At 37.9% G+C, this 72,089-nt stretch overlaps 1 pseudogene; it reads right to left on the minus strand.

The window, feature by feature from the left end:
* Positions 1-36,158: 36,158 nt before the first annotated feature.
* LOC131401144 (peptidylprolyl isomerase domain and WD repeat-containing protein 1-like) lies at positions 36,159-37,973 on the minus strand (annotated as a pseudogene).
* Positions 37,974-72,089: the final 34,116 nt, after the last annotated feature.

The raw sequence follows: 72,089 nt of genomic DNA on the forward strand, positions 1-72,089 counted from the left end.
GCTTATAAGAAGTTGTATTGATGTCTGTGTATAGTTACTGGTAGGGCTGGGGGGGAGGGGAAGGGCAGTCAAACTAAGAATGCTTTTTCTTCCCTGGTTTCTCCTTTCCTTTCTGCCCTTTCATCTTCCTTCCTCCCCTCCCACTCCTGCCCTCACTTCTTCCCTGAGCCCTGGGCCAGTAGGGGATCTCCATTAAGGATTCCTGATACATTCGTGGGGTGGAGTGGGGGAGGGAGCAAACGATTCCTTCAGGAGGTTTTTCCACTACTATTTGCTCTGAAAAAGAGCAATCTCTGGAAGGGGACAGAAGGCAGTCCTGGGCCTCAAATGGGAATCTGATCCTTCCCCTTCTTAGAGACTACAAGAAGAAAGTATCTTTCCAAGAACTTGGGCAGAAACTGTTACTGAACCAGGTTTGTTCTTGCCCGTCACCCGGAAAGCCAAACACCAAGATGACGAGATTGCAGCAGAGAGAGAGTTTAATTACAAGGCAGCCAAGTGAGGAAAGGGGAGAACGAGTCTCAAATCCACCTCCTTGAAAATAGGGACTCAAGGATATTTATGGGGTAGGGGTGCAAGGTGGTCTGAAATGTGGAGATAGATGATTGGACATGAGGAGAGGGGAAGTAATTGATGATCTGTTCAAGCGTAGTCAGACTTCATGCCTCTTCATAGGATGCATGTTCACAAAATGGTGGCATTACCGTGATCTGAGGGTGCAGTTTTTAGCTTCTTGATATCAAAAGGTCACTTACTGGACATCTGTGTGGGCCCATTTGAGGGGTTGGTGGTCTCAACCGGCCTGAAGTGGACAAGGGGTTCTAATTGCTGAAAAACAGCTCAAACACCCATTACCATGGTGACCCAGGCACCAGAGAGATGTTATCTATAGGAACCTAGTAGGAGTCAGATAGCATATTGCCTAAACAGCACAGTTAACAAGGGCAGGTAAACAACTGAAAGCTATATCAGTAATTGCAAAAAGGAAAACAAAACTTTAGTTACTAGCTACTTAATCATCAATGGCTAACTGTTTGCCAGTTTCAAAACTAGGGTGGGGAGGAAAACTGTAGTTACGTCTAAGGTAGCCATTCAGCAGCCTGCTTTTTTTTTTTTTTTCGATTAATCAATGAATTTTTTTATTATAACCACCATGAAATAGAATTTTACTCCCATTCAAGTGATAAGAATTAAATAAATTCTAATCATTAATATCTGTAACAGGGTCACAGTTGCGGCTCAGGGCTGGGTTGTAAATGCACAGGGTGAAACTTCCTAAGGCTTTCCTGATAGCAGTTGCTGTGGGTTGAGGGCAGAACCAGACACTAGAGGGAACGGCAGTCTTGGGGACACTTAAATTCTGGCTCTGCCAGATTGGCTAGATCTCATTATAACTTCCTTTATACCCCTGGAAACCAACTAAGACAACAGAAAATCCTTGCTATAGAAGTAAGAATTTCCTAAAACATGCTACACGAGATCCACCATAACAGAGCTTGAAATAAAGCTTCAACAAGGTGTCTATGGAAGACAGACTTTAAGAATGAGTCCTGGGCCAGCCCGTGGCTTAGCAGTTAAGTGCGCGCGCCCAGCTGCTGGCGGCCCGGGTTCGGATCCCAGGCGTGCACCGACGCACCGCTTCTCCGGCCATGCTGAGACCGCGTCCCACATACAGCAACTAGAAGGATGTGCAGCTATGACATACAACTATCTACTGGGGCTTTGGGGGGAAAAATAAATAAATAAAAAATAAATTAAAAAAATTAAAAAAAAAAAAAGAAGGAGTCCTGAGTATCTTGTGGAATACCTTGAGCTTTGCACAGATTCACACTAAAAATGTGTAAATCCATGCTTACACAAATTCAAAGTGATTAGCCAGGAGATGAACAGCCACTTGAATAATAATCAAGATGCTCAAAAGAAGATAATTTTACTAGCCACAAATAGTTTCCTTTACCCACCACACTAGAGAGACACCAAAATAAAAATGGGAACCCCAGGCTTATGGCAAGGAAAGAGTTTTATCTAAAGGCAGCCAGACAAGGAGATGGGAGTTAGAACTCAGATCCACCTCCTCGCAGGAAAAAAGGTAGAGGTTTTTATCTGAGCTTTTAGGTAGGGGAGGGAGAGCTGTGGCCTTGCTGGTCTGCACTTTCCCACCAGCCTGCGTTTGGCCTTGTGAGGCTGCTTGCAGGCAGGAGGATGGCAAGATAAGGGAATCCACAGGTGGGTGCCCTTGGTTGTCTGTCTCCACGGTGGAGGGTGGATTCTGGTGCCAGGAAGCTGAGGAGTTGGGGTCTGGGAAGCTTCAGCTTCTTAATAGTCTCTGGATAGCAGTTTCCCTGCAATAAAACGTCAAAGGACCTGTAACTAGCCAAAATGTTTGTTAGCATGAGGCCACCTGGGATTTAACAATTTGTAATTTCTATTTGTCTTGTGAAGATCAGGGATACAAAGGTTTAAAAAAAAAATGATATTTATGTATGAATGTAACTTAGAGAAGCAGGGAAAGGGGATGAGTGCTTTTTGGTTTAACCCCATACATGCTGGTTTTAACGCAGGGGAAGTGATATCAGGGCTGGCATCAATAAGAGAATCCCAACTTACTACAATGGCCAGTGTTTAATAAAAATAAATATATATATACAAAGAAAGAAAATCTGATCCATAGTCATTTAAATATAAGTAGCGAATAGAATATTATGTTCATGATATGGCTCCAACGTTGAACTTAGTAGACAATAGATAGCCTCATATTCTCACTTTCTTGCTTCCTCATTTTATTTTTTTATTTTTTTATTTATTGCAGTAACATTGGTTTATAACATTGTATAAATTTCAGGTGTACATCATTAAACTTCTATTTCTGCATAGATTACATCATGTTCACCACCCAAAGACTAATTACAACCCATCACCACACATGTGCCAAATTATCCCTTTTGCCCTCCCCCCCCTTCCCCTCTGGTAACCACCAATCCAATCTCTGTCTCTATGTGTTTGTTTATTGTTGTTATTATCTACTACTTAATGAAGGAAATCATACGGTATTTGACCTTCTCCCTCTGACTTATTTCGCTTTGCATAATACCCGAAATGTCCATCCATGTTGTCACAAATGGCTGGTTTCTCATGGCTGAGTAGTATTCCATTGTGTATATATACCACATCTTCTTTATCCATTCGTCCCTTGATGGGCACTTAGGTTGATTCCAAGTCTTGGCTATTGTGAATAACGTCAGCAGCCTGCTTTTTTGGCACAGAGTCGGACATCTGGGAACGGCCCCAGCCTGTGTCCTCACCCACTCCATCATGATTGAGTCTGTCTCTTCCCAGCTGTGAGCTTTCCATTTTGGCTGATGCTGAATGAAGATACTGGATAAAGCTGCAAATGAGAACATAAAACCAATGAATACAATTCTCCTTAAACATTGGAAAGAAAGGGGGGAAAAGGGATAAAAAATATCTCTCTTTGCCCTCTACTTCCTCACTCCAGGAATTCTCCAATCATGGAGGCATTCACGTATACATATACACACCCTCAACAGCGTTTACACATAGGCACAAATACATACATGCATACAGCAGATAGTCAAGAAATAAGTAGACAGAAGTAAGTAGATAGAGGACAGAGGCCAATTGGAGGCCTCCTCCAAAGCTGTTTTTCTGGATCTAGAGAGTGAGAAAGTGCAAGAGCAACATGTTTGAAGAGGAGAGATGCTGTAAACTGGAATTACTCCTTTGCCTCTGCCCAGGAAGATAACTTCTTTCCTCTCTCTTCCTTTCCATTACCCTTCCTTCCTCCACCTCATACTCCATTACTCTTTCACCTTCCTCCTATCCCAGAACTGGTTTCCAGAGACTTTGCTGCAGCCTCCCCTTTCATATAGGAGGTGGCTCTGCAGTAAGACCCTAACAGCCTGTATCCCAACCATCTTTGGATTACCTAACTTATCCCAGGCAACCCCTCAACACCTTCTGACTTGATGGAGCCTCAGAGTTCAGTGATTTCTTGAGACCATAGGCCAAGGCATGAACTCTGCATAAGAGGATGTACACGTGGATATAGAAATAGCTGTTGAAGAAATGGATGAATGTCCTCTGGATTTCTGCATTTTGAAATCTGTAGGTGACAGGATTGATGACTGAATGGAAGGTAGCTGGCAGGGCCAGACAGGTGATGTGGAGCCAGAAATAGGAGGCACCTCTAATGAGCAGGTCATGTCCATCTAGGAAACAGGCATGGACCACGGAGACAGTGGTGATGCCCTTGAAGTTTCAGATGAAGCCACTCTGGCTTGGGCTCTCCTAAACCTGACCCAGATCCTGATTCTGACACAGGATCTTCTAGGCCTGGTGACTGGAGGAGTAGGAGATCTGAATGTAGATTTGAAGCATGAGAATGAAGAGAGTCAAGAAGTACACAAACAGGCACTGTCTTTGCTCAGAGAACTGGCCACAGTGCAGGAATCAGGATGATCTAGCAATTGCAGCCCATTACTGGAAACAAACCAAGGGCCACACAGATGAATTAGACTTTGCTTAGTATGCCTAAGGAGTAGGGCATGGTGTGAGTCACTTAGTAGGTAAAGAAATTGTGCAGAGATATGTAGAGGTCAACGGTGATGGTTAGGATCCCACAAACAAGGAAGAGAAAATTATCTGTTAGAGGCACACTCACCATGATCAGCACTGAGAGCTAGTACTGGATGTGGATCTAGTCACTTGAGAACTTAATGATCATCAGCTCAATTCCTCCCAGGAAATCAGCAATGACAAGATTCCCTATAAGGAGAAAAGTGGGAGAATACAGGGTAGGGAAAAGGTGCAATGTAGTCAGTACCAGGGCATTTTCCACTTTGCACCAAAGTGCAGAGTGCCACATCTCACTCGGTCATTTTCACAGACTAGCCTGGCTCTGAATTCCAGACCACTGCGGGGTAGGAAAGGACCTGTGAGAGCATCATGGTGTGATGGTATAACCAGTGCGAGTTGCTCAAAAACAGTGAAGGAGGCAGCAGTGGGCCTTTCCTGGGGAAGGTAATGGGCTTTTGACACTGGGGGGGGGTGGCAGAAGAAGAGATAAAAGAGAGGGGGAGGGATTGAGAGAGATACAAGTCATTATAGAGCAAGACCTGGCTATTCCAGAGTGCTCAGAGCAGGGTGGCCAAGTTATCACTTTCTTGCTGTGCCCCAGGGGTTCTATCTCTGCTATCTTTGTTTTTGAGGGCCTTTCAAAAACTGGGGGCTTTGTGTTCCCTGGTCCTTGCTAGATATATGTCTCTTAGGGTACAAACATCTCTGCACACTCTTGGGAGCAATGGGGAGTGCCAGCCCTCTACACTATTTGGTTTTATGCCTTTCCCTTGTTGATGCATTAGAATAACTGATGCCACTACTGCAGCAGAGACCCCTAAGCTTGCTTTTCTAAGGGACTTTGACAGCAAAGCCCAGAGCAACGCAGCTTGGCCCACCTTACTTGGGCACCTGCTTGCAATACCTCTTTTAACCACCCCTCAGGTCCTCTATCTGCCACCCTCTCCCACCCCCAGTGGCCAGCTCTCACTATTTCTCCGGCCTTCTCCCTCAGTCCTCCCTTCTCCCCCTAGCCTCCACCTCACCTTGATTCCAATCATTCTACCTCTCCCCTCATCCTCCTTCATGCCCTTGTCGATCATGTTACCTCTCAGACCCAAACTTTGCCCCAACCCTTATTCAAGCTACTTCTCTGCTCCTCACTCATGCTCCCTCTCCAAAACAGTCTGTGATTCCAGTTTACCTCTCCTCAGCTCCCAACATTACCTCTGTGGCCCCTCACCCACCACAAACCTGCCTCTCATTACCTCTACAGCCAGAGTTACCTCCTCGCTGCACACCCCATCCATCCACCATTCTCTCACTACCCCCCATGCTACATCTCCTCCAAGCTCCTGCCCAGATCCCAGCTTGGGCTCTCTTCAGCCTCAGTTGGCACTACTTCTCGGCTCTGGTTCCCTGTTCCCACTTTGATAGTTCTCAACTATCATTAGCCTCATCCTGGTTTCCACCACCTCTCAGCTCCCCAACCCACTTTGAACTCCACTTGCACTACTTCTCTGCTCTGGCCTTCCCTCCAGTTCTTGCTTATGCTATCTCTCAGGTCTCCGTTTGGACTTCCATTCCTGTAGCCTCTCCAGACCTCTGCTCAGATCCAGATTACACTACCTTTCTATACTCACCCTCCACCTGCTCTGAATATCCTGTCCCTGCTCACACTATCTTTCCAATTCCTCTCTCACTCTAAACCACTCTTGTGCTATCTCCCTGTGTGATGCTTTGGAACCCAGAACCCAATTGCCCAACTCAGGCCAAGAAAACAATTCCCATAGGCCATGATAATCAACCTTAGATATCCAATTAGGTTTTTCCTTAAGGCAATGTGTAGCCTGTACTACCTTGTCTGTCTCATCTATCCAAGTACAGCAAGAAGTATTAGCAATGGCACATGACTAGCCAACAAGAAATCTAGAGTAATGAGACTGTCTGTCACTATTCATGCCAAGGTGAGACTAATCTGCATTATGTCTAGGGCAGAGGTGGCATTAATAACTTCTGCCAAAGTTAGCGATAAGTTTCTCACAGTTTTTTCTATTGGTATGATTCCCATCATTGGGAATACTGCTCTGATTATTCACATAAACAATGAGTAATTCCCCCAGGTAGAGTGACTAAATAATCAAGGGTGGCCTCATTTTGGAGCTCACATTTGAGTCAGAATTTCAGCCTTGCAGATTTATAGAATTAGGGTCTCTGTGCACAGACAAATCTCAGAATACTATTCCTAAAGGTGCATGAGACGTTTGCCTGAGACAAACAGGACTAGGCATCTTAACCACAAAGAAGTAGTAATATCTGTTAGAAGCATGTGGAGATCCAGGAAAAAGGAATCGTTCACCACATGAGGTCTGAACCAAGGCCTTGCATTAGCTGGGTTACATATATGAATCTTTTTTTTTGTAATTTAAACAATTTGTTTAAACTAAAAACTAACAATAAATTTCTATTAATCAATTCCAGATAGCAAGCATTTGGCACATTGCCCTACAAAGGTTATTGAGTTCAAATTCAGAATTTCCAGGATGTGATCAATAGTTCTAATAATTGGTTCTCTTTCTGGGACACAAGAAAAGTCACAGATTATTCGTTTAAAGTCATTTGTCCATGTAGATGCAAGTGTAAATACCATTGGCTATAATTCCCTATGGTCTCATTTGAAGTTGAGGCCAACTGAAGTTGCCCATAGGTTTTTGTTTTTTTTTTTTAAATCATAGGGGTCAAATCCAGTAGTAGGTAAGACTGAGGGTAGTGGCTACTGCTTGGGATAATCTAATGGCATTATACCTAGCAATTATCATAAAGAGAAAGAAAGCAGAAAAGGGGCAATTGTGAATGGATGACAAACAGGGGTCTATAGAAAATTAGAAGAATGATTACAAGCAAGCAGATGAAAAACAAAACATGAATTAGAAAGGGATCTTGGTCTGACATCTTGGTTGACAAGCTATCCACCATCCAAGGTCATTTGCTTGCTCCAAAGGTCTTCGGTCAGTTGTCTATTTCTGAAAATTGGCTGCTTCTGGTAGATTTCTGACAATCCTCAGTTTGAAGTTACCTATTGGAGTAGCCTTCCAATAGAAATTCTGATTTGCTTCTTTCGTTGTGAGACATGAATCCAAGAATTGATTCCCTAGAATTTCACTGCTGTGTTTGCTATTAACAGTACATGAAAAGGTCCCTTCTATCAAAGTTCTAGAATAGTTTTTCTGTGGAGAGTAATATCAGTATAGGAGTTTTCTACCATCTTCCCCCCTAAAGAATACTAATTTTGACAATTACCCATAGACAAGAGGGCCTTTGTGGAAGTTCAGGAGTCTAGCAGAGAAGTTCCAGCACACTGTTGGAGCAAAAAAATCTGAGATTGGACTCATTAAAGAAGGTAAGAGGAACAGTTTAACTTTACCCATATCTCCCCTCCCCCAAGGTGGCCCAGGTCAGCGTCAAGAGAGACCTTCTTAGCTTTGTGATTTCTTCCATGGGAGAAAATGCAAGAGTGTGAGTGAGTTCTTGGCTTCCACAGCTGTGCAGTACACTGCCAAAGAAGATCTTTTCTTTCTCACCCCATCCAGAATACTGAGTCATGTATTGCATAACTGGGGGGCAAATGAATGGCTCAGAGAATGACAGCCAGGGCTTGGAACAGAATGGAATGGTATCAAAGCGATGTAGATCCTACTAACTGCTTTGTGCACTCCATCAGGGAGTCTTCCCACAAGCTGTTGGGGATGCCTCACCTGCAGATCCACCCCATTGGCCCATGGGCACCCCAACACTCCATGCCTCTCACCAACATACACTCCCACCTAATAGCCAGCTCCCTGTGTGCACCCCCAAGGGTGGTGAGTGTGAGCATTTGCAGATGGCTAGTGTGCACACATAGAAAGCTGGCCTGACTCTGGGACTGAGAGAAAGCACATAAATTTGAGTATTCAACACTGCCCTAAGGAGGGCAAATGGAAGACTGTCAGCACCCAGCCTGATGAATATTTTTAGGATTCAGAGAAGGCTTAAAGTATCAAGAATTCCCACGCCCCAAGAGAGAACAAGAATTGTGGAACAGATATATCCATAGAAAAGGTCTGAGAAAGTCTCAGAATCCCTAACAAACAGGGCAGATAGAAGGTATTTCTCTCCTAAAGCCAGTCAGTAAAGACTAGAGGAGTGAAACTTCTTCAAACGCAAAGATACCAATGCAAAGCTTCAAGGAATAAGAAAACCAAGGAAACGTGACACCACCAAAGGAAAGCAATAATTTCCAGGAACTGGCTCCAAATAAATAGAGATCTGTGATTTGCCTGATTAAGAATTCAAAATAGTTATTTTAAGGAAGCTCAGTGAGGTACAAAAAAACACACAAAGGCAAGTAAACAAAATCAGGAAAACAGCACAAGAACAATATGGGAAGTTCAACAGAGAGATAGAAATCATTAAAAAGAACCAAACAGAAATTCTGGAGCTTAAGAATACAATGAATAAAATGAAAAAAATGCTATAGAGAGCATCAATATCAGACTGAATCAAGCAGAAGAAAGAATCTGTGAAACAGAAGACAGATTATTTGAAATTACCCAGTCAGAGGAGAACAAAGAAAAAAGAATGAAAAAGGGTGAAGAAAGCCTACAAGAACTATGTGATACCATTAAGAGAAACAATCTATGCATTACTGGAGCCCAAGAAGGAGAAGATAGGGAGAAAAGGGTAGAAAGTTTATTTAAAGAAATAATGGTTGAGAACATCCCAAAACTGGGGAGAGATTTGGACATCAAAGTTCATTTAGCTCATAGGTACTCCCCCCAAATCTCAACCCCAAGCAATCTTCTCCAAGATACATTTTTAAAAAATTGTCTAAAATCAAAGACAAAGAGAAAATTTTAAATGGAGCAAGAGAAAAAAAAATTCCTCACATAAAAGGGAATGTCCGTAAGGCTATCAGTGGATTTCTCAGCAGAAACCTTGCAGGCCAGGAGAGAGTGGAATGATATACTTGAACTGCTGAAAGAAAAAAAACTGGCAACCAAGAATATGTTACCTAGCCAAAGCTGTCCTTCAGAAATGAAGGAGTGATAAAGACTTTCCCTAATAAAAGTTGAGGGAATTCATCACCACTACACCTGCCTTACAAGAAATGCTGAAAGGAGTTCTTCAAAATGAAATAAAAGTACACTTATTAGTAACATGAAAATATAACAAACTAGGGCAAAGGTAAGTATATAGTGAAATTCAGAATACACTAATACTGTAATAGGGTGGTGTGTTAATCACTTAACTTGAATTCAAAGGTTAAAAGACTTAAAATAACTATAGCTACAATAATTTTTTAATGAATACACTATACAAAAAGAGGTAAATTATGACATCAAGAACAGAAAATGTGTGGCAGGGAGTAAAAAGGTAGAATTTTTGTATGTGATAGAAGTTAAGTTGTTATCAACTTAAAATAGACTGTTATATCAATAAGACATACAACAAGGAAACATTGGACTTTAACTATACTTTAGACTAGTGGACCTAAAAGACATATATAGAACATTCCATGCAACAGCAGCAGATAAACATTCTTCTCACATGCACATGGAACATTCTCCAGGATGGATCATATTTTAGGTCACAAAACAATTCTTACCAAATTTAAAAGATTGAAATCATACCAAATATCTTTTCTGATCACAACGTTACGCAACTAGAAATCTGGAAAACTGGAAAATTCACAAATATGTGGAAATTAAACACCACACTTCTGAACAACCAATGGGTCAAAGAAGAAATCAAAAGGGAAATAAAAAAAAAATCTTGAGACCAACAAGAATGGAAAGCAACATACCAAAACTTATGGGATGCAGCAAAAGCAGTACTGAGAGGGAATTTATGGTGATAAACATCTACATTAAAAACAAGAAAGTACTCAAATAAACAACCTTATATTACACCTCAAGGAACTAGAAAAAGAAGAACAATGAAGCCCCAAGTTAGCAGAAGGAAGTAAATAACAAAGATCAGAGTAGAAATAAATGAAATGGAATGGAGAAAAACAATAGAAAAGATCAATGAAACTAAAAGCTAGTTTTTTGAAAGGATCAACAAAAGTGGCAAACCATTAGCTAATATAACTAAAAAAAAAAGAGGGACGATTCAAATAAATAAGTCAGAAATGAAAGTGGCGACGTTACAACTGATACTACATAAATACAATGGAACATGGGAGAATACTATGAGCAATTATATGCCAAAAAGTTGGATAACTGAAGAAATGGATAAATTCCTAGAAACATATAACCTACTATGATTGAATTGTGAAGAAATAGAAAATCTGAACAGACCAATAATGTGTAAAGAGATTGAATCAGTAAACAAAAATATTCCACTAAAGAAATGTGTAGGACCAGATGGTTTCACTGGTGAATTATACCAAACATTTAAAGAATTAATGCCTTTTAAAACTCTTCTAAAAAGCTGAAGAGGAAGGAACTCTCCTAAACTCACTTTACAAAGCCAGCATTACCCTGTTACCAAAGCCAGATAAAGACAATACAAGAAAAGAAAACAACAGGCTAATATCCCTGAGGATGGATGCAAAAATTCTCACTAAAATACTAGCAAACTAAATTCAACAGCACATTAAAAGGATCATACATCATGATCAAGTGGGATTTATCCTTGAGATGCAAGGATTGTTCAACATAATGCAAATCAATAAATGTGATACACCATTTTAATGGAATAAAAAATACAAATCATGTAATTATCTCAATAGATGAAGAAAAAATGACAAATTTCAACATCTCTTCATGATAAAAATCCTCAACAAATTGGGTATAGAAGGAACAGACTTCAACATAGTAAAGGCCATATATGACAACCCCATAGCTAACCTCATACTCAACAGTGAAAGGGTGAAAGCTTTTCCTCTAAGATCAGGAACAAGAGATGGGTGCCCACTCACACCACTCCTATCCAATATAATACTGGAAGTCCTAGCCAGAGCAATCAGGCAAGAAAAAGAAATAAAAGGCAAACAAATTGGAAAGGAAAAAGTAAAATTGTCTCTGTTGATATGATATGATATGATATCATATCAGATGATATGATCTTGTATATAGAAAATGCTAAAGACTACACCACAAAACTGTTAGAACTAATAACTTTAGTAAATTTGAAGGATACAAAATTGACATACAAAAATCAGTTGTGTTCCTATACACTAATAATGAACTATCTGAAAAAGAAAAAAGAAAACAATCCCACTTACAATAGGATCAAAAACAGTAAAATACTTAGGAATAAACTTAACCAAGAAGATGAAAGATCTGCACACTGAAAACTATAAAACAATGATGAAAGAAATTGAAGAAGACACAAATAAATGGAAAGATATTCTGTGTTGTTGGATTGGAAAAATTAATATTGTTAAAATGTCCACAGTACCCAAAGTGATCTATAGATACAATGCAATCCTTATTAAAAGTCTAATGGCATTTTTTACAGAAATAGAAAAAAACTATCTTAAAACTTGTGTGGAACCACAAAAAACCCCACATGGCCAAAGCAATCCTGAGAAAGAAGAACAAAGCTGGAGGCTTCACACTTCCTGATTTCAAAGTATATTACAAAGCTATAGTAATGAACAGTATGTACAGAACAGTATGGTAATAGCATAAAAACAGACACTTAAACCAATGTAACAGAATCAAAAGCCCAGAAATAAACTCATACATATATAGTCAACTAATGTTTCACAAAGTAGCAAAGAATACTCAATGGGGAAATAATAATCTCTTCAATAAACAGTGCTGGTAAAACTGGATATTCACATGCAAAAGAGTGAAATTGGACCCCTATCTTACACCACTCACAAAAAGTTACTCAAAATGGATTAAAGACTTAAATGTAAGACCTGAAACTACAAAACTCCTAGAGGAAAACATAAGGGAAAAACTCCTTGACATTAGTCTTGGCAATGATTTTTTTGGAGATGACACTAAAAGCACAGATAACAACAACAAATATATACAAGTAGAACTACGCCAAACTAAAAAGCTTCTGCACAGGAAATCAACAAAATAAAAAGGCAACCTCCAGAATGGGAGAAAATATTTGCAAATCTTATATCTGATAAGAGATTAATATCAAAAATATGTAAGGATCTCTTACAACTCAATAGCAAAAAAACAAACAATCCAATTAACAATGGACAAAGGACCTGAATACACATTTTTCCAAAGAAGACATACAAATGGCCAACAGGTACATGAAAATGTGCTTAACATCACTAATCATCAGAGAAAAGCAAATCAAAACAACAATGATATATCACCTCACTCCTGTTGGAATGATCATTATCAAAAAGACAAGACTAAGTGTTCATGAGGATGTGGAGAAAAAGGAATCCTTGTGCACAGTTGTTGGGAATTTATATTGGTACAGCCACTATGGAAAATAGTATGGAGGTTCCTCAAAAAATTAAAAATAGAACTACCATATGATTCAGCAATCCCTCTTCTGGGTATATATTCAATGTAAATGAAATCACCACCTCGAACAAATATCTGCACCTTCATGTTTATTTCAGCATTATTCATAATAGTCAAGACATGGAAACAACTTAAGTGTCCATTAATGTATGAATTAATAAAGAAAATTCCACACACGATGGAATATTATTCAGCCATGAAAAACAAGGAAATCCTGCCATTTGCAACAATATGGATTGAGGGCATTATGCTAAGTGAAATAAGTGAGACATTGAAAGACAAATACTGTATGTCTCACTTATATGTGGAATATAAAAAAGCCAAAATTATAGAAGCATTGAGTAGAATGGTGGTTGCCAGTGTGTGAGACGGTGTGGGAAATGGGGTGATGTTGGTCAAAGGGTACCCTCAGGAAAAAAAAAAAGAAGGAAAACTGGAAAATCCACAAATATGTGGAAATTAAATAATGCATTCTTAAAAAACCAATGCATCAAAGAAAAAAAATTACAAGAGAAATTAGAAAATACTTTGGGACAAATGAAAATGAAAATCCAACATACCAAAACTTAGCGTGTGCAAAGAAAAGCAATGCTCAGAAGGAAAGCACAATGGTAAACACCTACATAAAAAAAAAGAAGAACCGTGTCAAATCAATAGCCTAACTGTACACCTTAAGAAACTAGAAAAAGAAGGAAAAATGAAACCCAAACCTAACAGAAGTAAGGAAATACTAAAAGCAAAAGTGGAAACAAACAAAATAGAAAAGAGAAATATAACAGAATCAACAAAACCAAAAGTTGGTTCTGTGAAAAAATTAACAAAATTGGATAACCTTTAGCTGGACTGACAAAGAAAAAAAAGAGAAGACAAATTATTAAGATCAGAAATGAGAGTGGGGGCATTACTACTGACCCTAACAGAAATAAAAAGGATTATAAGAGAATACATGAACAATTGTATGCCAACAGATTATATAACCTCAAAAAATTGGGCAAATTCCTAGAAATGCACAAATTACCAAAACTGATTCCAAAACAAATAGAAAATCTGAACAAACCTATAATAAGTAAAGAGATTCAATTAGTAACCACAAACCTCCCAAAAAGGAAAAGTCTAGGACCAGATTCTTTCATTGGTGAATTCTACCAAACATTTTAAGAATTAACACCAATCCTTTTCAAACTTTTCCATAAAATAGAGGAGGGAAGACTCTCTAACTCATTCTATGAGAACAGCATTACCCTGATACCAAAGCCAGACAAAGATATCACAAGAAAACAAGACTACAGACCAATATCCCTTATGAATATAGATGCAAAAATCCTCAACAAAATACTAGCAAACCAAATCTAGCAGCATATTAAAAGTATTATAGACTATGAAAAAGTGGCATTTTCCCCAATCACACAAGGGCATAAGAAAATAAACTAATGTAATACACTCCATTAATAGAATGAAGGAAAAAACACATGATCATCTCAAATTATACAGAAAAAGCATTTGACAAGTTACAACACCAACTCATGACAAAAACACCCAACAAACTGAAAAAAAGGGACATTCCTCATCATAATAAAGGCCATATAGGAAAAACCTACATCTAACATCATACTCAAAGGTGAATGACTGAAATCTTTCCCCTTTAGCTCAGGAACAAGACAAGAATGCCCACTTTCAACACTTCTATTCAATGTTACACTGGAAGAAAACTTCCAGAGAAATCAGGAAAGAGAAAGGAATAAAGACATCCAAATTGGAAAGGAAGAAGTAAAACTATCTGTACTCACAAATGACACTCTCTTAAATATAGAAAACAAAAGAATCCACCAAAAAAGGAGTAAAATTAATAAATGAATACAGCAAAGTTGAAGGATAAAAATCAACACACAAACATCAGTTGTATTTCTATAACTATCAATGAACATTCCAAAAGAAAATTAAGAAGGGGCTGGCCCGGTGGTGTAGTGGTTAAGTTCACGTGCTCTGCTTCTGGCTGCCCGGGGTTCTCAGGTTCGGATCCTGGGCGCAGACCTACGCACCACTCGTCAAGCCACACTGTGGCAGATGTCCCACATAAAGTAGAGGAAGATGGGCACCGATGTTAGCCCAGGGCCAATCTTCCTCAGCAAAAAAGAGGAGGATTGGCAACAGGTGTTAGCTCAGGGCTAATCTTCCTCAAAACAAACAAAAAAAAAGTAAAGAAAAGAAAATTAAGAAAACAATTCATTTACAACAGCATCACAAAGAATAAAATACTAAGGAATAAATTTAACCAAGGACTGTGATACTTATACATTGAAGGAAATTAAAGAAGGTCTAAATAAATAGGAAAAAAATCTCACGTTAATGGTTTGGAAGAGTTAATATTGGTAAGATGGCTCTACTCGACAAAATGACCTACAGATTCAGTGCAATCTCTATCAACATCACAATGGCATTTTTGCAGAAATGGAACTTCTGATCCTAAAATTCATATGGAATTTAAAGGGATTCCAATAACTAAAATTACCTTGAAAAAGAATAAAGTTGGAGGATTTACTCTTCCTGATTTCAAAACTTATTACAAAGTGACAGTAATCAAAACAGCGTGCTACTGATATAAGAATAAACATATGAATTAATGTAATATAATTGAGAGTCCAGGAATAAATTCAAACATCCATGTTCAATTATTTTTGACAAGAGTGCCAAGACCATTCAACAGGGAATGAACAGTTTCTTCACAAATGGTGCTGCGATAACTGAATAGCTACATGCAAAAGAATGAAGTTGGACTCTTACCTCACGTCATATACAAAAAGTTAACTCACAATGGATCAAAACCCTAAATATAAGTGCTAAAACCATAAAACTCTTAGAAGAAAACATAGTAGTAAATATTCATGATTTTGTATTTAACAATGTTTTCTTAGATTTTCTTAGATATGACACCAAATAGCACAAGCAGCAAGAGAAAAAATAGATAAACTGGACTTCATCAAAATTAAAAACTTAGGTACATCAAAGGACATAATCAAGAGAGTGGAAAGACAGCCCACAGAATGGGAGAAAATATCTGTAAGTTATATGTCTGATAAGTATCTAGTAACCAGAGTATATATATACACACCTACTCTTTTTTTTTTTTTAAGATTTTATTTATTTATTTTTCCCCCCAAAGCCCCAGTAGATAGTTGTATGTCATAGCTGCACATCCTTGTAGTTGCTGTATGTGGGACTCGGCCTCAGGATGGACGGAGAAGTGGTGCCTCGGTGCGCGCCCGGGATCCGAACCCGGGCCACCAGCATCGGAGCGCGCGCACTTAACCACCAAGCCACAGGGCCGGCCCTACACACCTACTCTTACAACTCAACAACAAAAAGAAAAACAATGCAATTTAAAAATGGGAAAAAGACTTGACTATATGTTTCTCCAAACTATATATACTAATGGCCAACAAGCATAGTAAAAGATGCTCAACATCATTTTTCATTAGGTAGGTGCAAATCAAAACCACAATGAGGGGCCGGCCTGGTGGCATAGTGGTTAAGTTCGCACGCTCCGCTTCGGCGGCTTGGGGTTCGCAGGTTCGGATCCCGGGTGCGGACCTACGCACTGCTCATCAAGCCATGCTGTGGCAGGCGTCCCACATATAAAAAGTAGAGGAAAATGGACACGGATGGTAGCCCAGAGCCAATCTTCCTCAGCAAAAAGAGGAGGATTGGCAACCGATGTTAGCTCAGGGCTAATCTTCCTCGCCAAAAAAAAAAAAAAACCCGCAATGAGATATCACTTCCCACCTGCTAGGACGGCCATAATACAAAGGCAGGGGGGAATAGCAAGTGCTTGCAAGGACATGAAGAAGTTGAAACACACATACTTTTATGGTGGCAATGTAAAATGGTGCAGCCTCTGTGAAAAACAGTTTAGTGGTTCTTTAACAAGTTAGTATTAGAATTATCATATGACCTAGCCATTCCATTCCTAGATGTATACCCAAAAGAATGGTCAATTGGTATTCAAAAAAAACTTGTACACAAATGTTTATAGCAGCACTCTTCATAATAGCAAAAAGCTGGAAACATCTGATGAGTGGGTAAACAAAATATGCTATATCCATACAATGAAATAGTATTCAGCAATAAAAGAGAATGAAGTACTTAATACATGCCATAACATGGATGAACCTTGAAAACGTTATGTTAAGTGAAATAAGCCAGACACAAAAGGCCATATATTTTATGATTCTATTTATATTAAATAATCAGAATAGGCAAATCCATAGAGACAGAGGGTGGATTTGTGATTTCCATGGACTGGGAGATGGGGTAATGTGGAGTGTCTGCTTAATGGTTATGGAATTTCCATTCGGGATGATGAAAAATTTTTTGAACTAGATAATGTTGATGGTTTCACCAAAGTGTGAGTGTAGTTAATGCCGCCAAATTGTACACTTATTTTTAAAAAACCATTTTATGTTAATATTATATGATGCATATTTTACCAAAGTGAAAAAATAAAAATAAAATTTTTTAAAAAGGAGATTCCCAGATAAATAAAAACTGAGAGAATTCTCCTGACCTGATATATTGATATATGCTACAACATGGATGAACCTTGATAGCATTATGCTAAATGAAAGAAACCAGACAAAAAAAATGCCACATACTGTACAATTCATTCATATGATATGTGCCAAATAGGCAAATCCATAAAGGCCAAAAGCATATTTGTTGTTGCCAGGGGCTAGGAGGAGGAGAGAATGATGTGTGACTGCTAATAGGTATAGCGTTTCTTTTTGGAGTGATGAAAATGTTCTGGAATTAGACAGTTGTGATAGTTGCACAACTTTGTGTATATGCTAAGAACCAATGGATTTTACATTTTAAAAGAGTGAATTTTTTCATGCGTTATATCTCAAAAAAAGAGACAAATGACCCAGTTTTGGTAAGACAGTCGTAGGGTCCCTCTTCTTCTGTTAGGGGCAGAAGAGTGACAGGATTCAGGGTGTCACAGTGGTAAATAGTAATGTGAGAGGGAGAGAGTAACAGAGTTCTGTAAGAGATTAATTGGTGGCTGAAATGTGTTGTTTGTTCTCAGTCAGTAGTAATGTCTTTACTGCGCGAGGAACCATGAACTGAAGCGTGGAGCCTAGAACTAATTCAGCAGCAGCATCAACAAGTTTTGCAGTGGCAGCTATTGCCCTATGACGAAAGTGGATAAAACTTTGCATCCAGGTCAAGGTTGAGACTACAGAATGCGATAGTTTGATGATTTCCATGAAGCCCAAGCACTTGTCCTGATGCACAAGTGGACAGAAAGACCTTTTGTAGTTAGAGATGCCTAGGAAAGGAGCCTGTTGAAGAGACTTCTTGAGGTTACAGAAGGCCGGTTTATGTTTGGGTTTCCAGAGGAGAGAGTCTCTTACTATGGACTTAGTCAATTCATAAAGAGGTGTCAAAATCTCAGAAAAAATTTGACAACTATAGCCTAAATATCCAGTAAAACCTAGAAATCCCCACAATTGTCTTACAACATGTGGTTTTTGGGGGAGTTCGGCTTCTTTCATTTACCATAATGGTATCAAGTTTCATCCATGTTGTAGCACATATCAGTACACCATTCTTTTGATTGTTAAATAATATTCCATTGTATGCATATACCACACATTTACCCATTTGTCATCGACGGACATTTGGATTGCAAAGAGGAAGGCCCATATAAGGAGGCAACTAAAGGGCAAGGAGAGGGAGGATTGACTAGGGAAATGAATCTAGCTTGTTGTTGCTTAACTTCGTCAAATTTCTCCCTAGCTTTGACCAAAGAATCTTTTAGTGATGCAATTTCTAAATCACAATTTTATTTGAAGGCCTTTGTTTACCAATAAAAAATTGCTTTTCTTTGGGCTTGAGAACTATTATTTCCTTTTTTTCCTAAGGAGCCTCACAAATGAATGATTTTGTTCAATTCAAGTGTTTCCTTATTGAAATCCCAAGCCATCATTATGAAGTTATGCCATTTACAGAAATAGGCAGTTAGAATTATAATGAGAGTATATATAAAAAGCAGGAGTTTTTCCTAGAGGAGGAGAGAATTTAAATGTAGACATCTCCATGAGATGGAGGTACAGTTAGTTGAAAGTGCACTTTGTGTCTCAGGCCCCCCAACCTAATGGTTGGCTACTCCTGAATGCAGACCCAATAATTTGTGCCACCAGGCAGATGGAAAACCAAAGAGAATGCTGTCTCTGAATGGAAGGTAAGTTCTCAGGACAAAAATATCAACACTGGAGGAGTGATGTCAGCATCATGGCGGAGTGAGCTTTCCCGTGAATTCTTCCCCCACAAGATACAACAAAAGCAACAGCCACAGACCAACAACGGAATCCCAGACTGTGAAAACCTAGAGCGGAGGGATCCACACTGCCGCACATCTGAGAGCCGAACGTGCTGGGCCCCCGGAGGAAGTGGGGAGAGGTAAGGAGAACTCCGCTCCCTTCCCATCAGATCAGCGATCCCGGTCCGCGCGGCTCCCAGAGAGGGGGGAGGGGCGGCCCTCGGCGGGAAAACTGTAGCTCTTCGGGCTCTCTCAGCCAGTGGGAAACTCCTGCACAGAGGACTCAGAGGAGCCACAGGGCTACCATCAACATCTGAGCAACCCAGAGACCGGATAAAGAGGGGCAAACGAGAAGTCTCCCACGTCAGGGACCCAGAGGGCAAAAGAGAGAGCTCCCCCCTCCCCGCAACCTGGAGTCTGCAGCTCGACCAGACCTAGCGATCCGAGGCAGACCTGAACAAACTGGACTGGACCCGTGGATCGCAGCGGGAAAAAAAAAAAAAAAAAAAACAACTGCGGATCGCAGCAGAAAAACTGGGGCAGAGCGCAGGGGGCTTAGACTACACAGCCCTTTACCACCAGACAGTGGCGGCAGGTGGAAATTGCAACCAGAGACTTCCAGGATGAGGAAAATCAAAACCAACACAGGAACCACAATGCAAAAATATATGAAATCACCAGACCAGAAACAAAATGACAAGCACCCAGAAATCAACCTCGAAGACACAGAAATCCATAAACTAAATGACAGAGATTTCAAAATAGCTATCATAAAAACACTCAACGAAATACGAGACAACACAGACAAACAATTCAATGAGATTAGGAGTTTCTTCACAAAAGAGATTGAAATCATAAAGAAAAACCAATCAGTGCTGATGGAGATGAAGAACACAATGGAGGAGATAAAGGAGAATCTGGAATCTTTAAAGAACAGAGCTGACAATATGGAGGAAAGAATTAGTACTTTAGAGGATAGGAATACAGATATACTCCAGATGGAAGAAGAGAGAGAACTAAGACTAAAAAGAAATGAAGAAAGACTCCGAGAAATATCGGACTCTATTAGAAAATGTAACATAAGAATTATAGGTATTCCTGAGGGAGAGGAGAGGGAAAGAGGAACAGAGAGCCTATTCAAGGAAATAATAGCTGAAAATTTCCCAAATCTGGGGAAGGAGCAGGAAATACCAGTAAGCGAAGCCAAAAGGACGCCTATATATATTAACAGACAAAGGCCTTCACCACGACACCTAGTGGTAAGGCTAGCCAGGGTCAACGACAAAGAAACCATATTAAGGGCAGCTAGACAAAAACAAAAAATAACGTACAAAGGAGCTCCCATCAGGCTCTCAGTGGATTTCTCAACAGAAACTTTTCAGGCTAGAAGAGACTGGAATGATATATTCAAAATACTAAAAGACAAAATCTTTCAGCCAAGAATACTCTATCCAGCAAAAATATCCTTCAAATATGATGGAGAAATAGTAACTCTCCCAGATAAACAAAAGCTAAGGGAGTTCATGGCCACGAGACCCCCACTACAAGAAATACTCAAGAAGGCCCTCAGGCCTGAAAAAAAGAAGAGAAAGGGAACACAAAGCTTGGAGGAAGGAGAAAAGTAGGTAGACAAAATCAGAGACATAGTAGATCTTTACCGGAATAGGTTAGCAACCACTTAAATACTAAAGTCAAAGATCAAAGGAAGAAATTCACCAAAAATAAATTTAACCTCATCACTGTAAACACACAGCCACAACACAAGATAGAATAAGGTATAACAAGAGCAACTTAGAAGGGGAAGAGGAAAGTGACTGAATTGACTTAGTATAAGGAAGTAGGAGGCTATCAGATAATGGACTATCTCATACACAAGATTTTTTGCCCAAACCTCAAGGTAACCACTAAACAAATAATCAAAGCAAAACCACATATGATAAACAAAGAGAAAACTAGAAGAATCATAAGACAGAACAACCAAACTGAATTGGCAGTCCAAAACAAATGGGACAAGAAACAAAGGAAATGCAAAAGAACCAGAAAATAAGTGACAAAACAGCAACATTCAGCCCTCATATTTCAATAATTACCCTAAATGTAAATGGATTGAACTCTCCAATCAAAAGATACAGAGTGGCAGGATGGATTAAAAAGCAAGACCCAACAATATGCTGCCTTCAGGAAACACATCTCAGCACTAAAGACAAGCACAGGCTCAGAGTGAAAGGATGGAAGACAATACTCCAAGCTAATGGCAAACAAAAGGAAGCAGGTGTTGCCATACTCATATCAGACAAAGTAGACTTCAAGATAAAACAGGTTAAGAAAGACAAAGAAGGGAAATATATAATGATAAAAGGGACACTCCATCAAGAAGACATATCACTTATAAATATATATGCACCCAACATAGGAGCACCAATGTACATAAAACAACTATTAACAAACCTAAAAGGAGAAATCAACAACAACACAATAATAGTAGGGGATCTTAACACCCCACTTACAGCAATGGATAGATCATCCAGACAAAAAGTTAATAAAGAAATATTAGACTTAAATGAAAAACTGGACGAGATGGACCTAGTAGACATATACAGAGCACTCCACCCAAAAACAGCTGACTACACATTCTTCTCAAGCGCGCATGGAACATTCTCTAGGATAGACCATATGTTGGGAAACAAAGCAAGCCTCAATAAATTTAAGAAGATTGAAATCATAACAAGCATCTTTTCAGACCATAAGGCTATGAAACTGGAAATGAACCATGAAAAAAAAAACTGGGAAAGTGACAAAAATGTGGAGATTAAACAACATGCTACTGAACAACCAATGGATCATTGATGAAATTAAAGGAGAAATCAAAAACTATCTGGAAACAAACGAAAATGATAACATGCCATATCAAACCATATGGGATGCAGCAAAAGCGGTCCTGAGAGGGAAACTCATAGCGATACAAGCCCACCTTAACAAACAAGAAAAAGCCCTAATAGGCAACCTTAAATTACACCTAACAGAACTAGAAAAAGAAGAACAAACAAAGCCCAAAGCCAGCAGAAGGAGAGAAATAATAAAAATCAGAGCAGAAATAAATGATATTGAGACCAAAAAAACAGTAGAAAGGATTAATGAAACAAAGAGTTGGTTCTTCGAGAAGATAAACAAAATAGACAAACCCTTAGCCAGGCTTACTAAGAAAAAAAGAGAAAAGGCTCAAGTAAATAAAATTAGAAATGAAAGAGGAGAAATTACAACGGATACCATGGAAATACAGAGGATTATAAGAGAATACTATGAGAAATTATATGCCAACAAATTGGACAATCTAGAAGAAATGGATAAATTCTTAGACTTATACAACCTCCCAAAATTGAACCAAGAAGAAATGGAGAATCTGAATAGACCAATAACAAGTAAAGAGATTGAAATAGTAATCAAAAACCTCCCAAAAAGTAAAAGTCCAGGACCAGATGGCTTCTCCAGTGAATTTTACCAAACATTCAAAGAAGATTTAATACCCATCCTCCTCAAACTATTCCAAAAAATAGAGGAAGATGGAACACTTCCTGAATCATTCTATGAGGCCAACATCACCCTGATACCAAAACCAGACAAAGACAACACAAAGAAAGAAAATTACAGGCCAATATCGCTGATGAACATTGATGCAAAAATCCTCAACAAAATATTGGCAAACCGAATACAACAATATATTAAAAAGATCATACACCATGATCAAGTGGGATTTATACCAGAGACGCAGGGATGGTTCAACATCCGCAAATCAATCAACGTGATGCATCACATCAACAAAACAAAGAATAAAAACCACATGATCGTCTCAATAGACGCAGAGAAGGCATTTGACAAGATACACCATCCATTTATGATAAAAACTCTCAATAAAATGGGAATAGAAGGAAAGTACCTCAACATAATAAAGGCCATATATGACAAACCCACAGCTAACATCATACTCAACGGGGAAAGACTGAAAGCCATTCCTCTGAGAACAGGAACGAGGCAGGGCTGCCCACTCTCACCACTCCTGTTCAACATAGTACTGGAGGTTTTGGCCAGAGCAATTAGGCAAGAAAAAGGAATAAAAGGAATCCAAATAGGTAACGAAGAAGTGAAACTCTCACTATTTGCAGATGACATGATTGTATATATAGAAAACCCTAAAGAATCTGTTGGAAAACTGTTAGAAACAATCAACAACTACAGCAAAGTTGCAGGGTACAAAATCAATCTACAAAAATCAGTTGCATTTCTATATGCTAATAATGAACTAACAGAAAGAGAGCTCAAAAAGATAATACCATTTACAATTGCATCAAAAAGAATAAAATACCTAGGAATAAATCTTACCAAGGAGGTGAAGGACCTATACAATGAGAACTACAAGACATTATTGAGGGAAATCTACGATGACATAAAGAAATGGAAAGATATCCCATGCACGTGGATTGGAAGAATAAACATACTTAAAATGTCTATATTACCTAGAGCAATCTACAGATTCAATGCAATCCCAATCAGAATCCCAATGACATTCTTCACAGAAATAGAAAAAAGAATACTAAAATTTATATGGGGCAACAAAAGACCCCGAATAGCTAAAGAAATCCTAAAGAAAAAGAACAAAGCAGGAGGCATCACAATTCCTGACTTCAAAACATACTACAAAGCAATAGTAATCAAAACAGCATGGTACTGGTACAAAAACAGACACACAGATCAATGGAACAGAATTGAAAGCCCAGAAATAAAACCACACATATACGGACAGCTAGTTTTTGACAAAGGTGCTAAGAACATGCAATGGAGAAAGGAAAGTCTCTTCAAGAAATGGTGTTGGGAAAACTGGACAGCCACATGCAAAAGAATGAAAGTGGACCATGTGCTATCGCCATTCACAAAAATTAACTCAAAATGGATCAAAGACCTGAAGGTGAGACCTGAAACTATAAAACTCATAGCAGAAAATATAGGCAACACACTATTTGACATTGGTTTAAAGGAATCTTTTCGGATGACATGCCTACCCAGACTAGGGAAACTAAAGAAAAAATAAGCAAGTGGGACTTTATCAGATTAAAGAGCTTTTATAAGACTAATGAAACCAGAATCAAGATGAACAACCAACCAGCTGGGAGAGAATATTTGCAAAACATACATCTGACAAGGGGTTGATCTCCATAATATATAAAGAACTCACACAAATGAACAACAAAAAAACAAACAACCCGATCAAAAAATGGGCAGAGGAAATGAACAGACACTTCTCCAAGGAAGATATACAGATGGCCAATAGGCACATGAAAAGATGCTCAACATCACTAATCATCAGGGAAATGCAAATCAAAACAACACTAAGATACCACCTCACGCCCGTTAGAATGGCTATAATCACCAAGACAAAAAACAACAAATGTTGGAGAGGATGTGGAGAAACAGGAACCCTCATACACAGCTGGTGGGAATGCAAATTGGTGCAGCCTCTATGGAAAACGGTATGGAGATTCCTCAAAGAATTAAAAATAGAGATGCCCTATGATCCAGCCATCCCACTACTGGGACTCTATCCAACACACCTGAAATCAGCAATCCAAAGAGGTTTATGCACCCCTATGTTCATTGCAGCATTATTCACCATAGCCAAGAAGTGGAAGCAACCTAAGTGTCCCTCGACTGACGATTGGATTAAGAAATTGTGGTATATATATACAATGGAATACTACTCAGCCATAAAAAAAGACAAAACCGTCCTATTTGCAACAACATGGATGGGCCTGGAGCGTATTATGTTAAGTGAAATAAGCCAGAAAGAGAAAGACAAACACTGTATGATCTCACTCATATGTGGAATATAAACCAACACATGGATAGAGAAAACTGGACTGTGGTTACCAGGGCAGTGGGGGTGGGGGGTGGGGGGTGGGCATAAGGGGTGAAGGGAGTCATATATGTGGTGATGGACAAACAAAAATGTACAACCCAAAATTTCACGTTAGAAACCATTAAAACATCAATAAAAAAAAATATCAACACTGAAGGAGAACTTTATCCTGTTTTATTGGTGACTCATAGAAAATTTTGTCTGAATGGACACTGCCCCATTGAGAATCAAAAACTCACTGGTTTGTGAGGCCAGCTCAAACAACAGGCTTATAGGGCCTGCTCCAAGGTTCTACCCTGTGATTCTTCTTATGATAAATGACAATTTTAAACAACACAGCACAAAGTGGAGTCACAAAAGAGAGAAAAAAGGGATGAAAGGGAAGTCCTATTTACAACAAGGATGCCAAATAAATGAGAGCCAATATCAAAACGCAGGTAGCAAAAAAACAAAAACAAAAACAAAAAAACCTCAGGTAGCAAACTGAGAATAAATAGACAAGGAACTTCTAAGGCGCAAATAGTGGAGTTCAGATCTGGTGCTGACTTACCAAATCTATGCGGACTTGATAAGCAGTGAGCAGTAAAGCACAAGGGCCCTCCATGGGTGCTGTACCAGGTCTAAGGCTGGGGTACTAGGGGATGGGCAGTGCAGATCACATCTGGGTGAAGCCTTTAAAAAAAACCATGGAAATAAACTAAAATCACCCATATGAGAGTAAACAGAGGCTATTTATTCAGACCTTGCTATAGCAAGAAAGTCAGCCATTATCACTTGTGTTTGGCTGAGCTCAAAGGCTATCGGGGAGTGGGAAAGCTTTCTCACAGGGGAGTGAAAAAAGGGGAGGGTTCAAGTATGCTCTGATTGGAATTTGTTCGCATATGAAAGCTGGAAGCAGGCTAACTAGAAGTTGGACGTCTTATGTGATTGGTTTGGGGAGCACATTTGTTTTTTTCTGGTTAGTCCTGAGTTGGAAGTGGGAAAAAAATAGGGAAGCTGGCAGTCATTGACCAAGTTATAATCATTCTGGGCCAATTGCTGCAGAGATTGTAGTTTGGCTTCCTGGCCTTCTTACCTGGGTCAGAGTTCTATTGTCATATATGATCTGGCCATAGTCTATTTGTATATTCAATCTCTCACTGACAAGCACCAAAAGTATCAGAGCCCCCAGAAATCAGGATCTGGCCATCTAGCTTTGCCCATAGGTACCCAAGACAGACATTGAATTCTTTGCTCTCAGGAAAAGTGCAGTCAGAGAGCAAGGCCAACAGGCAAGGACCAGTAGGGACCTGTAGTGCTGGGGTACTTCAGAAGACAGGCTATTGGATGCCCTCTCCTAGTGCGCCTGCCCTGTGAGAGAAAGGGACTTCTCCAGGGTCCCTGTGGGGAGGCCATTTGAGGCATCTAGCTTAGAGACATCAGAATGGTGCTGGCGACATTGCTGCCAGTTATGGGTTGCTATCAGCCCACAGCCTCTCTGGAACTGAGGCAATAACTCAGAGGGAAAGGGGATGACTTCATATTCTTTGGAAATCCTGCTCAGTTTCTGAGGGCTGCTGCTGAGGGAGGTAGGGAAGGGGGACCAGTGTTGTGTTCTCTTGAGTCTTGCACCCCAGAAGTCGCCCATCTGTTAGTCCCTGGGCTGTCTTCTTGGCCGGTGGGGCTGCAGCTGTGGGCATGTGGGATCTGCACAGGAACCCAGGAGAAAGCTCCACTCTGAATGGTGCCCTGGCCATTCCAGCCTCCAGGTCCATCCTCTCATGTCCACCTGGGACCCCTGCAAGGCATGTCCCTAGATTCCATGGTCCACAAAGGCCCAGAGGTTGCAGGATATCTGTGTTCTCCCCCCCCATGCCCTCTCTCCTCCCAGAAATACATGTACCTGATGAAACACAAAACTGCCAGTTAAAAACAATGGGGTGCTGATATAGAAAGCTCTCCAAGATATATGAAGTGATTGAGTAAGACACATAGCTGTATTTTCCTTTCCATAGTAGTTTCCTTTATATAAATAAAAATATATGACAATATGCACAAACAAAAATCAATGCATATGCATAATTTTTCGTCCAAGGAATTAAAAGAAACTGTTAACAGTTGTCATTTCTGAAGAGAGGGACTTTAGGGGATGGTGACTGTTACTTTTCTTTCTATACATTTCTGTATTTTAACCATGTACATACATTATTTTTATTTTAGTAAAAAATGACAATGGGGGGTCAACTGGGAAGAGGAATTATAAGCTATTTTTTTTTATATTTCTCAGTATTAGAGAAGAAAACATAAACATTACTTTTAAAGGGGCAATATTCCTTTATGCCTTTGCACAGAGCATTACTGTGCCCACTCAGTGACTATGATGGGGTGATCAGCTCCCTCTTAGAACCATATACACTCTCCTGGTATTTGCTTTCCTTATCTGCAAAATAGCCCAGAGGTGGGGAGATCAGATGATTTCCAAAGACTTATACAACACTTGGATTTTATCAGAACCCTGTTCTGCCCACAAGCAGGCACTGTCCTAATTGAGACCAAGAGCCCTTTCAGCAACCCCAGAAGGGGCTGCAGAAGCCAATGTCTTAGCTACTGAGATCCTATTTGCCTTCCTGGCTGTAGCACTAATAAAAGACAAGGCTTAACGAGGTCCTCTTGGTTGCAGGGAGAGGTAAAGGCTTCTTTGGTTTCCAAGTCAGAACAGACTCAAGGGAAGCTGTACATTCTCCCAAATTATGCTTCAGTATTTCCAATATTAATGTTGAAAAGTCGGGACCGTTGGACTGTTTGTAGGTCACACTTGAGACAGAGAGGAGCAGTCCTTTGGTTTAAAATCTGAGAGCAAATTAAGTCCTTATTAGCTTATAAAGGCCTTGAGGCAATGGGCCAGAACTAAAATTAACTGTTATGACCCCACTTTCTCTCAAGAAATCCTTATCATTGATGTGTGAGCTTTGTTAAATGAGCTACAAAAGAGCCTAGGAGAGTGTCTGGTACACAGCAAATAGTCAATCAATGTTAAGTGAATTTTAATCTGGCTTTCCTCCAGACATAAATGAAAACCAATGATAAAGGTTCATGGTTATAGTTCTTAATTTTGTCTTTGTATAATGAAGCAGTGTAGAGGAAAGTTTGCTTATGAAGGGTTAATGTGAATTATTCTCCTTTCTTCTTCTCCCTGGGACATGTGGCCCATTAGAAGCAACTTTGGATGAATATATAGTGCCAGAATTTTACGATTCTGAGTTTTACAGCTTGGGTTTGTCTTATAGTAAGGTCTTGAGTGTGCAGAATGTCTTTTACATGACAGTCTCAAAGACAATTCACTTATAACATGTTCCTAATCTTCTCACTACTCATGGAAAGTGAGAAGGAATAAGGAGGGAGAAATGGAGGACCAGAGGAGTAGCCTGTTGAACATCATACAGCTAATGATTGATCTGGCATTAATACTTCCCACAGTTATCTCCCTGGACTCAGTGCAGAGCAATCAGGCAAAAATGCCCAGGTTCCAGTTTCTCCGTGGAAGGGATCTGACTGCATACTAATGTCCTGAAAGTCCCAGCCCAAGAGTCTGGCTTCCTAGCTGCATCTAGCAGCTGATGGGACAGGCAATTAATAGTCCTCCAGATGCCTAAACGGGTGTGTGGGCACTTCTTGTGCCTTCAGCATCCAGCCAGCTCCAGTGATAAAACCAAGCCACCAGCTTCTTCCTAGAAGGAGTTGGACCACATATCTAGTGCTCCAACTTTTATATCTGTACCCTGAGGACTGGCTCCTAACTAGCCTATCTCTGGGAGTTGACAGGGCCCAGCATTTGCTGGTCCCTTGGGACCACATGGCTTTAATTGCCAATCACTAGTCTTCTGGGAGTTTGAACAGGTGAGTAGGTACCTCCTGTGGCTCCTCCCCCCAGTTTCCTCCAGAGATAGAACCAGCCCTCCAGCTAATCCACCTGTCACTGAGAGCTGATATGACTTGGCATTTACTAGGCCCCTGGGAGTAATAAAAAGCAAAACAACAGGTTGAAATAGTGTGTGGTCTGAAGGAGGGTGCAAGTATTTGCCACAGATCCTCTCCCTGGCATAGTACAGAGTGAGTGGGTGATAAACTCCAGCTCCCAGCTTCTCCCTGAGGATAGAAGGAATTGGACCACACATCTAGCACCCTGACATTTCCAGCTGCTACTCAAGGGACTGGCTTCTATCTTACCTGTCTTGGGACAGTGATGGGACTCGGCACACTCTAATCTCCTGGGAGCCACTAAAAACAAAGGTAGTGTTTCAAACACAAAGGTTTGTGAAGCACTTGGAATCTCTGGCTGGGTTGACTGGAAAGATTCACCTCTTACATGAGGCCAGTGGTGGGTAAATTACTTTTAGTTCTACTATAAAAGATAAAAGACAAAAGTATTTAAAAACAACTATTCCTAAATTATGTTAATGGATACATAATATAAATAGATGTAAATTGTGACATCAATAGCATATTATAAGTGGGGAGGAGAGATAAAAGCTGAGGATTCTAGAACGCAAGTGAATTTAAGTTGTTAGCTTAAAGTAGGCTATTATAATTCTAATATATTTTATGTAAGCCCCTATTTAACCACAAAAAAAGTCTATGAAGTTACACAAAAGAAAAAGGGAAAGAATTCCAAACCTATCAATACAAAAAAATAATGAAATACAAAGGAAGACAGTAAGAGAGAAAAACAGGGATAAAAGAACTACGAGAAAAACAGGAAACAGTTAACCAAATGGTAATACTAAATCCTTCCCTATTAATGAATACTTTATATGTAAATAGACTAAACTCCCCAATGAAAAGATACAGAGTGGCTGAATGCATGAAAACCTAAGATCCAACTGTATGCCATCTATAAAGAAACTCACTTTAGATTCAAGGATACACATAGGCTGACAGTGAAGAAATGGAAAAAGGTATTCCATGCAAATGATAATCAAAAGAAAGCAGGAGTAGCTATATTATATGAGACTCAGTAGACTTTAAGTCAAAAACTATCTTTAGAGATAAATAAGGACATTATATAATGATAAAAGGGTCAATTTGACAGGAAAATATAACAATTCTAAATATATATGTACCCAACATCAGAGCACCTAAGTATATAAAGCAAATATTGACAGATAGAAATAAGAAATTGATAGCAATACAATAATAGTAGATGTCTATAACCCACTTTCAATAATGGATAGAACATCCATTTTATGGTAATGTAAAGTCTGCGTTGTCCCTCTGATAGACATGTCCTCTCATTGTACTATTGTAGAGAAATCTGAGGCTACGTTTATTTTTTTACCTTTGTAAGTATGAGTTTTCTTCTCTTTTTCTTTACTTTGAAATTAAATAGTCTAATATTTGTGTAGCTTTATCAATCCAGTACATAGTGAATAAAAATACGCGATTTGGAAATGGAAAAAAAAAAAAACAGACAGAGAATCAATAAAAAGCAGAATTGAGCCATACTATAGACCAAATGGGCCTAACAGACATATACAGAACTTTTCACACAACAGCAGAAGAATACACATTCTTCTCAAGCACACATGGAACATATTCCAGGATAGATCACATGTTAGATCACCAGATAAGTCTTAACAAATTTAAGAAGATCAAAGTCATACCAAGAATCATTTCCTACCACAATGGAATGAAACTAGGAATCAATAACAGCAAGAAAATAGAAAAATCCACAAATATGTGGAAAGGAAATAATGCGTAATTTAACCACCACTGGGCCAAAGAGGAAATCAAAAGGGAATTCAAAAAATATCTCAAGACAAATGAAAATGGAAATGCAACTTACCAAAACTTAAGGGATGCAGCGAAAGCTGTACCAAGAAGGATGTTTATAGTGATAAATGCCTACATTAAAAATGAAGAGAGGAGAGTAATGTCGGCATCATGGTGGAGTGAGTTGTTCCCTTTGTCTCTCCCCTCTGGTTACAACCAGTCGGACATCCATTGACTAACAGAGGATTCCCTACACAGCACAACAAGACACATAAGAGATCCAGGCATCTATACAGCTGAAGATGGGTGGACTGGACCCCCAGGAGGCAGTGGAACTAGGGGAGCACCCCCTCTGCATTCCCCTGGCAGCAGCGATCCAGGAACAGATCCCCACACTGCCCCACATGCCTGTGAGAAAACAGGCATGGCTTACTCGAGCAGTCCAGGTGGGAGCAGAGAAAGCAGGCCAGCTTGCTACCTGCCCATCTCCCACTGGACATAGCCTGCACACCCAACAGCAGTCCTGGCAGGAAATGAGAAGGCAGGATGGCTTGCTACCTGCCCATATACCAGCAGATCCAGCGTGCACGCCCCCTCCTCCTCCTCTGGCAGTGGCCAGGTCTTTCCAACAGTGAGGATAGTATACAAAACTCAGATTGTCCCACCTGGGATGGGGCACTCTGACCTGAGTCCTCAAAACACATTGGCTAGCACCAGAGACCAGAGGCTGCACAGCGAGCAACAACAAAAACCTCTCCTGGCTTAGCCCCTGCTCCCCCCTAGTGGTGGCAGGTGGAACCTGCAAACAGAGGCTTCAGGAACCACAACAGAACTGGTGACCCAGCCCACAGTAGCAATATCCCCAACATCAGCTCCAACAGGAGCAGGGGCTGCATGTAATTCCCCACGTCTCCAGGCCCCCAGCAGTAACAGCAACACCCGTGAACTCAGCACACCTGACAGCAGTGCAACCAGCACCCCCAGACAACCCAGGAACAGTTGGTGCATGGGGCAGCACCATCCAAGCCTGTGGAAAGCCAGTGGAGGAACATGAGACCAAGGAGACCCCAGAAGCAGTAGAAGTGCTTGTGGCCTGGTGACCCCAGTGCTGACACTTGAGACTAAAGCAAAGGAACCAGCAATCCTGGAGGCACAAGTGGAAAAAGGAGGGCACTGACATCGCCCTTAACAGAGGTAGTGGAGGGTGGAAAGTGTAGGCTCTCAAATACAACCAAAAGCAGCACAGAACCAAAGTTACTAAAGCCATACCCAAATAAGAAAGATGGTTACTACCACAAATGCACTGGCAGAGGATCAAATCATCAAACACCATGAAGAACTACAGTAACACAGCCTAACAGAAGGAAAATGACAACTCTCCACATACCAAACTTGAAGTCACAGAAGATTACAATCTGACTGACAGAGAATTCAAAATAGCTGTCATAAAGAAGCTTAACAAGTTAAAAGAAAAATAAGACAGACAGTTCAATGAGCTCAGTAATGAAATTAATGACCAGAAGGAGTACTTCACCAAAGAGGTTGAAACTCTAAAAAAAAAAAAAAAAAAACAAAAAAAAAAAAACAAAATGGAAATTGTGGAGATAAACAACACAACAAATGAGATGAGAAAAATACTGTAGAAAGCATTAAAAATAGAGCAGACCATATGGAGGAGAGAAATAGTAATTTAGAGGACAGAAACATAGAAGTGAGTCAGGTGGAAGAGCAAAAGAACTAAGATTTTTTAAAAATGAGGAAATTCTTTGAGAAATATCTGACACAATTAGGAAAAGTAACGTAAGGATTATAGATGTCCCAGAAGGAGAATAGGGGGAGAAAAGAGCAGAGAACATAAAGAAATAGCTGAGAACTTCCCAAACCTAGGGAAAGAACTGGACATGAAAGTACATGAAGTTAATAGAACTCCTAATTACCTCAATGCAAAAAGACCTTCTCCAAGGCATATAATATGAAAACTGTCAAAAGTAAATGACAAAGAAAAAATATTAAGGGCAGAGATGTGTCAAGATGGCAGCCTAGGTGGATTCTGAACTCACCTCCTCCCATGAACACAACAAATTTACAACTAGTCTTGGAACAGTAAGAAAGAGAAAGCTGAATAAAAAGAACTTCCACAAAAAGGGACAGTGCGGACTGAGGTGGAAGCAGCAGAAATTCCTTTCTGGAGAGAAAAAAGTTATGCTTCACAGCTGGCCAGGAGCAATCCTAAGGTACAAAGCCTTCCCTGGAAGAGTGGGGGATCTCAGCAGGGGAGCATTACCACAATAAGCAGCTTTTGGAATCAGCACAACTGAGACAAGTGTCATAATATCTGGCTTTGCTGGCTATTAACTACAACAGGGAATACCGCCAGAAAATCTATGAGACATAAGTGAAAAAAAGCCTGCTCTTAAATGGCCCACACACAAATTCACCCATTTCAGAAAGCAACCTAAAATCACCAGAAAGAAAGGTGCACAGTCCTTTGGTGAAAAGAGACTCACTTGATAGACTCTAGGTGCATCTCGGTGAGAGGTGAGACCTCCCTAGGGACTGAGACATTATTGTGACTTAGTACAGGGGTGCCGACATAGATGCTGGCAGACGCCATTGGAGTTCTTCCCTTTGTCTGTTTGCCCAGGGTCTGCACCACCCACTAGAGCACTGATTTAATCCAGCTCAGTGAGGGCAGGCAGCCCACCCTAGGGACTGACCCCACCAAACAGTAAGCCCTCAGGCAACTGGTGGGCCCACATAAGCAGGATGCCTGGAACCTCTGCAGCCAGGCAAGTGGGTCTGCCACTATGGGGCACAGCATGCACGAGGGGTGGGCCTGCCTTAGTGGAGTGTGTGGGGCCTCTGCAGTGGGGCAACTGGATCTTCTTTGGTGGACTGGTACATGTGCATGGGTCAGGACTGTGCTGACAGGGTGTGTGGCCCTGTGGGCAGTGGGGCTTGTCAGCTGCAGCAGACTTGTGCTTCTCAAACAGCCACATAGGGGATTGGCCCCACCTTCCAAAGCCTGAAATAATTGGGTGTTCCCATGCCTGGGACTAGCTCTACCCAGCTGCACTACTGAGAGTTGACAACAGTCTTGCAGGCCAGTGGCTTACAGCAATTGTAAGCCCCTGAGCCTAGCAAACAGCCACACTGAAGGCCTACTAACTTAACAGAAAAACTGCAACAGGAATGTGCTATTAGACCTTGCAGCCAACTGTGCAGGGGCTCCCCATGCCTGATAAAGTGACTGAAGGGTCCATAGCAGCCACACACAGCTGAGCAATACAATCAGCTGGCCAGGGGGACAGTCTAGCCTCCCTGGGAACCTGCAGCAACAGCAACCCTGCCACAACAGAAGGACACAAGTAGCCCACACAGGGGACACTCCTGGAATATTTGGGACTGGTGATGGGAGGGAAGCACACTGCAGGGCCTCATAAGGCATCTGTTACATAAGGCCACCTCTCCAAGATCAGGAGATATAGCTGACCTACCTAATACACAGTGATAAGCACAGAGAAAGAGGCAAAAATGAGGAGACAAAGGAATACGTTTCAAGTAAGGGCATAGGACAAAACCTTAGAAAAAGAACTAAGCGAAACAGAGATAAACAATCTATGTGACAAAGAGTACAACCTAAAAGTCTTAAGGATGCTCAGTGATCTTGGGAGAATGGATGAACTCAGTGAGAACTTCAACAAAGAATTGGAATATATAAAAAAGAACCAATCAGAAATGAAGAATACAATACTGGAAATGAAAAATTCATTAGAGGGACTCAATAGCAGAGTAGATGATACAGAAGAACAGATTAGCAAGCTGGATGAAAGACTAGAGGAAATCACTCAAGCTGAACAGATAAAATAAAAAAGAATTAAAAAGAATGAGGACAGTCTAAGGGACCTCTGGGACAATATCAAGCACACTAACATCCATATTATAGGTGTCCCAGAAGGAGAAGAGAGAGACAAAGGGGCAGAGAATCTATTTGAAGAAATAATAGATGAAAACTTTCCTAACCTAAGGAAGGAAACAGACATCCAGGTACAGGAATCACAGAGAGCACCAAACAAGATAAACCCAAAGAGGCCCACACCAAGACACATGATAATTAAAACATCAAGAATTAAAGATAAAGAGAGAATCCTAAAAGCCACAAGAGGAAGGCAACAAGTTACATACAAAGGAAAGCCCATAAGTCTATCAGCTGACTTCTTGGCAGAAACCTTACAGGCTAGAAGGGACTGGCATGATATATTTAAAGTGCTGAAAGGAAAAAACCTACAGCCAAGGTTAGCTAAGTTAACTGGCAAGGTTAACATTCAGAATGGAAGGAGAGATGAAGATTTTCCCAGAGAAGCAAAAATTAAAGGAGTTTATCACCAAGAAACCAGCCTTACAAGAAATGCAAAAGAGACTTATTTAAGTGGAAAAGAGACTACAAATAGAAATAAGAAAATTATACAAAAAAAAAAGCCATAAAATCACTGGCAAAGGCAAATATACAGTAAAGGTAGCAGGTCAACCACCTATGAAGCTAATATGAAGGTCAAAAGACCAAAGTACTAAAATTATCTATTTCCATGATAAGAGGGCAATGGGTACACACACACACAAGAAGAGGTTAGATATGATATTGAAAATATAAAATGTGGGAGGAGGGGGGTAAAAGTGTAGAGCTTTTAGCAAGATGACAAACTAAAGAGACCATCTACCTAATATAGATTGCTATATACGTAGGTTATTATATATAAACTTCACGGTAATCACAAACCAGAAATCTATAATAAATATACAAAAAATTAAGTGAAAGGAACCCAGACATAATGCTAAAGAAAGGCATCAAACCACAAGGGAAGAGAGCAAGAGAAGAAGAAAGGAACAGAGAAGAACTACTACAACATACAGCAAAAAAAAAAACCAAAATGGCAATAAGTACATTCTTATCAATAGCTACATTTTTTTTTTAGTTTTAAAAAGTTGCCTTTAATGAAAAATATAAAAATACTGCACCCTTGAAACATGATTTGTATGTTCACCAAGTCTTAAGAGATCCCTAATGTAAAATAATTCTGTTTAATATATGTGTTTTTTTTTTACATATACAATGAAACCTTATTTATTTGACAGTAATATTTATGATGCTGACATCCTCATAGGGCTTATCTGCTTTGGGATTGACTTTGATGTTGGATATCTTTTTACAACTTCCATTCCTTTAGTCATTCGTCCAAATACTGCATGCTTATTATCAAGCCAAGGTGTTGGTACTACTGTTATGAAAAACTGGGATCCATTCGTATTCGATCTAGCACTGGCCATGCTGAGTGTATATGGTCTGTCATGTCATAATGTTGAATGAAATTCATCTTCAAATTCTCCTCCCCATATGCTTTCTCCTCACATACCTGTAACTGTTGGATCTCCTGTCTGAATCATGAAGCCCTTCGTTATATGGTGAAATGTATGTCCATTGTAATAATCATTTCTGCTGTGAACACAGAAGTTTTCCACTGTCTTAGGGCACTCAACAGGAAAAAGTTTGATGTGAATGTTTCCCATGCTTGTGTGGACAATGGCACTATCTGAAATTCGTTTAGGTCCTTCAGCTTGAGTAGCTGCCATGACTTCTTCTTTAGAAGGTTTCTCATTAAAAACATCTCGGTCAGAGTCTGCACTTTTTGTATCTTCTGGTTCTCCTTTGGTAAACATATAAAATCTATTCTTTTTGAAAGATGTACAGACTATTGTTGGGTCAGCTTGAATATTCTGAAGAACGGGATTTTCAGAAGCTTTCATTTCTATAGTAGTTGCAGCATAATGTTTTTTGACTATTCCTTGGAACAGAGCCAATTGCATCACTCTAATATTTTCTTGCTTGCCTCAGATCCGCACACACCAGTCTGTTTCTACATTTATAACTTTAATGCCCAGCATTGTTCCATATAGCACGAAGTGTCCAGTTTCATCAAAAACTATATTAATTAATCTTAATGCATCCACTTTCTCCAACTCACGTTCTACAGTCATTCATCGGCCAAATTCCATGTCTGGTAGCTGTTGCCTCATCTGCTGCAGTTCAGTAAACATACTTAGTGATTCGTCAAAGACTCTCATGAGTTTTCCAGTTAAAAACCTGAAAATTCTAACTTTTCTATCATAACCAATAGTAGCTATTTTCTTCCCATCAGGGGAAAAACATATGCTGGTTGGATAAGCCTTGCACTTGGCAAATTCATATAAATTTGCGTCAGTTTTATATTCCCAGTTCACCATTTGGGGAATTTATATTCATGAGGAGGCCCAGTCCAGTATTAAATTATTCCAGATTTGTCAGAAGACACTATTGCTTTGTAAACTGGGTTTAATCCTATCTGAGTAAGAGGTGAAATATGGAGTTTGTCAAAAATATGAAGTGGCTGGTTATCTCCTCGACTATCATAAATGAAAATTTTTCCCGTACTCTTCTCAGAAGCAGCAACTGAAGATATAGCATCCCCTGGGCAATAGATCCACTCCCACTGTCTGGGAAAATAGCCAAGCTTCAGCATATTGATGATGTCAAAGTTCACTACATCAAACACCTTCATTGCTTTATCATCACCCACAGAATAGAACAATGCTCCCTCAGAGCTAACTGCAATACTCTCAATAACTCCTAGGTGGCTACAAAAATGTTTAACAAATTCAATTCCCTCTTCTGTTTTTTTCCAGAACTTAACATGTCCATCATGACTGGCAGTAATATTAAAGTCTGTCTTGGTGCACACCACATGGGTGATTACATATCTATGCATGTCACAACGCTCACACATGGATGCACTGGGGACATTATCAAGATAAACTCTTTCAAACTCTAGAACTTTCCTCCTCTTGGCCAACGTTGCCTCTACAGGTAAAGGCCCAACCCAGTGCTCTTCATTTTCCTCCTTGTTCTCTTGGGCCACAGCCACAGACAATGCCAGCTCTCTTTAGCTGCATTCTATTTTTTCTGGTTCCTTGGGGTCCTGGCACCTTCTCCTGCTGTGCTGTGAATAGCTACCACCTTCCACAGCAATGTTGTACCTCAATAGCTACTTTAAATGTCAATGGATTAAATGCTCCAATCAAAAGTCATAGAGTGGCTGAGTGGATAAAAAAAACAAGACCCATATATATGCTCCATATAAGAGACACACTTCAGACCCAAAGACACTCACAAACTGAAAGTGAAGGGATGGAAAAAGGTGCTCCATGAAAATGGCAATGAAAAGAAAGCTGAGGTAGCAATACTTATCTCAGAAAAAATAGACTTTAAAACAAAAGCTGTAACAAGAGATGAAGGGCACTACATAATGATAAAGGGAACAATCCAACAAGAGGATATAACACTTGTAAATATCTATGCACCCAACATAGGAGCACCTAAATATATAAAGCAATTATTAACAGACATAAAAGGAGAAATAGACAGCAACACAATAATAGTAGGGGACTTTAACACTCCACTTACACCAATGGATAGATCATCCAAACAGAAGATCAACAAAGAAACATTGGCCTTAAATGACACTTGAGACCAGATGGACTTAGTAGATATATATAGAATATTCCATCCAAAAACTGCAGTATACACATTCTTTTCAAATGCACATGGAACATTCTCCAGGATAGATCACATATTAGGCCACAAAACAAGTCTAAATAAATTTAAGAAGATAGAAATAATACCAACAATCTTTTCTGACCACAATGGTATGAAACTAGAAATCAACTATAGGAAGAAAATCGGAAAAGCCACAAATATGTGGAGATTAAACAAAATGCTACTGAACAACGATTGAGTCAATGAAGAAACCAAAGGAGCAATAAAAAAATACCTGGAGACAAGTGAAAATGAAAATATGACATGCCAAAATTTATGGGATACAGCAAAAGCAGTTCTAAGAAGGAAGTTTACAGAAATACAGGCCGACCTGAACAAACAAGAAAAATCTCAAATAAACAATCTAACAGTGTACCTAAAGGAACTGGAAAAAGAAGAACAAAGCCCAAAATCAGTAGAAGGAAGGCAACGATAACATCATAGCAGAAATAAATGAAATAGAGACTAAAAACAAAAACAATAGAAAAAATCAATGAAACTAGAGCTGCTTCTTTGAAAAGATAAAATTGACAAACCTTTAGCCAGACTCACATAGAAAAAAAGAGAGCAGGTACAAATAAATAAAATCAGAAATGAAAGAGGAGAAATTACAATGGACACCTCAGAAATACAAAAGATTATAAAAGAATACTCTATATGTCAACAAATTGGATAATCTAGAAGGAATGGATAAATTCTTAGAATCACACAACCTTCGAAAACTTAATCAAGAAGAAATAGAGAATTTGAATAGACCAATCACCAGTAAGGAGATCAAAACAGTAATCAAAAACCTCCCAAAAAATAAAAGTCCAGGACCAGACAGCTTCCCTGGTGAATTCTGCCAAACATTCAAAGAAGACTTAATACCTATCTTTCTCAAAATCTTCCAAAAAATTGAAGAGAAGGGGAAGTTTCTTAACTCATTCTATGAGGTCAATATTACCCTGATACCAAAACCAGACAAGGACAACACAAAAAAAGAAAATTACATGCCAAATCACTGGTGTACATAGATGCAAAAATCCTCAACAAAATATTAGCAAATCAAATACAACAATACATTAAAAAGATCATACACCATGATCAAGTGGGATTTATTCCAGGGATGATTCAATATCTGCAAATCAATCAACATGACACACCACATTAATGAAATGAAGAATAAAAATCACAGGATGCTCTCAAAAGATGCAGAGCAAGAATTTGACCAAGATGCAGCATCCATTTAAGATAAAAATTCTGAATAAAATGGGTCTAGAAGGAAAGTACCTCAACATAATAAAGGCATATATGACGAACCTATAGCTAACATCATACTCAATGGAGAAAAACTGAAAGCTATCCCTCTAAGAACAGGAACCTGGCAAGGATGCCCACTTTCACCACTCTTATTGAACATAGTATTGGAAGTCCTAGTCAGAGCAATCAGGCAAGAGAAAGAAAGAAAAAGCATCCAAATTGGTAAGGAAGAAGTGAAACTGTCACTATTTGCAGATGACATGATTTTACATATAGAAAACTCTAAAGAATCCACCAAAAAACTTTTAAAAATAATAAATGAATACAGAAAAGTTGCAGCATACAAAATCAACACAAAAACCAGTTGCATTTCTATACACTAACAATGAAATAGCAGAAAGAGAAATTAAGAATACAATCCCATTTACAATTGCAACAAAAAGAATAAAATACGTAGGAATAAATTTAATCAAAGAGGTGAAAGACCTATACACTGAAAACTATAAAAACATTGTTGAAATAAATTGAAGAAGACACAAAGAAATGGAAAGATAGTCTGTGCTCTTGGATTGGAAGAATTAACATAGTTAAAATGTCCATACTTCCTAAAGCAATCTATGAATTCAATGCAACCCCTATCAAAGTTCCAATGACATTTTTCACAAAAATAGAACAAAGAATCCTAAAATTTATATGGAACAACAAAAGAACCCAAATAGCCAAAGGAATCCTGAGAAAAAAAGAACAAAGCTGGAGGTATTACATTCCCTGATTTCAAAGTATACTATAAAGCTAGAGTAATCAAAACAGCATGGTACTGGCACAAAAACAGATACACAGATCAATGGAACAGAATCGGGAGGCCAGAAATAAATCCACATATCTATGGACAGTGAATTTTCAACGAGGGAGCCAAGAATGTACAATGGAGAAAGGAAAGTCTCTTCAATAAATGGTGTTCGGAAAACTGGAAGGCCACAAGCAAAAGAATGCAAGTACACCATTATCTTACACCATACACAAAATTAACTCAAAATGGATTAAAGACTTGAATGCAAGACCTGAAACCAGAAAACTCTTAGAAGAAAACAAAGGCAGTACGCTCTTTGACATTGGTCTCAGTAGCATATTTTCAAGTACCATGTCTGATCGGGCAAGGGAAACAATAGAACAAATAAACAAATGGGGTTACATCAAACTAAAAAGCTCTGCACAGCAAAGGAAACCACCAACAAAACAAAAAGATAACCTAACAATTTGGAGAAGATATTTGCAAACCATATATCTCATAAGGGGTTAATATTCAAAATATATAAAGAACTCATACATTTCAACAACAAAAAAACTAACAATCCAATTGAAAAATGGGCAAAAGATCTAAAGAGACATTTTTCCAAAGAAGATACACAGATGGCCAATGGGCACATGAAAAGATGTTTAACATCACTAATTATTAGGGAAACGCAAATCAAAACTACCTTGAGATATCACCTCACACCTGTTAGAATGGCAATAATTAACAAGACAAGAAATAACAACTGTTGGAGAGGATGTGGTGAACAGGGATCTCTCATATACTGCTGGTGGGAGTGCAAACTAGTGCAGCCACTATGGTAAGCAGTATGGAGATTCCTCAAAAAATTAAGAATAGAACTATCATATGATCCAGCTATTCCACTACTGGGTATTTATCCAAAGAACATGAAAACATGAATGCGTAAAGACATATGCACCCCTATGTTCACTGCTGCATTATTCACAATAGCCAAGACTTGGAAGCAACCTAGGTACCCACCAAGGGATGAATGGATAAAGAAGATGTAGTATATAAACACAATGGAATACTACTCAGCCATAAAAAGGATGAAATCCAGCCATTTGCGACAACATGGATGGACCTTGAGGGTATTATGCTAAGTGAAACAAGTCAGAGGGAGAAAGTCAAATACCATATGATCTCATTCATAAATAGAAGATTAAAACAACAACAAACAAACACATAGAGACAGAGATTGGATTGGTGGTTACCAGAGGGTAAGGGGGGAGGGAGGAGGGTGAAAGGGGTGATTAGGCACATGTGTATGATGATGGATGGTAATTAGTCTTTGGATGGTGAACATAATGTAATCTACACAGAAATTGAAATACAATGATGTACACCTGAAATTTATATAATATTATAAACAAATGTTACCTCAATAAAAGAAAGAAAACAAGGAGGTGCAAGGTCTGTACACTGAAAACTATGAAACATTGATGAAAAAATTGAACAAGACACAAATGGAAAGATATCTTGTGTTCATGGATTGTAAGAATTAAAATTATTAAAATGTCCATACTACCCAAAGAGCTCTAAAGATTCAACATCATCCCTATCAAAATTCCAATGACAATCTCACAGAAATAGAGAAAACAATTTTTAAATTCACATGTAACCACAAAAAAACTCAAATAACCAAAGCAATCTTGAGAAAGAAAAACAAAGTTGGAGGCATCACATTTCCTGATTTCAAATTGTATCAGAAAGCTATAATAATCAAAACAGTGTGATACTGGCATAAAAACAGACACATAGACCAATGGAACAGAATAGCAAGCTCAGAAATAAACCCAAGCATATACAGTCAACTAAGTTTTGACAAAGGCACCCAGAATACACAATGGGGAAAGGAGAGTCTCTTCCCTAAATGGTGTTGGGAAAACTGGATATCCACATGCAAAAGAATGAGACTGGACCCTTTTCTTATACCACCCACAAAAATCAACTCAAAATAGATTAAAGACTTAAATGTATGTCTTGAAAGCAGCAAAAGCACAAAGAGGGAAGTTTATAGAGCTAACCACCTACATTTAAAAAGAAGAAAGATCTCAAATAAGCAACCTAAGTTTACCCTCAAGGAACTAGAAAAAGAATAAACAAAGCCCAAAGTTAGCAGAAGAAAGAAAATAATAAATATTAGAGTAGACAAATAAAATAGAGAATAGAAAAAATACAAAAAATTGAGAAAACTGATTTTTTTAAAATACAAACAAAATTGACAATTCACTAGTGTTACTAAGACAAAAAGAGAGAAGACACAAATGAATAAAATCAGGAATGGAAGAGGAGACATTAAACAACCGCCTCAGAAATAAAAGGGATCAAAAGGACTATTTTGAACAATTATACACCAACAAATTGACAACCTAGAAGAAAGAGATAAATTCCTAGAAACACACAACCTACCAAGACTGAGTCCAGAAGAAGCATAAAGCCTGAACAGAACAATAACAATTAAGAGTTTCAATCAGTTGTCAGAAAACTCCCCCAAAAGAAAAGCCCAGGACCAGATGGCTTCACAGGTGAATTCTGTCAAACATTTAAATAATTGACATCAATCCTTCCTAAACTCTTCCAAAAAATAGAAGACAAAACACTTCCACAGCCATTATATGTGGCAAACATTACCATGATACCAAAACCAAAGACACCACAAGAAAAGAAAACTAGTGGCCAATGTCCCTGTTGAACGTAGATGCAAAAATCCTCAACTAAATATTAGCAAACCGTGGGGCCAGCCCGGTGGCGTAGTGGTTAAGTTCTGCTTCTGCATCCCAGGGTTTGTGGGTTCAGATCCCGGGCATGGACCTACACATCGCTCATCAAGCCTTGCTGTGGCGGCATCCCATATACAAAAAATAGAGGCAGATTGGCATAGATGTTAGCTCAGTGACAATCTTCCTCAAGCAAAAAGAAGAAGATTGGCAACAGATGTTAGCTCAGGGCCAATCTTCCTCACACACACACACAAAATATTAGCAAACCAAATTCTACAGCACATTAGAAGGATTATACACCATGACCAAGCAGGATTTATCCCCGGGATGCCAGGATGGTTCAACATATGCAAATAAATTGATGTGATACACCACATTAACAGAATGTAGGATAACAAACACATGATCATCTCAACACATGTAGAAAAAGCATTCGAAAAAATTTCAACACCCTTTCATGATAAACTCTCAACAAATTAGGTATAGAAGGAACTTACTTCAACCAATAAAGGTCATATATAAAAAGCCCACAGCTACTATCATACTTAATGGGAAAAAAATGAAATTTTTTGCTCTAAGATCTGGAATAAGGCAAGGACCTCCAGCTCAGCACTTCTGTTCAACATAGTACTAGAAGTCCTAGCCAGAGAAATTATGCAAGGAAAAGAAACAAAAGGTACCCAAATTGGGGGGCTGGCCCAGTGGCATAGTGGTTAAGTTCACGTGCTCCGCTTCAGTGGCCTGGGGTTCATGGGTTCGAATCCTGGGTGCAGACATACACACTGCTTATCAAGCCATGCTGTGGCAGGCATCCCACGTATAAAGTAGAGGAAGATGGGCACAGATGTTAGCCCAGGGCCAATCTTCCTCAGCAAAAAGAGGAGGATTGGCAATGGACATTAGCTCAGGGCTAATCTTCCTCACCAAAAACAAACAAACAAACAAACAAACAAACAAACAAAAAGCTATCCAAATTGTAAAGGAAGAAGTAAAATGATCTCTGTTTTCAGATGACATTATCTTATATGTAGAAAACTCTAAAGACTCCACAAATATCTGTTAGAACTAATAAACGAATTCAGTAAGGTTTGAGGATACAAAATCAATCTACAAAAATATGTTGTGTTTCTATGCACAAACAGTGAAGTATCTGAAAATGAAATAAGAACACAATCCCATTTACAATAGCATCAAAAAGAATAACATACTTAGGAATAAACTTAACCAAGAAGGTGCAAGACTTCTACACTGAAAACTATAAAACACAGAAGAAAGAAATTAAATTAGACACAAATAAATGAAAAAAACATCCCATGTTTATGGATTGAAAGAATTAATATTATTAAAATGCCCACAGTACCCAAAATGACCTACATTTTCAATGCAATCTCCATCAAATCCCAATGACATTTTTTATGGAAATAGAAAAATCAATCCTAAAATTCATATGGAACCACAAAAGACCCCAAACAGTCAAAGAAATTTTGAGCAAGAAGAACAAAGATGGATGCACCACACTTTCCGATTTCCTGATTTCAAACTGTATTACAAAGCTACAGTAATCAAAACACTATGGTACTGACATAAAAACAGACATATATACCCATGAAACAGTATAGAGAGCCCAGAAAGAAATACACACAACTATGATCAACTGATCTTCAACGAGTGTGCCAGGAACATACAATGGAGAATGGATAGTCTCTTCAATAAATGGCATTAAGAAAACTGAATATTCACATGCAAAAAATTAAATTGCACCCTTATCTTATACCATAAACAAAAATCAACTCCTAATGGATTAAAGACTTAAACATAAGACTTGAAACCATAGAACTCCTAGAAGAAAATATAGGCAAAAGCCGTCTTGACATTGGCCTTGGCAATGATTTCTTGTATATGACACCAACATCACAGGCAAAAAAAGCAAAAATAAACAAGTAGGACTACATCAAACTAAAACGTTTCTGCACAGCAAAGAAAACAATCAACAAAATGAAAAGGCAGACTACAGAATGGGAGAATATATTTTGAAACCATACATCTGATAAAGGGTTAATATCCAAAATATATAGGGAACTACAACTCAATAGCCAAAAAAAAAACTGATTAAAAAATAGGCAAAGGATCTGAATTGATATTTATCCAAAGAAAACATACAAATGATCAATAGGTACTTGAAAAGGTGCTCAACACCAGTAATCATCAGGTAATGCAAATCAAAACCACAATGAGATATTACCTCACACCTGTTAGGATGGCTATTATCAAATAGCATAAAAGATAACAAGTGATGGTGAGGCTGTGGAGAAAAGGGAACCCTTCTACACTGTTGGTGCAAATGTAAATTGGTGCAGCCACTATGGAAAACAGTATGGAGGATCCTCAAAACATTAAAAGTAGAACTACCATATGATCTAGCAATTCTACATCTGAGTATATATCCAAAGTAATTGAAGTCAAGATCTCAAAGAGATATCTGTACCCCCATGTTCACTGCAACATTACTCACAATAGCTAAGACATAGAAGGAACCTAAATGTTCATTGACAGATAAATGGATAAAGAAAATGTGGTATATACATAAATGGAATATTATTCAGCCTTTAAAGAAAAGAAACCCTGCTATTTGCAACAACATGGGTGAACCTGGAGGACATTATCCTAAGTGAAACAAGCCAGACACAGAAAGACAAATACTACATAATACCACTTATATGAGGAATCTAAACTATTCAAACTCATAGAAGCAGAGAGTAGAATGGTGGTTGCCAGGGTCTGGAGGAGATAGAAATGGGAGATATTAGTCAAAGGGTACAAAGTTTCACTTATGTGAGATGAATAATTCCTAGAAATCTACTGTAAAGCATAGTGCCTAGAATTAATAATATTGTATTGTATACTTAAAAATTTGCTAAGTGGTAGATCTTATATTAGGTGTTCTAATAATAATAATAATAATAATAATAATAGGAGGAGGAGGAGTAAGTAAAGAGGGCAAGATGAAACTTTTGGAGGTGATGGATATGCTTATGACACAGATTGTGATAATGGTTTTACAGACATTATCTTCAAAGTCATGAAGTTGTCGACAATAAATATTTACAGCTATTTATGTGTCAATTATACCTTAATTAAGTGGTTAACAAAGAAAGAGAGAAAAAAGGGGAAACAAGAAAACTGAGAATTTGTTACCAGCAGACCTGCACTTCAAGAAATAATAAATATGTTCTTCAGAATGAAGGAAAATGACATCAGATGGAAATAGAGACACTCGGAATAGAATGAAGAATATTGAATGTTGTAAGTATCTGGGTAAACAGAAAAGACAATTTTTTCTCTTTGCTAGTTAACTTTAATTTTCTTACGAATCACACAATTAATTATAGGAAAAATTATAATGTTAACATGTGGGATTTATTATCTATTTATAAGTAATGAATATAACAATTGTAACATCAATGAAGGGGAATTTCAAGCATATGAACCTATACAGTTGCAAGGTTCCCACTTTTTACATTAAATGGTATATTAACTGTAAGTGGATTGTAAAATGTTTAGAATATATATTGTAATCCATAGTGGAATGTTATTTAAAATAAAAAGCCCAGGAGTGACGTCAGCATCATGGCGGAGTGAGCTTTCCCGTGAATTCTTCCCCCACAAAATACAACAAAAGTAACAGCCACAGACCAACAACGGAATCCCAGACAGTCAAAAGCTGGAGCGGAGGGATCCACACTGCCGCACATCTGAGAGCGGAACGTGCTGGGCCCCCGGAGGAAGTGGGGAGAGGTAAGGAGAACTCCACTCCCTCCCCATCAGATCAGCGATCCGGTCCGCGCGGCTCCCAGAGAGGGGGGAGGGGCGGCCCTCGGCGGGAAACTGTAGCTCTTCAGGCGCTCTCAGCCAGTGGGAAACTCCCGCACAGAGGGCTCAAGGAGCCACAGGGCTACCATCAACATCTGAGCAACCCAGAGAGCGGATAAAGAGGGGCAAACGAGAAGCCTCCCACATCAGGGACCCAGAGGGCAAAAGAGAGAGCTCCCCCCTCCCCGCAACCCGGAGTCTGCAGCTCGACCAGATCTAGCGGTCTGAGGCAGACCTGAATAAACTGGACTGGACCCGTGGATCGCAGTGGGGAAAAGAAACAAAACAAAACAAAACAAAACTGCGGATCGCAGCAGAAAAACGGGGGCAGAGCGCAGGTGGCTTAGACTACACAGCCCTTTACCACCACACAGTGGCGGCAGGTGGAAATTGCAACCAGAGACTTCCAGGATGAGGAAAATCAAAACCAACACAGGAACCACAATGCAAAAATATATGAAATCACCAGACCAGAAACAAAATGACAAGCACCCAGAAATCAACCCCGAAGACACAGAAATCCATAAACTAAATGACAGAGATTTCAAAATAGCTATCATAAAAACACTCAACGAAATACGAGACAACACAGACAAACAATTAAATGAGATTAGGAGTTTCTTCACAAAAGAGATTGAAATCATAAAGAAAAACCTATCAGGGCTGATGGAGATGAAGAACACAATGGAGGAGATAAAGGAGAATCTGGAATCTTTAAAGAACAGAGCTGACAATATGGAGGAAAGAATTAGTACTTTAGAGGATAGGAATACAGATATACTCCAGATGGAAGAAGAGAGAGAACTAAGACTAAAAAGAAATGAAGAAAGACTCCGAGAAATATCGGACTCTATTAGAAAATGTAACATAAGAATTATAGGTATTCCTGAGGGAGAGGAGAGGGAAAGAGGAACAGAGAGCCTATTCAAGGAAATAACAGCTGAAAATTTCCCAAATTTGGGGCAGGAGCAGGAAATACCAGTAAGCGAAGCCAACAGGACTCCTATATATATTAACAGACAAAGGCCTTCACCACGACACCTAGTGGTAAGGCTAGCCAGGGTCAACGACAAAGAAACAATATTAAGGGCAGCTAGACAAAAACAAAAAATAACGTACAAAGGAACTCCCATCAGGCTCTCAGTGGATTTCTCAACAGAAACTTTTCAGGCTAGAAGAGACTGGAATGATATATTTAAAATACTAAAAGACAAAAACTTTCAGCCAAGAATACTCTATCCAGCAAAAATATCCTTCAAATATGATGGAGAAATAGTAACTCTCCCAGATAAACAAAAGCTAAGGGAGTTCATGGCCACGAGACCGCCACTACAAGAAATACTCAAGAAGGCCCTCAGGCCTGAAAACAAGAAGAGAAAGGGAACACAAAGCTTGGAGTAAGGAGAAAAGTAGGTAGACAAAATCAGAGACATAGTAGATCTTTACCGGAATAGGTTAGCAACCACTTAAATACTAAACTCAAAGATCAAAGGAAGAAATTCACCAAAAATAAATTTAACCTCATCACTGTAAACACACAGCCACAACACAAGATAGAATAAGGTATAACAAGAGCAACTTAGAAGGGGAAGAGGAAAGTGACTGAATTGACTTAGTATAAGGAAATAGGAGGCTATCAGATAATGGACTATCTCATACAGAAGATTTTTCGCCCAAACCTCAAGGTAACCACTAAACAAATAATCAAATTAAAACCACATATGATAAACAAAGAGAAAACTAGAAGAATCATAAGACAGAACAACCAAACTGAATTGGCAGTCCAAAACAAATGGGACAAGAAACAAAGGAAATGCAAAAGAACCAGAAAATAAGTGACAAAACAGCAACATTCAACCCTCATATTTCAATAATTACCCTAAATGTAAATGGATTGAACTCTCCAATCAAAAGATACAGAGTGGCAGGATGGATTAAAAAGCAAGACCCAACAATATGCTGCCTTCAGGAAACACATCTTAGCACTAAAGACAAGCACAGGCTCAGAGTGAAAGGATGGAAGACAATACTCCAAGCTAATGGCAAACAAAAGAAAGCAGGTGTTGCCATACTCATATCAGACAAAGTAGACTTCAAGATAAAACAGGTTAAGAAAGACAAAGAAGGGAAATATATAATGATAAAAGGGACACTCCATCAAGAAGACATATCACTTAGAAATATATATGCACCCAACATAGGAGCACCAATGTACATAAAACAACTATTAACAAACCTAAAAGGAGAAATCAACAACAACACAATAATAGTAGGGGATCTTAACACCCCACTTACAGCAATGGATAGATCATCCAGACAAAAAGTTAATAAAGAAATATTAGACTTAAATGAAAAACTGGACGAGATGGACCTAGTAGACATATACAGAGCACTCCACCCAAAAACAGCTGACTACACATTCTTCTCAAGCGCGCATGGAACATTCTCTAGGATAGACCATATGTTGGGAAACAAAGCAAGCCTCAATAAATTTAAGAAGATTGAAATCATAACAAGCATCTTTTCAGACCATAAGGCTATGAAACTGGAAATGAACCAGGAAAAAAAAACTGGGAAAGTGACAAAAATGTGGAGATTAAACAACATGCTACTGAACAACCAATGGATCATTGATGAAATTAAAGGAGAAATCAAAAACTATCTGGAAACAAACGAAAATGATAACATGCCATATCAAACCATATGGGATGCAGCAAAAGCGGTCCTGAGAGGGAAACTCATAGCGATACAAGCCCACCTTAACAAACAAGAAAAAGCCCTAATAGGCAACCTTAAATTACACCTAACAGAACTAGAAAAAGAAGAACAAACAAAGCCCAAAGCCAGCAGAAGGAGAGAAATAATAAAAATCAGAGCAGAAATAAATGATATTGAGACCAAAAAAACAGTAGAAAGGATTAATGAAACAAAGAGTTGGTTCTTCGAGAAGATAAACAAAATAGACAAACTCTTAGCCAGGCTTACTAAGAAAAAAAGAGAAAAGGCTCAAGTAAATAAAATTAGAAATGAAAGAGGAGAAATTACAACGGATACGATGGAAATACAGAGGATTATAAGAGAATACTATGAGAAATTATATGCCAACAAATTGGACAATCTAGAAGAAATGGATAAATTCTTAGACTTATACAACCTCCCAAAATTGAACCAAGAAGAAATGGAGAATCTGAATAGACCAATAACAAGTAAAGAGATTGAAATAGTAATCAAAAACCTCCCAAAAAATAAAAGTCCAGGACCAGATGGCTTCTCCAGTGAATTTTACCAAACATTCAAAGAAGATTTAATACCCATCCTCCTCAAACTATTCCAAAAAATAGAGGAAGATGGAACACTTCCTGAATCATTCTATGAGGCCAACATCACCCTGATACCGAAACCAGACAAAGACAATACAAAGAAAGAAAATTACAGGCCAATATCGCTGATGAACATTGATGCAAAAATCCTCAACAAAATATTGGCAAACCGAATACAACAATATATTAAAAAGATCATACACCATGATCAAGTGGGATTTATACCAGAGACGCAGGGATGGTTCAACATCCGCAAATCAATCAACGTGATACATCACATCAACAAAACAAAGAATAAAAACCACATGATCATCTCAATAGACGCAGAGAAGGCATTTGACAAGATACAACATCCATTTATGATAAAAACTCTCAATAAAATGGGAATAGAAGGAAAGTACCTCAACATAATAAAGGCCATATATGACAAACCCACAGGCAACATCATACTCAACGGGGAAAGACTGAAAGCCATTCCTCTGAGAACAGGAACGAGACAGGGCTGCCCACTCTCACCACTCCTGTTCAACATAGTACTGGAGGTTTTGGCCAGAGCAATTAGGCAAGAAAAAGGAATAAAAGGAATCCAAATAGGTAACGAAGAAGTGAAACTCTCACTATTTGCAGATGACATGATTGTATATATAGAAAACCCTAAAGAATCTGTTGGAAAACTGTTAGAAACAATCAACAACTACAGCAAAGTTGCAGGGTACAAAATCAATCTACAAAAATCAGTTGCATTTCTATATGCTAATAATGAACTAACAGAAAGAGAGCTCAAAAAGATAATACCATTTACAATTGCATCAAAAAGAATAAAATACCTAGGAATAAATCTTACCAAGGAGGTGAAGGACCTATACAATGAGAACTACAAGACATTATTGAGGGAAATCTACGATGACATAAAGAAATGGAAAGATATCCCATGCACGTGGATTGGAAGAATAAACATAGTTAAAATGTCTATATTACCTAAAGCAATCTACAGATTCAATGCAATCCCAATCAGAATCCCAATGACATTCTTCACAGAAATAGAAAAAAGAATACTAAAATTTATATGGGGCAACAAAAGACCCCGAATAGCTAAAGAAATCCTAAAGAAAAAGAACAAAGCAGGAGGCATCACAATTCCTGACTTCAAAACATACTACAAAGCAATAGTAATCAAAACAGCATGGTACTGGTACAAAAACAGACACACAGATCAATGGAACAGAATTGAAAGCCCAGAAATAAAACCACACATATACGGACAGCTAATTTTCGACAAAGGTGCTAAGGACATGCAATGGAGAAAGGAAAGTCTCTTCAATAAATGGTGTTGGGAAAACTGGACATCCACATGCAAAAGAATGAAAGTGGACCATGTGCTATCACCATTCACAAAAATTAACTCAAAATGGATCAAAGACCTGAAGGTGAGACCTGAAACTATAAAACTCATAGAAGAAAATATAGGCAACACACTATTTGACATTGGGTTTAAAGGAATCTTTTCGGATGACATGCCTACCCAGACTAGGGAAACTAAAGAAAAAATAAACAAGTGGGACTTTATCAGACTAAAGAGCTTTTATAAGACAAATGAAATCAGAATCAAGATGAACAAACAACCAACCAGCTGGGAGAGAATATTTGCAAAACAGACATCTGACAAGGGGTTGATCTCCATAATATATAAAGAACTCACACAATTGAACAACAAAAAAACAAACAACCCGATCAAAAAATGGGCAGAGGAAATGAACAGACACTTCTCCAAGGAAGATATACAGATGGCCAATAGGCACATGAAAAGATGCTCAACATCACTAATCATCAGGGAAATGCAAATCAAAACAACACTAAGATACCACCTCACGCCCGTTAGAATGGCTATAATCACCAAGACAAAAAACAACAAATGTTGGAGAGGATGTGGAGAAACAGGAACCCTCATACACAGCTGGTGGGAATGCAAATTGGTGCAGCCTCTATGGAAAACGGTATGGAGATTCCTCAAAGAATTAAAAATAGAGATGCCCTAGGATCCAGCCATCCCACTACTGGGAATCTATCCAACGCACCTGAAATCAACAATCCAAAGAGGCTTATGCACCCCTATGTTCATTGCAGCATTATTCACCATAGCCAAGAAGTGGAAGCAACCTAAGTGTCCCTCGACTGACGATTGGATTAAGAAAATGTGGTATATATATACAATGGAATACTACGCAGCCATAAAAAAAGACAAAATCGTCCCATTTGCAACAACATGGATGGGTCTGGAGCGTATTATGTTAAGTGAAATAAGCCAGAAAGAGAAAGACAAACACTGTATGATCTCACTCATATGTGGAATATAAACCAACACATGGACAGAGAAAACTGGACTGTGGTTACCCGGGAAGTGGGGGTGGGGGGTGGGCACAAGGGGTGAAGGGAGTCATATATGGGGTGATGGACAAACAAAAATGTACAACCCAAAATTTCACAATGTTAGAAACCATTAAAATATCAATAAAAATCAAAAAAAAAAATAAATAAAAAAAAAATAAAAAGCCCAAAGGTAAATTAAATGATGGTAGAAAATATTTAAATCATCTAAGTAAAGGAAGGTAAGGAGAAACAGAGGAGACATGTAGAAAAGAAATAATAAGATCGTAGGAAAATGTCTAACCATATAAATAACATCATTAAAAATTAATGGATAATAAATTTGTGTCCTTTTAAGCCACTGATTTTGTGGTAATTTGTTAGAGTAGCAATAGGAAACTAATACAACTTATATCAATGAAGAAATTTAAACCAGTAATAAAATTCTTCCCACAAAGGAAAGTCCAGGCCCGGGTGACTTCACTTGTGAATTATATCAAATATTTAAATAAGAAATATTAATAATCCTACACAAAATATTAGAAGATAGGGGAGGTGGGAACCTTTACCAACCCATTTTATGAGGTGAGTATTACTCTGATACCAAAATCAAACACATCACAAGATTATAGAACTACAGACCAATATCCATGATGAACAGAGATGCAAAACTCTTCAATGAAAATTTAGTAAATTATATCCAATAACATATAAAAAGCATAATTTATCATGGCCAAGTGAAATTTATGGCAAGAATTCAAGTTTAGCCAGTTCAAGATGGCAATGTAGAAAAATCCTGAACTCACCTCCTCCCATGAACACACTGATTCTACAGCTACATATGGAAAAATTTTGTCCTAAAAAAAATTTAAAGCCCGCCTGAGTGATGACTACTCATCAGGTAAATGAGAATAAAACCACATAAAAGAGGGTAGGAGAGGCTGGGACACAGTCTTGCATAAACTCCACCCCCCACGTGGCAATCCACAATCAGAGGGAACTCAAAACCTGGAGCTTCTTCCTGTGGAGCAAAGAGTTCAAATCCCACATCAGGCACTCCAACATTTAAGACATATACTTGAAAGATGAGCCCCCAAAACACCTTATTTTGAAAACCAATAGGGTTCACATCCCAAGACCCACAAGATAGTGGCAATCTGAGAATCGCCTCTTACAGGGCTCACATGCTTGGATTCACCTGCCCCAGGGCCCAGGTCAGAGGCAGCTGATCATGACTAGACTTAAAGTGAAGGAGACTCATCTGCTTATATTAAAACCTCAGCCTGAGGGTCAGTCATCTAATTTAACACACACATCTAGGAGCCTGCTACAACATTTTCCAGGGACGAAGACTGGTGGGTGCCAGCTTCACATTCTTCCTTTGCCATACTCCAGAGCACCAGTATCTTCCAGAAGGGAGTTTTTACATGTGTCAGGTACTCTGAATTTTGTGGCTGCCACCAAGGGGATGCTTCTTGTTTGCCTGGCTCTGGAGGCCAGGGGATATTGCATTCCTGGTCACAAAGGACTGTAATAATCAGTGTCACCCAGAAAGGAGTTCATACACCTGTCTGGCACCCCAATTTTTGTGACTGCTTCCAGGGGACAACTCTACATCACCTGGCTCTGGTAGCCAGTGGGGCTTACACTCATGGGTCCCATAGAATTGTAACCAATGGAGAAAGAGTTCTTAAACAGCTACCACCCCAGGGCACAGCAACAGGCAAAAGACCCAGGAGCTCAGTCTTTCTGTGAAGGAGGCCTATTAGCCAATCATCATGACCATGGCTAGAGATGCAGGCTTCTAATTAAACATGAATCTAGAGGCTGACTGTAGTCCTTTCCAGACACCTCAGAGGGTGAGCACTATCTTCATGCTCACTCTCTGCTGCACTCCAGAGAGCCAGTGACTCCTGGAGGGGAGCTTTACATGTGTTTGGTGCCTGGTTTTTACAGATGATGCCCAGGAGATGGCCCTTGGTCACCTGGCTCTGGTGGCTGGAGGGGCTTGGGTTCCTGGGTCCCATGGGACTGTAGCAACTGGAGGGATGGTTCTTGGCAGGCTACCACCCCAAGGGCACTACACAGACAACAGACTGAGACACACCTCTCAATCTTTTTGTGAAGGAGGCCACTTTGCTGGTCCTGGAGTTTTGGACTGAGGGCCAGGCTTTAGGTTTGGCACACATTTAGTGGCCTACAGAGCTGCGCTAAAGGAACATAGGCTGTGGATGCCACCTTGGTGCTCTCCCTCTGCCTTGCTCCAGCTTGCTGGTACCTCCTAGAAAAGAGTTTATATACTTGTCTGGAGCCATGATTTTTGTGACTGCCACCCAAGGGACACCTCCAGGTTTCCTGGCTCTGGTGGCCAGCAGGGCTTATAGTTGTGACCCCTCAGGATTGTATATATTTGAATGCTTTTAAAAGTTGCTGCCTGAGGGTCTGGCTTCCAGTCAGCCTAAATCTAGGTGCTGAGATCCTCCTCTTTGGGACACTGACAGGTCTTGGCACATGCTCAACTACTGGGAACTATTAAAAATATAGGCTGCTTGGACAAGCACAGAGGTTTGAGAGATGAACAAGAGCTGGGGAAGGGCTGAATGAAAAGATTCATCTCCTACATGAGGCCACTTCTTCAAGACTTGGAGAGGTGGTTGTTTCATCTACTATATAGAAACCAACATAGACAGTCAAGCAAAATGAAGAAACAGAAATATGTTCCAAATGAAAGAACAAGATAAAACGTTAGGAAAAAACCTTAATGAAATGGAGATAAGTAATTCACCTGATAAAGAGTTCAAAGTAATGGTTATAAAGATGCTCACCAAACTGGCGATAAGAATGGATGAACACAGTGAGAACTTCAACAAAGAGATGAAAAAATATAATAAAATACCAAAAAGAAGTCACAGAAGTGAAGAATACAATAACTGAAATGAAAAATACACTAGAGGTGTTCAATCGCAGACTACATGAAGAAGAAGAAAGGATCAGTCAACTCAAAGACAAGGAAGTGGAACTCACCTAATCAGAGAAACAAAAAGCAAAAATAATGAAAAAATGTGAAGATAGCTTAAGAGACTTATAAGGATAATATCAAATGGACTAACGTTCATATAATGGGGCTCCTAGAAGGAGAAGAGAGAGAGAGCAAGGGGCAGAAATATTGTTTGAAGTAATAATGGCTCAAAACTTCCCTAACCTGGGAAAGGAAACAGACATCCAGATCCAGGAAGCCCAGAGAGTTCCAAATAAGATGAACCCAAAGAGATCTACACCAAGACACATTATAATTAAAATGTCAAAAGTTAAAAACAAGGAGAGAATCTTAAAAGCAGCAAGAGAAAAACAACTTGTTATATACAAGGGAACCCCCATAAGACTATAAGCAGATTTTTTAGCAGAAACTTTGCAAGCCAGAAGGGAATGGCACAATATATTCAAAGTGCTGAAAGAAAAAATTCCAACCATGAATACTCTACCTAGCAAAGTTATCATTCAGAATTGAAGGAGAGATAGAGTTTTCCAGACAAGCAAAAGCTAAAGGAGTTCATCACCATTAAAACAGCCGTATAAGAAATGTTAAAGGGACTTTTTTAAGCTGAAAGGAAAGGGCACTAATTAGTAACAAGAACACATATGAAAGAATAAATCTCATTGGAAAATTAAATATATAGTAAAGGTAATGGATTAATTACTTATAAAGCTAGTATGAAGGTTAAAAGACAAAAATAGTAAAAATAATTATTATTACAATAATTAGTTAAGGGACACATAAGATAAAAAGATGTAAAATGTGACATCAAAAACTAAAATGTGTGGAGGAAGAGTAAAAATATTGAGCTTTGGAATGAGATCAAACTTAAGTTGTTATCAACTTAAAATAGACTGTTATAAATATAAGTTTGATGTGTAAGCCTCATGGTAACAACAAAGCAAAAGCCTATAGTAAATACATAAAAGATAAAGAAAAAAATGTAATCATATCACTAAAGAAAGAAACCAAACCACAAAGGAAAAGAGCAAGAGAAAAAGAAAGGAACAGAGAAGAACTACAGAAACAGCTAGAAAACAATTAACAAAGTGGCAATAAGTACATACCTATCAATAATTACTTTAATTATAAACGGACTAAATTCTCCAATCAAAAGACATAGAGTGGCTGAATGGATAAAAAAACAAGACCCATCTATATGTTGCCTACAAGAGACACACTTTAGATATAAGGACACACACAGACTGAAAGTGAAGGGAAGGAAAAACATAATCCATGCAAATGGAAATTAAAAGAAAGCTGGGGTAACTATACTTATATCAGACAAAACAGACTTTAAAACAAAGACTGTAATAAGAGACAAAGGAGGGCATTACATGATGCTAAAGGGGTCAATTCAACAAGAGAGTATAACATTTGTAAATATGTATGCACCCAACATAGGAGCACCTAAATATATAAAGCAAATATTAATAGACCTAAAAGGAGAAATAAATAGCAATACAGTAATAGTAGGGAAATTTAATACCCCACTTACATCAATGGATAATCATTCAGACAGAAAGTCAATAAGGAAACATTGACCTTAAATGACACTGTAGACCAGATGGACTTAACAGATGTTTACAGAACATTCCATCAAAAAGAAACAGAATATACATTCTTCTCAAGTGCACATGGAACATTTGCCAAGATAGATCATATGTTATGCCATAAAACAAGTCTTAATAAATTTAAGAGGACTGAAATCATATCAAACATCTTTTTGAACCACAATGATATGAAACTAGATATCACATGAACAAAACTAGAAAATTCACAAATATGTGGAGATTAAACAACATGCTACTGAATAACTAATGGGTCAAAGAAGAAATTAAAAGAAATGAAAAAATACCTTGAGACAAACAAAAACGGAAATGTAACGTACCAAAATTTATGGGATGCAGCAAAAGCAGTTCTAACAGGGAAGTTAATAATGATAAGTGCCTACCTCAAGAAATAAGAAAAGTCTCAAATAATCAACATAACTTGACAGCTCAAGGAATTAGAAAAAGAAGAACAAATGAAGCCCAAAGTTAGTAGAAGGAAGAAAAGAGGGCCGGCCCCATGGCTTAGCGGTTAAGTGTGTGTGCTCCACTACCGGCGGCCCGGGTTTGGATCTTGGGCGCGCACTGATGCACCGCTTCTCCGGCCATGCTGAGGCTGCGTCCCACATACAGCAACTAGAAGGATGTGCAACTATGACATACAACTATCTACTGGGGCTTTAGGGAAAAAAAAGGAGGAGGATTGGCAATAGATGTTAGCTCAGAGCTGGTCTTCCTCAGCAAAAAGAGGAGGATTAGCATGGATGTTAGCTCAGGGCTGATCTTCCTCACAAAAAAAAAAAGGAAGAAAAGACAGATTAGAGAAGAAATAAATGAAATAGAGACTAAAAAGACCATAGAAAAAAATCAATGAAACTAAGAGCTGGTTCTTTGGAAAGATAAACAAAATTGACAAATCTTTAGCTAGACTAAGAAAAAAAGAGAGGATTCAAATAAATAAAATCAGAAATAAAAGAAGACATATATTTCTGATACCACAGAAATAGAAAAGATCATGATACTACTATGAACAATTATATGCCAAAAAATTGGACCACCTAGAAGAAATGGATAAATTCCTAGAAACATACACCTACCAATACTGAGTCATGATAAAACAGAAAATCTGAACAGATTGATTACTAGTAAGGAGATGGAATCAGTAATCAAAAAACCTCTCAACAAATTAAAGTCCAAGACCAGAAATCTTCACTGGTGAATTCTACTAAACATTCAAAGAAGAATTAACACCAATCCTTCTCAAACTCTTCCAAAAAATAGAAGAAGGGGAAACTCTTCCAAAAACATTTTATGAGGCCAGAATTACCCTAATACAAAAACCAGACAAGGATGCCACAAAAAAAGATAATTACAGGACAATACACCTGATGATCATAGATGCAAAAATCCTCAACACAATATTAGCAAACTGAATTCATCAACACATTAAAAGGATCTATGATCAAGTGGGATTTATTCTGGGAACACAAGGATGGTTCAACATCCACAAATTAGTCAATGTGATACACCACATTAACAAAATGAAGGATAAAAATCATATGATCATCTTGATAGATATAGAAAAAGCATTTGATAAAATTCAACATGCATTTATGATAAAAACTCACAACTAAGTGGGTGTAGAGGCAATGTACCTCAAATAATAAAGGCCATATATGAGAAGCCCACAGCTAACATCATACTCAACGGTGAAAAGCTGAAAGCTTTTCCTCTAAGATCAGGAATGAGACAAGAATGGCCACTCTCACCACTTTTATTCAACATAGTATTGCAAGTCCCAGTCAGAGCAATTAGGCAAGAAAAAGAAATAAAAGGTATCCAAATTGAAAAGAAAGAAATAAAACTGTCACTATTTGCAGATGACATGATATTATGTATAGGAAGCCCTAAAGACTTCATCAAAAAACCATTAGAGGGCCGGCCCCATGGCTTAGTGGTTAAGTGTACACGCTCTGCTGCTGGCGGCCCAGGTTCGGATCCTGGGCGCGCACTAACGCACCGCTTCTCCCGCCATGCTGAGGCCGAGTCCCACATACAGCAACTAGAAGGATGTGCAACTATGACGTACAACTATCTACTGGCGCTTTGGGGGAAAAAATAAATAAATAAATAAAATTAAAAAAAAAAAACATTAGAACTAATAAACGAATTCAGTAAAGTTGCAGGATACAAAATCAACACACAAAAATCTGTTGCATGTCTTTACATTTTAATAACAAACTATCAGAAAGATAAATTAAGAAAACAATCCTATTTACAATTGCATCAAAAAGAATAAAATACCTAGGAATAAATTTAACCAAGGAGGTGAAAAACCTGTATATTCAAAACTACAAGACACTAATGAAAGACACTGAAGAAGACATAAATGAATGGAAAGATGTTCTGTGCTCATGAGTGGAAGAATTAATATTATTAAAATGTCCATACTACCCAAAACAATCTACAGATTCAATGCAACCCTTATCAAAATTCCAATAGTATTTTTCACAGAAATAGAACAAACAATCCTAAAATTTGTATAGAACCACAAAAGACTCCAAATGGCCAAAGCAATCTTGAGAAAGAAGAACAAAGCTGGAAGCAACATGCTCCCTGATTTCAAACTATATTACAAAGCTATAGTAATTAAAACAGTATGGTATTGGCATAAAAATAGACACATAGATCAATGGAACAGAATAGAGTGCCCAGAAATAAACCGACGCATATATGCCAATTAATTTATGACAAAGAAGCCAAGAATATACAATGGGGAAAAGACACTCACTTCAATAAATGGTGTTGGGAAAATTGGACAGCTACATGCAAAAGAATGAAACTGGACCACTATCTTACACCATACCCTAAAGTTAACTCAAAATGGATTAAAGACTTGAATGTAAGATCTGAAACCATAAAACTCCTAGTAGAAAACATAGGCAGTGAGCTTCTTTACATAGGTCTTGGCTGTGATTTTTTGAATCTGACACCAAAAGTAAAGCAATAAAAACAAAAATAAACAAGTGGGGCTACATCAAACTAAAAAGCATTTGCACAACAAAGGAAACCATCAACAAAATAAAAAGGCAACCTATTGAATGGGAAAAAATCATTGCAAACTATAATCTGATAAGGGGCTATTGTCCAAAATATACAGAAGTGTTATACTACTCAACAGCAAAAAGACAAAAAATCCAATTAAAAAATGGGCAGGAGATCTGAATAGACATTTTTCCAAAGAAGACATAGCCAAGAGGTATATGAGAAGATGCTCAACATAACTAATCATCAGGGAAATGCAAATCAAAATCACAATGAGATATCACCTCACACCTGTTACAATGGCTATGGTCAAAAAGACAAGAAATAACAAGTGTTGGTGAGGATGTGGAAAAAAACGGAATCCTTGTGAACTGTTGATGGGAATGTAAATTGGTGCAGCCACTATGGAAAACAGTATGGAGGTTCCTCAGGAAATTAAAAATAGAACTACCACATGATCCAGCAATTCCACTTCTGGGTATTTATTTGAAGAAAACAAAAACACTAATTTGAAAAGATATATGCACTCCCATGTTCATTACAGCATTATTTACAATAGCCAAGATATAGAAACAACCTAGGTGCCCATTGATGGATGAATGAAGAAATTGTGGTATATAAATACAATGGAACATTATTCAGCCATAAAAAATAATGAAACCTTGCCATTTGTGACAACATGGATGGGCCTCGTGGGCATCATGCTAAGTGAAATAAGCCAGTCACAAATGACAAATACTGTGTGGTTCCATGCATGTGCAGTATCTAAAGTAGTCAAAATCACAGAAACAGAAATAGAAATGTGGTTTTCAAAGGCTGGGGGATGGAAATTAGTGTTTAGTGAGTATAGAGTTTCAGTTTTGCAAGATGAAAAAGTTCTAGAGATCTGTAGTACAACAATGTAAATATACTTACTACTGGACCACATAAAAGTAGTTAAAATGGTAAATTTAATGTTACATTTTTTAACACAATAAAAACAATTTTAAAAAATAAAAATGAGCTCATTTAATTGAACAAAAAAGAAGGAAGTGCAAAGGAACTTATATGTCGTAAGATTTTTACATTCTCCACACAGTAGTAAAATATTTATACTAAGAAGACTGAGAAGCTATATATGTACATTGTAATCTGAAGAGCAGCCACTACAAAAGTTACAAAAATAGTCAAAACCAAAAAGATAAATTTAAATGGAATACTGAAATGTATTCAAACAGAGAAACAAAAACCAGAAAATAATGGGTACAAATAGACAAATAATAAAATATAGACCTACATGGCACCATTTCAATATTTACATTAAATGTAAATAGTCTAAATACATGAATTAAAAGTCAGAGATTTTCAAAGTGGATGAAAAAGAAACCCAGCATCAAACTAAATGCTGTCTACAAGAAACGCCCTTTAAAAGGAGCTTTAAAAGTAAAAGAATAGGTTCCACTTCTTGGTCAGAAGAAGCAAGTAAACTCCACTTTTCCTCTCCCATTAAATGCAGCTGTGAAACCTACACAGAATGAATGAAGCAGCTATTTGAAGATTGTGAAAAGTAAATAATACCAACTGGAATGGGGAAGAATGAGGAAGAAGAATGTGAAGTACCACCATATCAGTGATGAGTATATAATCTTTTTTTCCCCCATTATCTCCTAGGCTAGATTCAACAGAGCCAGGAACATGGAAAATAAGCATTGGCATGCACAGGGAGAAATCCAGGAGAAGCCATCTAGTTCTAGTTTGAACAATGGGAAAGAGAACTCCACATGTCAATTTGGGGTAAATCTCCTGATTTTTTTTCTCTACTTAATTTTCTTTCACTGTATCCCTCAAACAATCTCAAGGTGTCAGTAGAGGTAACAAGGACAGGAATAATGATAGTGTCCAGAGGAGCCTAAAACTCTGAGAGAGGGGAAATTTCCATTCCAATAAGAGGAACTGTGGTCTCAAGATTGTGAGGCCAACCTTCTTTATTCTTTCACTCTCTGTCATCCTGTTGCTTGGCTCTAGATATCAGCTTAATCACAGAAGAATGCAGCACACCAGTATAAATAAAGTCCCAGTTTTCTGGCCAAAGGACCAAAAATGGGAGTTCCAGGTAACCAGAAAGTACTGGGGAGATTGTGGAGACAAGGGAACTTAGGAAATGACACCATAATGCTGCTTATAAACTCCTGGGCTCACCCCTAAGCTGTGTGAATGTGTGGATATGGCCCTATAGAGAACTGAACTACTGGAGGTCAATCACCCAGATGCCAGACTGGCTACTGGATTGAGCACAGAGAAGACAGATATGACTAGCACTGCAAAGATTTTGAAAACTGAGCTGACATTGAAACCATAACCCAAAGAAGGCTGGTCAGGATTTGTAGCCTGAGCTCAACTGGATTGATTGCCTGCTACAATAAAATATAGACATTACTCTTAAACTTTAAAAAGATCCAGAATCTCATAATATAATATTTAAAAGGTCCAGAATAGAATACAAAATTACTTGGCATATGAAGGACCAGGTAAATCTCAATTCACATTGGGCAAGACAATCAACAAATGCCAAAGCTATAAAACAGATACTGGAATTATCTGACAAAGATTTTAAGACAGATATTATAAAAATCCTCCAAGAAGTAAGGGCTAATGGTCTTCAAATTGATGAAAATATAGAATATGTCAGGAAACAAAGAGAACTTAAAGAAGAACCAAATGAAAATTTTGGAACTGGAAAGTACAATCACTGAATTTAAAAATTCACTGGCTAAGCTCAGTAGAAAAACAGAAATGTCAGAGGAAAGTCCATGAGCTTGAAAATAAATTAAAAGAAATTATCTAATCTGAACTACAGAGATAAAAAGATTAAAAGCAATACAGCACATCAAAAAATGTGGGACAATAGCAAAAGGTGTAATATTTGCATCATCAGTCCAAGAAAGAGAAGAGAATGAATACATGTAGAAAAAATATTTGAAAATAATGGCTTAAAATTCATCAAATTTGGTAAAACACATAAAACTACTTTATGATTCATAAAGGTGAGTGAAGCTCAAACAAGATACATGCACAGAAATCCATGTCTACACACACAAAGTGCTGAAAACTAAAGACAAAAAATGTTCTTGAAAACAACTAGAGAAATATGACACACTACTTATATGATAACAATGATTCAAATGACTGTAGACTTCTCATCAGAACCCATGGAGGCAAGAATGGAGTGGTATGACATAGTTAAATTGCTGAAAGAAAAGAACTGCAAACCTGGATTTCTACGTCCAGTGAAAATGTCTTTCAGTAATGAAGTTGAAATAAAGGGATTTTCAAGTGAAGGAAAATTAAGAGAATTTCCTGTAGCAGACCTTCTCTAAAAGAATTGCTAAAGATTTTTTTCACACAGAAGAGTGATACCAGAAGGAAACCTAGAATTTCAGAAATAAGAGTAAGAGGGCCAGCCCCATGGCATAGCGGTTAAGGGCACGCGCTCCGCTGCTGGCAGCCCGGGCTTGGATCCCTGGCGCGCACTGATGCACCGCTTGTCAGGCCATGCTGTGGCGGCGTCCCACATAAAATCAGAGGAAGATGGGCACAGATGTTAGCCCAGGGCCAGTCTTCCTCAGCAAAAAGAGGAAGATTGGCATGGATGTTAGCTCAGGGCTGATCTTCCTCACAAAAAAAAAAAAAGAAAGAAGAGTAACAAGAATGGTAAATATCTGGGTAGACAGAATAGATTATTTTTCTGTTTTATTCTTTGAAATTTATTTGGTGGTTGAAAGGAAAAATTATGTTATCTGATGGGGTTTGTGGTGTATGTAGATCTAATACATAAGAATCTCCAACATAAGAAGGAGAGTGTGTTAGTCTGCTCTGGGTACTATAACACAATACCATATCCTGGGTGGCTTAAACAACAAACAGTTACTTCTCACAGTTCTGGAGCCTGGGAAGTCCAAGATCAAGGTGCTGGCACACTTCATTCCTGTTGAGAGCCCTCTTCCTGGCTTGCAGATGGCCACCTTCTCACTGTGTTCTCACATGGCAGAGAGAGAGAGGCAGAGAGCTCTGGTCTCTCTTCCTCTTCTTATATGGACACTAACCCATCAGGGGGGCCTCACCTTCATGACCTCATCTAAACCTAACTACCTCCACAAGGCTCTATCTCTAAATACCAACACATTGGGGGTCAGGGCTTCAACAAATGAATTTGGAGGAGACACAAACATTTAGTCCATAAAGGAGAGTAAAGGACCCTATATAATGGTAAAGTTGTAAATTCTACCTGAATTGGTAAAATACTGATTCTAACTAATATATAAGACATTAAATGTGTATATTGTAATCTCTAAATCAACCACTAAAAATAAATATACAAAGAGGTAGTGTCAGAAACACAACAGATAAATTTAAGTAGAATACTAGGAATTCCTCAAATAACCTCCCACAAGGCAGGAAGAGCAAAGCAGAAGAACTAAAAACTATGGATACAAACAGAAAATAAACAATAAAATATAGACTTGTATTCAAACATTTCAATAATTACATTAAATATATGAGGTCTAAACACAGTGATTAAAAGACAGATTGTCAGTTGGATAAAAAACATAACCCAAGTATGTGTTTTTCACAATAAACTCTCTTAAAATAAATTATATAGGTAGAATAAAACATAATGGAAAATATCACATAAAAAGAGTATTCAAAAGAAAGCTTGAGTGGCTATATTAATATTATTCAATGTTGTCTTCAGACCAAAGAAAACTACATGAGATAAAGAGGGATATTACATAATGACAGAAGGGCTATTTCCTTCTGAAGAAACAACAATTTAAAATTTATATGCATCTAACAGCAGAGCTTCAAAATATGTGAACAAATACACACATATGGAAAGAACTTAAAGGAGAAATAGACAAACTGACAACTGTAGTTGAGGCTTTAGCGCTCATCTCTCAGTAATTGATAGAATTTAGAGACAGAAAATTTGTAAGGCTATATAAGAAACAAACCTCATCACCAACCAACTGGATATAAGTGGCCTTTATAGAACACTAGACCCAACATATGCAGATACACATTCTTTTAAAGGGCACATGTCAGATTTAACAGGACAGATCATCTTCAGGGTCATAAAACAAACCCTAAGAAACATAAAGATTTGAAATCACACAAAGTTTGTATTCTGATCATAAAGGAATTGGACTAGAAATCAACAACAGAAAGAAAACAAGAAAATATCCAAACACTTGGAAATTTAACAACATACTTTGAAATAATCCATAGGTCAAAGAGGAAGTCTCAATGCAAATTAGAAAATATTTTGAACTGAAATAAAATGATATTATTGCCTATGAAATTTGTGGGATGCAGCTAAAACAGTGCTTAGATGGAAATTTATAGTACTAAATGCTTACATCAGAAAAAAAAAAGAACATCTCAATTCAATAAATCTAAGCCTCCACTTTAAGTAACTAGAAAATGAATAGAAAATAAATCCAAAGCAAGTAAAAGAAGGAAAGAATAAAGATAAAACCAGAAATCAATGTAATTGAAAACAAAAATAATAGAAAAGTCAATGAAGCCAAAAGCTGTATTTTTGAAAATATTAATAAATTTGATACACTTCTAGCAAGACTGACAAAGAAAAAAAGAGAGAAGACAATTTATCAATATCAGCAATTAATGAAATGATATCACTACAGATCCCACATACTTTAAAAAATAATAATAAGGAAAACTATGTACAACTTTGTGCATACAAAGTTTAGATTTAATGGAACAATTTCTTAAAAGCCACAAAATACCAAAAATCACCCCAGAAGATATAGGCAACTTGAATAGTCCTATATTACTTAAATAAATTGAATTTGTAATTTCAAACTTTTCAAAAAAGTAAACTCTGGGCCCAGATAGTTTCACTGGTGAATTCTAAAGAATATTTAAATAATAAATAGCACCAATTCTTCACAAACTCTTCCAAAAAATAGAAGAGGAGGAGACACTTCTCAACTCATTTTATGAGACCAGTATTACTCTGGTACTAAAATCGAAGACAGTATAAGAAAAAAATATAATGATATTCATTATGAACATAGATGCCAAAATCCTTTACAAAATATTTGAAAATTGAATACATCATTATGTAATAATAATATGTCATTACCAAGTGACCTTTATTAGTGAATGCCAGGCTCTTTTAATATTCAAAAACAATCAATTAATGTAACCCATCATATTAACAGACTACAGAAAAAAATCCACATTATCATATCTATTGATGCAGAAATAGCATTTGACAAAATTTTTCATCCAATTATTATAAAATTCCTCAGAAAACTAAGAATAGAATGGAATTCTCCCAACATGATACCAGGCATCTGCAAAAATTCTACAGTAAGCATGATATTTACAGGTACAAGACTGAATCCTTTCCCTAAAAGATTAAGAACAAAGTAAGGCTATCCACCTTCCCCACATTATGGAAAAATAATCCATACAATGGGAAAACTATTTACACATCATATACCTGACAATATACTTATAAGCAGAATATATAAAGAACTCTCAAATATCAACAATAAGAAAACAAGTGGGACCCGCCCCATGGCTTAGCGGTTAAGTGCGTGCGCTCTGCTACTGGCGGCCCGGGTTCAGATCTTGGGTGCGCACCGACGCACCGCTTGTCCAGCCATGCTGAGGTGGCGTCCCACATACAGCAACTAGAAGGATGTGCAACTATGACATACAACTATCTACTGGGGCTTTGGGGAGAAAAAGGGAAAAAAAGGAGGAGGATTGGCAATAGATGTTAGCTCAGGACTGGTCTTCCTCAGCAAAAAGTGGAGGATTGGCATGGATGTTAGCTCAGGGCTGATCTTCCTCACAAAAAAAAGAAAAAAGAAAACAAGCAACTTCCAAAAGTTAGCAAAATATTTGAAAAGACACTTCATCAAAGAACATACACAGATGACAAACATAAAAAGACGCTCAACATCATTAGCCTTTAGGGGAATGCTAATTAAGACCACAATGAGGTAATATTACACACCTATTAGAATGACAAAAAACAATTGACACTTGACTAGTAGATATTTTGTTTTGTTAAAAATTCATAATGGACAGTTAAGGAAATTAACAGTAAGTTGGAGAAACTGTGAGATCACCCAACAAGGATTTCACTGTATATTTTGTCTTTATTGAACAAATGTAAAGGAACAAGCTAAAGTTAAATTTGAATAGAACAGGCTGCCATTGTTTCACATCCAGTTGTTGCTATTTACATTCCTTTATTGAGCCTACCTACATCTTAGCTTCAATAACCTCCTAAGATACTGACAACAAATTTGTATGTTTTCTTCTGGCTTTTTCAATGACTATGTCTATTGCCTCATTTTGATGTATAAGCAAAAACCAGAACACTTGCAAAGAATGAGTGTTTTGTGTTTTTTATGGAATAAGACAGAAAATATTGGTGTTGATTTTGATGAGGAAAATCAATTTTGTATAATTTATTTCAGTCTAAGTAAAGCATGAGAATTTTTAAAGACTGACAATACCAACATTTGATGAGGATGTGGAGTGACTGGAACTCTCATACACTGCTGCTGTTGGCAAAGCAAAATGCTACAGCTACATTGGAAACTGTTTCGTAGTTTTTTAAAAAAAGTTAAAATACACCTATCATAAAACCCAGTCATTTCACTCTTTGATACTTACCCAAGAGAAATGGAAACATATGTCCACAAAAAGATTTGTATACAACATAGATTTATTCACAATAGTAAACAACTGCAGTCAACTCAAATGGCTATAAACATATGAATGTATAAATAACATGTGTTATACCCATACAATGGAATACTACTCACCAATAAAAAGAAATGAACTACTGATCACATAACAATATGGATGAATCTTAAAATTATTATGCTGAGTGAAATAATCCAGTAAAAAAAGACATACTGTATAATTCAACTCATAAAATTCTAGAAAATGCAAACATCTCTAGTGATTTAAAGTAGATCAGCAGTTACCTGAGGATGCGAGTGGAATGTAAAGGAGCATAGGAATTTTGGGGGGTAATGGAAATATTATATATCTTGATTGGGTTTGCGGTTTCACAGGTACATACATATGTCAAAAGCCATCAAATTGTACACTTGAAATTGTGTACTTTATTGTACCTAAATTATACCTTAATAAATTTCATAAATAAAGAAATGATGAAAAAAGTATTCAAAACAAAGTGGGAAGTATTTATGATAAGCAAAGATGATCCAACATAAATAATAGAAGTCCCTGAAAAACAAACCAAAGCAACAGAAAAGTGAATATACTAATACTATAATTCAAAAAAATCCTTAATATGAAGAAAATTTGAGATTAAGTATTGCAAGAATATACTAATGTACCTGAAAATATGAGTCAGACAGTCAAAAATAATTACATATTCAAATCAAACTATGGAACTTTAAAGAAAAAGATAAAGTCCTTTAAGTATTTAAGCAAAATGAACAAGTGACATATAAGGAAGATAAGTCTATATTATTATCAGAAGTTTTAGAATGAATGATATAACATGGATAAATCTCAGAATCATCCTGCTAAGTGTAGGAATTCAGACAAGTGCCAGACAAAAATGGAATTATATATTTAAGATACACAAAGAAAGAAAATGTGAGCCTAGCATTTTTTTATACTGATAGACTTTATTTTTTTGAGCAGTTTTAGGTTTACAGAAAAATTGAGAGGAAAGTACAGGGAGTTCTCATATACCCCTCACTCTCACCCTCAGTTTCCACTATTATTAACATCTTGCTTTAGTGTGAGCAATAGATGATTGTTAACTAAAATCCATAGTTTACATCAAAGGTCATTCTTTGTGTTGCACATTCTATAGATTTTGGCAAATATATAATGTCACCTATCCATCATTTCATTGTCATACAGAATAGTTTCACTGCCCTAAAAATCTCCTGTGCTCCACATCTTCATCCCTTCCTCCATCCTCTGCAAATCCCTGGCAACCACTGATCTTTTTACTGTCTCCATAGTTTTACCTTTTCCAGAATGTCTTATAGTTGGAATCATACAGTGTATAGCTTTTAAAATTAGCTTCTCTCACTTAGCAATATGCATTTAAGTTTCCTCCATGTCTTTTTGTGGCTAGATAGCTTATTCTTTTAAATCACTGAATAATACTCCATTGTATGGGTGTGTTTATCCATTCACCTACTGAAGGACATCTTGGTTGTTTCCACATTTTGGCTATTATTAGTAAATCTGCTATAAACTTTCATGTGTATGTTTGTGTGTGAACATAAGGTTTCAACTCATTTGGGTAAATACCAAGGAGCAGGACTGCTAGATCATATGGGTATGAGTATGTTTAATTTTGTAAGATTCTGCCAAATTGTTTTCCAAAGTAGATGTACCATTTTGCACCCCCACCAGCAATGAATAAGAGTTCCTCTTGCTTCATATCCTGGACAGCATCTGGTATTGTCAGTGTTTTGGATTTTAGGCATTCTAATAGGTGTGTAGTGGTATCTCATTGTTTTAATTTTCGATTTCCTAATGCCAAATGATGTTGAGCATCTTTTCATATGTTTATTTGCCATCTGTCTATCTTCTTTGGGTAAGCTGTCTATTCACATCTTTTGCCCTTTTTAAAATTGAGTTGTTTGTTTTTTTATTGTTGAGTATCAACTGTTCTTTCTATATTTTGGATACAAGCCCTTTATCAGATATGTGTTTTGCAAATAATTTCCCACAGTCTTTTAAATCACTTAACAGAGTTTTTTGCAGAGCAGAAGTGTTTAATTTTAATGAAGACCAATTTATCAATTTTTTCTTTCATGGATCATACTTTTGGTATTGTATCTAAAAAGTCATCACAAACTCAAGGTCACTTAGATTTTATTTTATTTATCTTCTGGGAGTTTTATTGCTTTGCATTGTACATTTAGGTCTATGATCTATTTTGAGTTAATTTTTGTGAAAAGTGTAAGGTTTGTGTCTACATTCAGTTTTTTTGCATGTAGATATCCAATTGTCCAATACCATTTGTTGAAAAGACTAGCCTTTCTCTATTGAATTGCCTTTGATCCTGTATCAAGATCAGTTTACTATATTTATGTGGGCCTATTTTGGGGCTCTCTATTCTGTTTCCTTGATCTGTTTGTCTATTCCTTTGCCAATTCCATGACATTTTGTCTATTGTAGCTTTATAGTAAGTCTTAAAGTTGGGTAAAGATCTGCATCTATTGACATGACCATATGAGTTTTCTTCTGTAGCCTGTTGATATGATGGATTACATTAATTAATTTTTGAATGTTGAACCAACCTTCCATATTTGAAATAAATTTCTCTTGGTCAGGATGTATAATTTTTCATACATTGCCACATCCAATTTACTAATTGTTTTGACGATTTTTGCATGAATGCTCATGAGAGATATTTGTGTGTAGTTTTCTTCTCGCAATGTCTATCTCATTTTGGTATTAGGGTAATGCTGGCCTCATAAAATGAGTTAGGAAGTATTCTTCCTGCTTCTTTTTTTTGGAAAATATCGTGGATAATTGGTATTATTTCTCCCTTAAATGTTTGGTAGAATTCACCATTTAACCAATCTGGGCCTTATGCTGTTTGGGAAGGTTATTAATTATAGATTCAATTTATTTAATAGATATATGCATATTCAGATTGTCTATTTCTCATTGTGTGAGTTTTGGTAGATTGTGTTCCTCCAGGAATCAGTCTATTTCACCTAGATCATCAAATTTGTGGGCATCAAGTTGTTCATAATACTCTCTTATCATCTTTTTAATGTGCATGTGTTCAGTAGTGATGGCCCATATTTCCTTTCTGATATTAGTAATTTGTGTCTTTTCTCTTTTTTCCCTTGGTTAACCTTGATAGAAGTTTACCAATTTCATTGATGTTTTTTCAAAGAACCAGTTTTTGGTTTGAGTGATTTTCTCTATTGATTTCTTGTGTTCAATTACATTGATTTCTGTTCTAATTTTTATTGTTTCTTTTCTGCTGCTTACTTTGGGTTTAATTTGCTTTTCTCTTTTTAGTTCCTAAGGTGGAAGCTTAGATTATTGATCTTAGATCTTTCTTATTTTCTAACATATACATTCAATGCTATAAATTTCCTTCTAAGCACTGCTTTTGCTGTATCTCACAAATTTTGGTGAGTTATATTTTCAAGTTTGAAATATTTTTAAATTTCTCTTGAGACTTCTTTGACAAACATGTTATTTAGAACTGTTTTGTTTAATCTCAAAGTATTTTAGGGGTTTCCAGCTATCTTTTTGTTATTGATTTCTATCTTAATTCCATTGTGGTCTGAAGGCATACTTTGTATACTTTCTAGTCTTTTAAAATTTGGGGGGGGGAGTGACGTCAGCAACAGGGCAGAGTGAGCTGTTCCCTTTGTCTCTTCTCCTTCAAACTACAACTAAATGGACATTCATT

The sequence above is a fragment of the Diceros bicornis genome, chromosome X, assembly GCF_020826845.1.
Source record: "Diceros bicornis minor isolate mBicDic1 chromosome X, mDicBic1.mat.cur, whole genome shotgun sequence".
Classification (NCBI taxonomy): domain Eukaryota; kingdom Metazoa; phylum Chordata; class Mammalia; order Perissodactyla; family Rhinocerotidae; genus Diceros; species Diceros bicornis.